This window comes from Arvicanthis niloticus, chromosome 3 (genome assembly GCF_011762505.2).
Source record: "Arvicanthis niloticus isolate mArvNil1 chromosome 3, mArvNil1.pat.X, whole genome shotgun sequence".
Taxonomy (NCBI): Eukaryota; Metazoa; Chordata; class Mammalia; order Rodentia; family Muridae; genus Arvicanthis; species Arvicanthis niloticus.
Window position 1 is genome coordinate 49427301 of NC_047660.1, and position 54245 is coordinate 49481545.

At 46.9% G+C, this 54245-nt stretch overlaps 1 protein-coding gene across 5 annotated transcripts; it reads left to right on the top strand.

The window, feature by feature from the left end:
• Positions 1-5257: 5257 nt before the first annotated feature.
• Slc39a14 (solute carrier family 39 member 14) lies at positions 5258-53102 on the top strand. 5 transcript variants are annotated; one of them, XM_076930775.1, is made up of 11 exons: positions 5261-5436; positions 15064-15210; positions 32631-32705; positions 37557-37835; positions 40143-40329; positions 40934-41103; positions 45847-45966; positions 46503-46691; positions 46966-47173; positions 48105-48289; positions 49762-53102. In XM_076930775.1, the coding sequence occupies exons 4-11, from the start codon at positions 37572-37574 to the stop codon at positions 49906-49908; spliced, it is 1470 nt and encodes a 489-aa protein (XP_076786890.1). In that variant the 5' UTR covers positions 5261-5436; positions 15064-15210; positions 32631-32705; positions 37557-37571; the 3' UTR covers positions 49909-53102. The 5 variants fall into 5 exon arrangements, with proteins under 5 accessions (XP_034354095.1, XP_076786892.1, XP_076786890.1 ...); XM_076930776.1 differs by lacking the exon at positions 15064-15210 and adding an exon at positions 24618-24774; XM_034498204.2 differs by lacking the exons at positions 15064-15210; positions 40934-41103 and adding an exon at positions 43072-43241 and having other exon boundaries at positions 5258-5436.
• The last annotated feature ends 1143 nt before the right edge of the window (positions 53103-54245 follow it).

Genomic DNA, 54245 nt, shown 5'->3' on the forward strand with positions numbered 1-54245 from the left:
TCTTAACCTCTCTCTCAGGTTTCAGTGACCCCCTCCTTAGCATCCCAGGCTACTCAACTGCATTTGGGTGTGTGCCACATGGTCAACTAATCTTTTTTTTTTTTTTTTTTTTTTTTTTTTTTTTTTTGAGACAGGGTTTCTCTGTGTAGCCCTGGTTGTCCTGAACTCACCCTGTAGACCAGGCTGGCCTCCAACTCAGAAATCCACCTGCCTCTGCCTCCCAAGTGCTGGGATTAAAGGCGTGTGCCACTACCACCCGGCCCAACTAATGTTTTAAAAATAAAGATCAGAGCCGGGTGGTGGTGGCACACACCTTTAATCCCAGCACTTGGGAGGCAGAGGCAGGCGGATTTCTGAGTTCGAGGCCAGCCTGGTCTACAGAGTGAGTTCCAGGATAGCTAGGACTACACAGAGAAACCCTGTCTTGAAAAAACCAAAAAATAAAAGAAAAATAAAAGAAAAAAAATAAAGATCAGAGCAGAAATTAACAGGACAGAAAAATAATGGAGAAAAGTCAACAAAACCATAAATTGTCTTTTTGAGAAGAATAACAAATTGGGCAGACTGGTGAAGAATCAAAGAATGGCTGGTGGGAGCTTCGAGTGTGGAGGCCTGTGCCACCAAGCCTGACAGTCTGACTCAGGGTGGAAGGAGAAGCATTTCCCTAGGTTTCCTCTGGCCTCACACACACACACACAGAATACATGCTAAAAAAGAATTTTAAAGGAGGTTAGAGCGATAGCTCAGAGATTGAGAGCATTGGCTGCCTTTGCAGTGGGCCTGGCTTGGGATCCTAGCACCCATATGTTCACAACCTTCTGTAACTCCTGTTCCAGGGAATCCCATAGCCATAGGCTCCAGATATGTATATGGCAAAATGGTAGAGTGAGATGCATGCAAGGAAAAATACTCATATACATAAATAAGTCTAAAAACACTAAACAAACAAAAAAAAAAACAAACAAAAAACCCCAGAAGTATCAAATTACCAAAAGGAGGGAGAAAACAAAGTTATAGATTACTGGAACACTGGTAATATTTATTTGCCCAGTTAGCATTCCCATTGATAATTACTCCAGGGTCAAGCATTCTCCCAGTTGCCTGATTCACAGCTGAGGGCGCTGGCCGTCATCTGAGCTTTGCCTAGCAGCCTAGGGTATTAACTCATGGGTCCTTGGGTCAGAAACATGGGGGACACCATGTTTCCTCTGATCCTCTTAATTTTGTTAAGTCCTACCAGAACATAAGGGGGAAAAAAACCCCAGAAAATCCATCCTACCACTACCCCACACCCCAAAAGAAGAAACAGAGAAACCAATAACTAATCTAAAAACTGTTGACTCTTGGACAAACCCAACACTGTCCAGAACTGACAGGAAGGGTGAGGAGTCTTGGTTGTCCTGCTCACCCCCTGACAGGAGGGTGAGGAGTCTTGGCTGTCCTGCTCACCCCCCAACAGGAGGGTGAGGAGTCTTGGCTGTCCTGCTCACCCCCTGACAGGAGGGTGAGGAGTCTTGGCTGTCCTGCTCACCCCCTGACAGGAGGGTGAGGAGTCCTGGCTGTCCTGCTCATCCCCTGCCTGTTCCATTAACGCAGCTGACTCAGGGCTTGGCTTTCTGAGTCTTCAGCCCCACCCTCCACACTACACGCTGTCTCATTTCTTTACTCTGCAGGGTTGTTCCCCCCATCTCTCTTTCTGGAAATCGGTCTACATATGTTGGCAGGGGTTGTGACCATGTTAACTTCTTGTGGTCAGTTCCCCTAAATATTGCCCAACACCGAAATTTGAGGGAGCTGCTAGCCAGTCCAACAAATATTTATAGAGAATCTGTTATGTGCAAACTGCTATGTTAGGGAGCTCAGATACAGGGTAAAATCTCTTGTAATCAAGGCAGGTGATGGTCTAAGGTTAAGGATAGAAATAAAATACTTTGGGTCTTGGCAAGATGGCTCAGAAGGTAAAGGCACTGATGCCAAGCCTGACAACCAGAGTTCAGTCCCTGAGACCTACATGATGGAAAGAGAACCAACTCCCTGTAAATTGTCCTCTGACCTCCACACACGTCATGGTGCCCACGTGCATACAAACACATACACACACACACACAATCAATAATTAGGCAGATAAGTGTAATTTAAAAAGCTAGTATTAGAAATGAAATGCTTTGAAGGGAAAAAAATCCAAGTTCCATAAACCATATTAATTCTCTAGATTACAAGTCAATAATGGTCACAAAGTCAAGTTTAGTGGATTTGTCACAGGCCTTGAAGTCACAGAGATGCGACTGCTTTTGCTTTGTGAGTGCAGGAATGAAAGGCACAGGTCACCATGTCTGGACCTTTGTGTTTTGATCTTGGAAATTGAACCCACACCCCGAAGCATGCTAGGCAAATGTTTTATACTCTGAGACCCTATTTTAAGGAAAAAAAATTGCGTTGCTGGGCGTGGTGGTGCACGCCTTTAATCCCAGCACTTGGGAGGCAGAGACAGGCAGATTTCTGAGTTCGAGGCCAGCCTGGTCTACAGAGTGAGTTCCAGGACAGCCAGGACTACACAGAGAAACCCTGTCTCAAAAAAAAAATTGCTATATTATTTATACTGGAATTGTGACACTATATTACTTTATTCTTCCCTTTATTTTAATTTTACATATATGAATGATTTGCCTGCATGCCTGGAAGTGCACCATGTGTGCACAGTGCCCTTAGAGACCAGAAGAAGACGTCAGATCTCCCTGGAACTGGAGTTACAGAGAGTTGTGAGACATCAAGTACATCTATTTTTTTTTTTTTTTTTAAATAAGGGTTTTCAAAAAGTCTGAAGGAGTAGATCAAATGTACTTCAGAACAATCAATAAACTTACTGAGAGGAAGATGAATGGAAAGGGGAGGAGGAGGCAACGCAAGTGGTGGGAAATGCAGGCTCCAGATGTCACTATGTATGCTGACCATCACTGTTATGGACAAGGAAGGACCTAGTCAGCATGTGTCATCAGGATGTGCCTCCTGAAGAAATGCCCGTGGGGGTGGATGCAGAGACTTAGGACCTTTTGATTTTGAGCTATGTTAATGATTAATTGAATTCCTCTTGTGTATAGCTTATCAGCTTGAGATAGCTTATCAATTCTGGGTGCCCCAGTGGACTTTGACAGTTCCACAAACAGGTGACAGTGCCACACTAGGTCCTGTGGTGGGATGGCTCGTCACTCCTTTTTCCCACTCGTGCTTTTGTTTGTTTGCGTATTTGTTTTGAGACAGGGTCTCTTTTAACCCAGGTTGGGCTTACACTCACTGTGAAGCTGAACTGGCCTTGAACCCTTGCTCCTCTAGCATTGGAGCCATGGGCCATCATGCCTAGCTCCCCACTATGCCTTCTGAGCAGTCTTTGACAACTGCTTAATGTAAGCTATAGTAGTACTGACATCCTGTCTGGAATCCTGTGGGATGTGTGTTTATGAGCTTCATCCTATTCAGAGCTCTGTGTATTTGGAATACCAGATACCTTATCTCTAGGTGGGCTTCTTAGTCTTTTTATATACTCCTTCTAGGAGGGGCCTGATGGGGAACTGACCTTTCCTGACAGTCTATTGCACTTTGGAGTCTTAAGTGGATGACATAATGTCTGAAAAACACTGTAACTTTAACCAAGGCAAATATTCAGTGTTATTATAGAGTTGAAGGGGCTCTGGAGGAAATTCTGCAAGAGCTATCATTACCTCAGAATTACTCAGAAAGTAAATGAAAGGACCATCACAGGGTTTCCCCCTTACTCATTGGAGTACTGTAATTACAGAGTAAAAATAATTGAATTTTAGAAAAACAAAAGTGGCCAGAAGAATCTGACTAGCCTCAGTACTTTTAAATCTTTTAAATTTAAGACCTTGCATATGCTAGGCAAGACATTAATGAGTTAATTTACAAAAAGGGTCCCAGGTAGCTTAGGCATGGCCTCAAACTCATTATGGGGCCCAAGGCGGACTTTAAACTTGTGATCCTTGTTTCCACTTCTCAAGTGCTGAATTACAAGTAAGCATTACCAGACCTGGTTTTGCCTGCCTCAAGCTCATGGCTTCAAGTAGGCCTAAGCATACACTGAACCAACATGTACCCAGTCCCCCTTTTACCTTTTGAGAAAGGAGCTCACTAAATTGCCCCAGCTGGCCTTGAACTTGAGATCCTTCTGCCTCCAGAGTAGTTGAGATTATAGGTCTGCTCCACCAGGACTGGTTGTTACCTCCCCAGCCCCCAACCCCCAACCCCACACTCTGGGGTTCTAGCCAGCCCTCAAGAGCAAGCTGCCATTGAGCTGAGTCCTTCCTGCCACCTGTTCTAGGAACCTTGAGTTCCTTTCCTATCACTTCCTTCTTGAGGGAACTTTCCCCAACACTTAGATGTCATCTCCCTACTGAACAAATCTAGAGATACTACATCCAGCTGGACACCCTCGCTGTGCTAGAACTGAAACCCAGTCACTTCCTGGCTCCAGTGCTATTTGAGGTCCTTCCATGGGGCCCTCCCTGCCCCAGGTGACAGCAGGTTAAGCCATAGAGGAAATAATCCTAATAATATCCAGCTGAATAGGACAATTAGAGTTTAGTGGGTGGTTTATTTTTCTCAAGAATTTGCATATCCGAGGCTCGTTATCCAACACAATAGGCCCTTCCTACAGCGGAAGAGACTCCCGCCCAGGACAAACAAAACCTAAGGCTTGACCTGGCTCCTTAGGAATCTGATTATTGTGAGAAGGTGGTGCGAAAATCTGAAAAATGAATATAATCTTTTATTTGGATCCTTACAAGGCATTTTGATTCTTTTGGTTGGCTGGGGCAGGCAAAAGAAACGCAGCCTATGCGGCGTTCCATCCTGCTTACAGAAAGAACATTTTAGAATTGGAGAAAACAGAAAAGCCTCTTTAGATTCATCAACAGTGTTAAAAACACAAATGCCTGCCAAGCGAGGGGAACTCTCCCTCAGGAGTGACAAGGATGGAGGTCAGGCTATGAGAGTTTCCCACATAGAGGCTTGGAAGGGCAGATGGGAGGTTTCCAGAGAATAGCGGAGCCTGCTGGGCCTCCGTGAGTCAAGGATGGAATTCAAGAGGAAGGGTGGATGAAGCTGAGAGAGCTAGGATGCGAGCCCGGGATGCATAACGCCGGAGGACCAGGTTGGCCACGGTAGCTGGACGCTGCTAGCTGGCGGCCCCACGTGGCAGGCGGGGGGTGGGGGGGGAAGCGGGGCGGGGCAGCAGGCGGGGGCGGGCCCAGCGGTGACGCGCGGGGTATATGGCCGGGCATGCGCACGCGGCGGGGGCCGGACGTAGAGAGGGGGCGCGTGGCTGTCGGCGAGGACGCACCCACTCAGTAGCTGTGTCGCCGGCTGCCTGGGGGCCTGGATAGTGAGGCTGCGTGGGCCCGACTGCCGGCTGGAGGACTTCAGGTGAGGACCGACTGGGCGCACGCAGGATGAGAACTCGCGCGCCTCCGGGTTAGGGGGACGCCGGGTGGGGGTTGGAGACACCGGCACGCCGAGGACCCAGAGTCTATCGGGAGGCCGCGCACTCCCTGAGCCCAGTCCTGGTAGCACCTGATCGCTGTGCCACGGTGGCGAGGGGAAGGAGGTCATAGCGCTGTCCCTTCAGCTGCAGGGCCCGGGATGTGTGAGCCAGAGAAGGACGCAAGGGAGGTCGATAGCTGCGCGGAAAGGCTGAGATGAGCTTTCTAGAGCCCCGGGACACAGCGCAGAGGAAGCGGAGTAGATGGGCAGATCAGATGCTCTGTGGTGGCGGCTGCTCGTACGGGGCTCTGGTTCTTGCATTCCAGGAACCAGTGTGTCCTCCTCCCTGCCCCATGGCAGGCCACCCTCGGCTGAAGAGTGATGCCCGATTCTTCTGGTTGGGTTGGGCAGGAGTGGAGAACCGCAAGGGTGACATCGCGCTGAATTCTCCCCTGACTAACGGGCAGCAATGGCTCTTGAACTCTCTCTAGGTTGGAACTGACCAAATTAGGTGGTCTGGTTACCGGCTGCTCCCTCTTGGAGTTTTAAAGCTATAGCTAAAGTAGCCATCCAGATTCACCTTGAGATCCTGAGGTGGAGTCTGACCGGGAAAATTGCCTCTCTGGGTTGTGGGTTCAGCTTTAAGAATCTTCTGTCTCCCTGGGCTTAGTTTCTAAACGGATCGGCCAGTCCAAGTAGTTGGTGGCTTGTGTGTTCAAGAGGACTCTGAATTTGGTTTGGCGAGGGGTGGAGTTCTTTCCTGTGGCCTGAAGAGAAGGGTAGGGGCAGGAGCATCTTCTTGAAGTAACCTGGATCTGGAATTGTAGCATTAGTCCTTTTTACCCAGCTAGCCCCTGGTCATTGGGATAGACATATTTTCTGGGGGTATTGATAGAAACTGGCCCAGAGTGACTATCTGGTCACCGTTCTGGTTCAGGTTAGTACTGAGGCCAGCCTGAATTGTTTATCCAAAATATGTACAATTCCATAATCCTTACCTATTAAACAAATCTTAAACACTGAGGGGTTCCAACATGCCTCCTTGGCCAACCAGCCATAGGCATGTCCAGAATCACAACTTTCAACAACTAGAATTAAAAGCCATAGAGTTCCCTTTCTCTTGGTCACTCAGTTGAGCTCTGTGCTAGTGGTTCAAAGTCAGGAGGCCATATATGGGTCCTCTTTGTGTGACAGTTCTATCAGTGTGACTAGACACTGAACTGACCCAGGATATGGGTTCTTCCAGAAGGACCATGGCAGAACATTTCTTGCTGCTACACCTGGCATTTTGTTGCTCACCTGGACAGTGCAGAGGCAGATACAGGAATTAAAGAACCCAGAAACTTGCTAAGCAACTGACTTGAGAAGTGACAGAGCCTATATAACTTAACTGCCTTTCATGTAGACAAGAGGAGAGAAGGAGAATTAGAGAGAATTAGAATTAGAGAAGGAGAATTAGAGGCCCCTGGAGATCCCGAGCTCTTTCCAAACCCAGGGTTGACGCAGAAGGCCCAGGTCTCAGGTACAGTGCTTGGTTTGTGCCCCTCAATGGCCACTGTGGTGGGTGCAGGCAGGAGGCTTGCTCTGCCTTTCAGGCAGACAGTGGCAAGTGGGGAATGAAGTAACAACATAAGAGTCTCCTTGGGGTTGGAGTTGCTCAGAGAAGGGATCTCTGTCTGAGGTAAGGCACAGTGGCAGAGAACTCAGAGCTTCAGAGCCAGATGTCCAAATCCCAGCTCCATCACTCTCCAATAGCGAGTCTGTTCTCACTGACTGGTGGAACGTTGCGGTCATGTCTGGAATGTGGCTGACGCCTCGGTAGTGCCACCATTTTTGTGGGTTAGACTGAGAGGTTTAGAGTACCGGCTGCTCAAGTAGGCTGGTTGTAAGGACGGTCGGAACCCAGACATAAGGTAGATTGTCTCCTCCTTAGCAGGGTATAAAGTGTCCCTTTGTCCTCCTGCGAGAATGCCTTTCTGTGGCTGACCAGGGAATAGCTCACAGACCCATTGGGCAATCTTAGAGAAGATGGGTGTTTTTCTGCTTGAGTCTGGTTCTTCTGAGACTGTTCCTCCTCAAGGCTTAGTGATGGCCAGGAAGGACCCCATCTCCTCTCCATCTCCCACCCAGACTCCTGTTTGTGTAGGATACTTGTCAATCACAGGATGGGTCCTGGTTTCAAAGACTTCCTACTTCCTTCCTCTTTTCTTCCCTGCACCCCACATGTGCTCTTCCCCACACCCCACAACCCTACCAGTTGTATTCTCTCTGTTCCAGTTAATGCCCAAAGAAAGTAACACCTGCTATTTTGCAGAACCACAGGCTGCCTTGTTGTCTGGAGTGACTTTTAAAAATGAAAGATCCTAGATCCAGAGAGGTTAATTGGTGTCCTCAAGTCACATTGCTTGCTAATGTCAGAGATTTGTTGGGGAATACCAGAGAAGTCTCCCCTACCCTGCTTTTGGTGAATTTACTGATAGTCCTGTATTTTTCTTGGCACACTGGGAAGGGGGTCAATTATTGCTCAGCTGGGGTTGTTTGTCTGGGGGGAAGCCCTTTCATTTTCTTGCAGCCTCTGGAGGAAAGAGAGGGTTCAAAATGAACAGGGAAGGAGGAAAGGGTCATGACACACACACACACACCTCCCTTAGAGTTTAGGGCCTTTTCTGACTTCCAGGCTGGCGGCTGTCAGAATGCCAGGAGATAAGAAGTCCAGAGTCTGCTAACTCAGGACTGTTGCCAGCCAGGGCCTCATGCTTGTCCATCACAAGGACTCCAAACCCCAACTGCCATGGAGCCTCCAGAGGGCCCTTGGTCATCCAGACCAGCTGGGGAAGCAGAGCCCCCTACTGGACTTTCCAATTCTGTATCAGGCCAGAAGGCCTGGCAGGTATGGAATTCACCTGTCAGGGAAGCCCCCATGCCTAACCGTGGCAACCAGAGCTCTGAGTTCCTCAGGCCCTCTAACTTTCTGCCAAAGCAGGTCCAGAAGAGCCTAGAATTTGGTGGAATGAAGCGATACTCCTAAATTTATTATGGTTGACCACTAGGACGTCCAATTTTCACATAAAAAGATCCATTCAAAGTTGTCAATTAAGGGGTGAGGGGTTCTAGTCAGTATAGCTCAGTGTGGAGTGCTTTTGTAATTACCTACTTATTTCATAAAGAAGATGAGGGAGGAGGGAACGGTGCGCAGTGGTAGAACACGTGCCCAGCCTGTACTAGGTCCTGGGTTCCAGCCCTTGTTGCTGCAGGGTTTGTTTGTGTGTTTGTTTGTTGTGTTTTTAAATTACTTGATTTCTTTGTATGCATGTGTATGTCTATGGGCACATGTGCTTTGTGCACAAGTGAAGGCCACAGGGCAACCTACTCAGTCACCTCACTGGTTCAATAGAGAGTTTTAGGACTTTATTTTCTCCTAAGGGTTTGAATGTGTAACTTTCGAAAGGGGGGTAATTAGGGTGCTGTGGGATGGCTCAGTGGGTAAATGTGCTGTCGGGCTCAACATCGGAATTGGAGCCCCAGGACCCACATAGTGGAAGGAGAGGACCAATTCCCCAGAATTGTCCTTTGACTTGCCCTTGTGTGGACACAGGCACACAAACAAATAAATGTAAAAAGGTAATTTTAAAAAACCCTCTGTGTGTTTGTAATTGTTTCGGTCCACCTTCTCCTGTTACGCTAGGCTAACACTTTTGCCTCTGACGACATCATAACCACTTTGGGTTTAGTCCTCTGACTTAACTTGGGAAATGTCTATGAAAATCACAGCTGTTTATCACCCGCGCTCCCTTGTTTGTGGTGCTGGCGTCAGAGCCCAGGGGCTCGTGTACTCTGGGCCGTGTCCTGCCTGTGTGTTGCATTTCCAGCCCTCTTTATTGTCTTCGGGAAATCATTTTCACTGGGCTCTATGTATAGTCATGTGGCTCAAAGATCAGAACAGTCAAAAATGAAAGCATTGGTTGTCCCGTTCCCCTACAGTCCCTTTTTAAAGTAAATGTTCTCAGGCGGGGTTTCAGACATAGCCTCCAAGGTCCTAGTGGCTGTAGTAGTACCTGGCTATTCAGGCACCTGTGCTAGCAGCTGTTACTCTGTTACAGCTGTGTCATATTCCATAGGTAAAGTGCTGTTACTATGTTGCAGCTGTGAAGTATTCCATAGTAAAAGTGCTGTCGTCAATCTTTTACCTCTGTGTTAACCCTGTGCATTTGCCACTTTCCCGTTACACGTGGGGCTGCAATGAATAACTTTGCACAGGAGCAGCACTCCCAAAGCATGTAGAATAAGTTTTGTGAAGTGGAATTCCTATGCAAGTGGTTAAATACCTGCCTTTGCAAAGGTTAGATGTAGCCATCTAGTTAGTGTTCATTAAAACAAACAAACAAAAAACGACATTTACATACTGTATTTAGAATCCTATTCCTTTTAGGTGACCCCTAAATTGAGTCAGTAATTTTCTGGTTTTACTTTTGCCACTCGTATAGGTAATTCATTTTCATGCTTTAAAAATCTTAATGTTATGTGTATGAATAGGGTTTTTCCATGGATGTCTGTGCACCACCTTCATGCAGTGCTCACAGAGACCAGAAGAGGGTGTAGGGTTTCCCTAGAACTGGATTTATACTTGTGGGTGCCACAAGTATAGGCTTGTTGGCTATCATATCATCTCCCGTTAGGCTTCACTTTATTTACTTACTTCGAAGTTTGTTTTTATTTGTTTTTAAATTTATGAGTGTGCTTGTGTGGGAGTAGGTGGAGGCCAGAGGAGGGCATCAGCTTCTGCGAAGCCGGAGTTACAGGTCTTTTCTTTTCCTTCTGCGGCCTCATCTCATGCCTAGAATTTATATGTAGCCTGGACTGGCTTTGAACTTACAGTGATCCTCCTAAGTGCTGGGATTACAGGTGAGCCAGCACACCCAGCTGTTACTTTAAATTTAGGGTACTGACTTTAGTTGTACTTAGGAGTTGTAGAAATAGATTTCCTTGCTCTGGGGTCCATTTACCAAGGGCACGAACTCAGATATTGGCACAGCATCATAAGCTGTGAGCCTTTTTAATATGTCACAGTCCCTACTCTAATCCTGTTTCTCTGGGTCCAGGGTCCAGGGTCTGATGTGCTGCCCGCCTCATACTGAGTTTCTCCTTAGTGCCTCCTCCCATCTCTGACAGAGGTTCCCTGGTCTTTTCTAGGGTGTGATCTTGCATTTTGAGCAAGAATGTTGTCTAGGAATGGTGATTTGCCTTTTAGAGAATCATAATAAGCATTCATTGTGTGTGTGTGTGTGTGTGTGTGTGTGTGTATACACCACAGCTTGTAGAGGTCAGAGGACAGCTTCAGGGTTGTCCTGTCTTTCCACCCGTGCTTTTTTGTCTGTTTTTGTTTCTCCCTCTACCCTTGCTGCATACTCGGCATGCTGTCCTGCAAGCTTCTGGGAGATTCCCCTGTCTGCCTCCCATCCTATTGCAGGAGTGCTAGGATTACAGACGAATGTCTTCACACGTGGTATCCAAATCTTTTGAATCTTTTTGGGGCTCTGAAATTGAACTCAGAAGGTTGGCTTGCCGGCTTTTTTTTTTTTCTTTTTTTTTTTCTTGCTCAGTGATTTTGTTTGCCCTCCAGTGAGTTACCGGCTTTTTTTTTTTTTTTTTTTTTCCTTGCTCAGTGATTTTGTTTGCCCTCCAGTGAGTTACCATGACTCAGAGTCCCTGGGGAGGGACCCTCATGTATTTAGGCTTTCCTTTACCACCTAGGGAGAACAGAGGAGAGGTGGACCCAGGTTAGATCTTCCCAGGAAAAGTGCCTTCTGCTCTGTGGTCATCCCAGGCTGAGGCCCAGGACACTTGCACATAGAGCCATCAGCCCTTGTTCTGGGATTTAGACCATCAGGAAGCTGGAAGAAGTTCCTACCTACGGTGTTTGCCGATTCCTTAGTTAAATTGGTGTGTGGCACATCTCCTCACTAGATACTGCCTTCCGCTTTGTTACTGCAGCCAGTACAGTCCTGTTTCTCCGGGTACTGTGACCCGCCAACTGTAGCATCCATCTGTGGATCTTGTTTGCACAGTGGTTACTGTGTGTTTGCCTAATGATTCTGTTTCCATCCTGCTGCATTTATTAGTTGGGATTCTGCAAAATGGAAGAACTAACTCTTGTCTTGTGTCAGCTTTGATTCTATGGGGTAGGATCTCATGGTTGTCACTCATGACTCACCCCTCCCATTCCCCTCTGCCTTTGTGGTATGGTCCACTGAACAAGGGCTCCCATGTGTGAGGCAAATGTTCTCCCAATGAGAACATTTAGGGAGAGGCACCTATCCCTGCCCCTTTGAAGAGTTTCCTTGTCATCCTTTGTGCTCTTTTGGATAAGCCCCTGTCTTCTCCTCCCCCAGCAGTCATAAGATAACCCTTCATCTTACCACTTCCCTCCTCGACCCCTTCTAGAATTAGCCTGGTGAGAGACTAAGGTCTGTTTGCTAGATGTGTTATTACCCTTTTAGGAGACCGAGCAGGGAATGAGTAATGATACTTCTGTGTATGTGGTATGCTTTATTTTTTTTGTTTTGTTTTGTTTTTTTTTTTTTTTTTTTTTTGGTTTTTCGAGACAGGGTTTCTCTGTTTAGTCCTGGCTGTCCTGGAACTCACTCTGCAGACCAGGCTGGCCTCGAACTCAGAAATCCGCCTGCCTCTGCCTCCCAAGTGCTGGGATTAAAGGCGTGCACCACCACCGCCCGCCTGTGGTATGCTTTAGAAAAACCATGAGCAGGGTCTTAATGTGGCCAAGACTGGCCTTAACTTGCTATATGTAATTGAGGATGGCCTTGAATTTCTAATCTTGCTGGGATTACAGATGTGTGGTTTACTCAGCCCTGGGTTTTTGTTTTTGTTTTCTCTGTGTTGCCCTGGCTGTCCTGGAACTCAAGGTATAGACTAGGCTGGCCTCTAACTCACAAAACTCTGTATGCCTTTGCTTCCCCAGTGGTAGAACTAAAGGTGTTTGCCATCATGCCCAGCCTCTCAGCTCCGGATTTTAACCCACGACTTCGGACATGCGAGGCCAATACACTACAAACTGAGTTATGTCCCAGCCCCTCAGTTTATATTTTAATCCATGTCTACATTAATACTGAAAGGACTAGAATCAGCACAGGACACACCATAACTAAGTTCTCAGCACAATGGAGATTTGCCCCAGGGGACAAAGGACAGGAATAAGAAGCAAAGAACAGGAAGAAGGGAAAAGGAACAAGGGAGAGGAAGTGATATTGTCCCTGAGGGACAAAGGACTGCCTCTGCATAGGAGACAGCCGTGGACCCATAGGCAAATGGCAGTTATATAGGTAAAGGGGGAAGCCCTGTATTAGGATGGGACGATTAATTTTAATTGGGCATGTTAATTAGGGTAACCAAAGGGGGGCTTTTGATTGCTGGGCTTCAGTACTTTGAGAGCTGAGCCTTGGTAGTCAGCTTCAGGAGGAGGAAGAGGGCAAATAAGGGAATAGACTGGTGATTAGCTTTAGGAATATAATCTAACATTTTGGGGAGAGGGCTAAAGAACAGAACCCACCGGTGACATGTTTGCCATGCCCGGGCCTGCCAGAGCCCTTCAAATACCTCTTATTTCAACCTAACGCCATAAAGTCATTTTATTTTTAAGCCTTTCCCCTGTTATTTATAGCTTCCTTCTTCAACAGCAAAAAACTCTGACCGCTCATCATCGCTGGGTTGTAGGCTCTTTGCGGGCCACGCTTCTGTTGTCTGATGCCAACCTAAATACACACTTGTGTGTAGACTGTAGATGTGACTTCACTGAGCTCCTTTTTTAAAAAAATCATTTTTATATATTAAAATAATTAAAAATATATTTTTATATATTAAAATAATATTTTTTGTTTTTTGTTTTGAGACAGGGTTTCCTCTGTGTGGCCCTTGGCTGTCCTGGAACTCTCCCTGTAGACCAGGTTGGCCTCAAATACACAGAGATCCTCCCACCTCTGCCTCTCTAGTGATGGGATTAAAGGCAACTACCACCACCGCCCAGCCTCCACTGAACTTCTTGATGATAGAATCCAGAGGTAGAGGCTGGTGTCCCTGGCTAGCACGGGCATTTGTACCTACAGTGTCATCAGGATATAGAGAATAGCCACTGACATCATCCCTTTTAATGTATGTGCTCTTACACACCCCTGTGCAGAGCTCAGAGCACAACTGGCTAGAACCAGTTCCCGCCTTCCCTTGTGGGTTGTGAGGATGCAACTCAGGTGGTCAGGCTTGAGGCCAGTGCTCTTACCTGCTGAGCTGTCTCCCCATCTACATCTCTCTTCTGAGATGGGATCTCTGTTTAACCCAGGCTGGTCTCAGTCTTGTCCATCTTCCTGCCTCAGTGTCCCCAGTGCTGGCTTCGTAGGCCTGTGACACTGCCTGGCTTTGCACATGTTCCTAGAATGATAGCCTTGTTAACTTCATACCTTCAGTATTATTGCAACTCATAGAAAATACTGTACCCTGATGTTAAAAGGCCAGAGGGCCGCCTGTGTGACAGCTAATCAACAACACAGTCAGAAACTACTATTCTGAGTGTCCCCTGTCCCCTCTGCTCTAGTAGCCATGTTTGTGACATTGTCTGTAGGACGGGCTAATGGAGGTTCAACCAGGGTAGGGAGGAGCTCAGAGACCTGCTCAGCTTGGGTCTGCCGCCACCTGTGACTAGAACTTGCCATTCATACTTTGAGGAAATGAAAGTGTGTGATGTTATGTATGGAAACAGGTAGGCGTGTTAGTGTGACGCTATAGGTACTTGAAACAACCCGTTTTGTGATTACCCGTTCCTGTTGGCCCGTCTGGCTTCTTTGCTGAGGGTCCTGCAAAGCTAAAAATCAAAGCGCCAACCACAGTTCTTTTCTGGAAGGGTGGCTTGCAAGGTTGGGGAGAAGTCAGCTCTCTGTTGATGTAGGATGGATTTTCCCCCTCCACTGGTTGCTAGCCAGGGACCACATTCAGTTCCTAGAAAACCCTCTCTCCCTATTTCCTAATATCTCTTGTTTTTTGTTTCTGGGACAGGATCTCATGTATCATAGGTGGGCCTCAAACCTTGAACTTCAGATTCTTCTTCCTCCACCACCATTGGTGGGATTACAGGCAGGTGCCCCCACACAGATTGTGTTCAGGATTGAAGCCAGGGCTTTGTTTATCTTAGGCAAGCACTCTACCAGTGTAGGCACATGCCCAGCTCCCTCTCTTCCCTTTCGATTTTTAAGGCAGGGTCTCCTGTTACCTGAGCTGGCCTTGCACTCACTGTGTGGCTGAGGGTGACCTTGAACTCCTGATTCTCTTACCTCCCCCTGCTTTGTGCTGGCCAGTGCCTCCACTAGTCTTGCTATCTGTCTGTCAGCCACCAGCTGCAGCCTCCCTCTCTTCAGGAGGTATGGCACGCGAGTGCCATCTCAGTTACAGGTGCTGCCCACAGAGAAAGCAAGGGTCACAGGAGTCGTCTTAGAACTATAAACATGACTAAACTGGTCCCGCCTTGATGCCAGCACCAGAGTATTTACCTAGTGATCATTTTCCTGACAGGTTGCCGGAGATTGCTGGTTTCAAACAACCGCAGTGTTCTCTGTAGTTCCAGGGGCCAGAAGCCTGAAATCAAGTGTGGGTGGGGCTCAGTTCCAACAGCTCTTCTGGTTAAAGACTCCTTCCTGCCATTTTCAGCTTCAGGTCCAGGTAGGGGACTGTGAGGGAGTGGTGGGGAGGGCTTTTGGTACTTCCTGGCTTGTGGCTGCATGACTCTAGCCTCCATTTCTGTCCTCATACTACCTTAATTCTGTGTGTGTTTGTCCCCATCTCCTGTCCTTTCTCTGATAAAGACGAGAGCCATTGGATTTAGGGCCTGTCCAGAATTCCAGGATGCTTTTCCTCTTAAGATCCTTGCCTGACTTCATCAGCAGAGGCCCCATTTCCTACTCAGATCACATCCTGAGGTTTCAGATGGAGATGATTTGTGGGTACCATTCAGGTTATACAGAGAGACAGCCTGTGTCGCATCTGGCTCATGGACCAATGAACAAGAGGAGGGAGGAGGATACTGCTCTTCACCCCTGTGACAGAAAGCAGGCCTGGATGCTCTGGCTCAGAGCCAACGCTAGGCTCCCTGCCGCCTGACCAGCGTTACAGATCTGAGAGTCCCTGTGGACCTACCTGATATTCCTGATCAGATGCGCTGCAGCACCGCAGTACTGAGTACAGAGGACTCCCAGGCACGGGTGTCCCTGCAGGAAGTGCAGGGTTGGGGCTGAAAGACCACTTGAGTGCTCCAGCTCTGAGCTGGACCTCCAGACCCTCTTTATTTCTCTTGTCCACATCACTCTGTCTAACTAACATTTATTGAGGGGTTTCTGCATAGCAGGTCCTGTATTTCTATTCCGTATCTCACTTTTCTCAGCTACTCTGAGGGAGGGATGGTTACAGCCCTTGATTTTCTCTGTAAGGTAACTAAGTCCCATTGGCTTGACTTAGGTCCTTGAAGCTGATAATGTGGGGTCAGGGGTCAGGCTGAGGTCTGTGTGGCTCAGAGCGCTCTTAGCTCTTACTTTTATTTAGCATTATTTTATATGTGTATGTATCATAGGAGTGCATTTGCCACAGCACATGTATGGAGATCAGAGAACATTTTTGTGGAGGATGGTCCCTCCATTTACCCATTTAAGTGGGTTCCAGGGATTGGACTCAGGTCACCGGGCTTGTCACAGGCACTATTACCCACTGAGCCATCTTGCTGGCCCAGAGTCACCTATAACTCCTCACCTTTGTATACATGTTGTTACACCGGTTACCTTCATATTAACAGTCCTTTCTGTTGCACACTTAGATTGCTTTTATTTGGTAGGTTGTGATTTGTTGTCTGTTTGGGGGGTGGTACCAGGGATTGAATCTAAGGCCTTAGTAAGCGAGATCCTATCTCAAAATAAAACTTTAGAAAAGAGTGGGTGGTACTTGCCTTTAATCCAGGAGGCAGGTGGATCTCCATGCGTTTGAGGCCAGTCTAGCTTACATAGTGAGTTGGGGTCGGGGAGGAGCTAAGGAGCTGATGAGATGGCTCAGGAGGGAAATGACATCAAGTCTGATGACTTGAGCTTGGTTTCCAGGTCCCTGCGCCTCCGGATGCCTGAACTTCACATTGAGCTTTAGAGAGGAAGATATGTGCTTTAGAATAAAGAAATTACAGAAAATATGCTTTAGCAATATTGGGCTAACCAGCTAATTATTTAGAAAAACAAAATTAGATTTTCTTAGGCCAAAGTAAATTCTAGGTGGATTGAAGATTAAAGTTTTTAAATGCAAGAAATTCAAATTTCTCTGTAACTACAGAGTACAAAGTCTTTGTTGTTGTTTCTTCCTTTCATCAGTCTCTCTGTAGCCCTGTTAGCCTGAAACTTGCTATGTAGATTGGGCTAGCCTTGACTCCTTGGAGAGCCTCATGCTGTCTGTTCCAAGTGCTGAAGCTGCAGATATGTACCCCCATGCCTGGCTTAGGGAAAGTGAACCTCATGCCTGGCTTGGGCAAGTTTTTTTTTTCTTATCATGCTAGTAAAAGCAGAAACTTTAAGGGAAATTGGCTTCTGTTTGAAAATTGTGTCACCAGAGCTGGAAAAATGGCTCAGGCTCAGTGAGTAAAAGCACCGTCTGCTTTTGCAGAGGACCTGGGTTTGATTCCCAGCACCCTCATGGTGGCTCACAACTGCTTGCAGCTCCATTTCCCACAGATATAGTACCCTCCGTGGGCTGCTGCATGAACATGGTGCACATGAACTCATACAAGTACATACACACTAATACACATGAAAACAAATACATAAAAAAGAAAAGAGAGAATATTATATCATCAGGACCAGTTGAGTAAAATTAAAAAGGAAATAATTAGGAAAACATTTAAACATGCGACCAAAGATTAGTATATACAATAAAGTCTTTACCCCTGTCCTGGAATAAAGGCACAGAGTCTTTAAACACCAAGGTGGTGTGTGTATGCGCGTGCGTGTGTGCGTGTCCGTGGGTGTGTGTGTAGGTGGTATGTGCATTTGAGTGCCTATAGATGCTAGCAGAGGGTGCCAGATCCCCTGGGGATGGAGTTGCAGATAGTTGTGAGCCACTCAGTACGAATGCTGGCAACCAAACACAAATCCTGGAAAAGTAGCAAAAGAGCTAGCCCCTGAGCCATTCCTCAGCCTCAGCAATGGACTCCTAAATAAATCACCAAGAAAAAGATGTGTGTGTTTAAGGACAAATGAGGAGAGGCAAGTAGCAGGCAACTGGGAAAAACAAAAATACAACAGTTTGCAAACTTAAAAAAAAACAAATTATCAAATAAAATGCACGGCCATTGAGTGAGTGGGTGGAGGTGTAACCCAGGTTGGATCCCTGGAACACACAAGGTTGAGGGAGAGGACCGGCTCCCATGTGCGCCCTGGCACACAGATGCACACACAATTATACATAAAAATAAATAAATGCAAAAATGCAAAAGGCTGCAAATCCACATACACAGTAGTGCGCTTGCCTTGCGTTTTGTGAAGCCACGAGCCTGTCAATGCTAGGAGATGGATACCCAAGGCCTGGGCCTGTGAGACGTTTGAATAAGTGTGACTTAACCCTCATCCAAAATTTGTTTCTGGTGCAGGCGTGTAAGCCCATCAGTTTTGCAGCAGAGGCAGGGTGATCTTACATTTGAGGTCAGTCTGGGCAACTTAATGAAACACTGCCTTTTTGTTTGTTTGTTTGTTTTGAGATTTTTTTTTTTTTTTAATTAAAATGAGGGACTGGAGAGATGGTTGAGCAGTTAAGAGCATTGGCTGCTCTTCCAGACGACCCAGTTTCGATTTCCAGCAAACACATGGCAGCTCACAGCTGCCCGTAACTCCAGTTCCAGGGGACCCAACACCCTCCCACGGACATACATGTAGCCAAAACACCAATGCACATAAAAAATAAATTAATTAAAAAATATTTTAGTGGGGGTAGCATAAGCCTTTAATTCCAGAAGCAGAGGCAGGCAGATCTCTGTGAGTTTGAGGCCAGCCTGATCTATAGAGTAAGTTCCAGGCCAGCCAGGGCTACATGGTACAACCCAGCCTTGAAAAACCAAAAATTAATTAGTAAATAAATAAAAAGAGGGCTGAGAGCATAATATAGTAAGTAGTTAGTGTTTGCCTGACATGAACAAATCATAGGTTCAATCCTTGTTACCAAACTAAAGTAAAATAATTAAAAAATAAAAATTAATATCTACTGGTTAAGTGTAGCCTATGCTAACTTGTTCCTGGATCTCATTCCTGATCCAGGACCCAGTCTAGAAGTCCCTTTTTTGTCTGTTATGGTTGTGTCCACGTGTATTGCTGGAGGTGGGGTTGCAAGGGCTGCCAGCTCTTTTACTGTGGATGAAGAGCCGCCATTAGGGACATCCTAGCCAGCGGTGGTTCTTATTTTATTTTATTTTTATTTTTTATTTTATTTTTTTAACTGGAAGCCCAAGTGGTCTGCCAGTAGAGAAGAACCTTGAACTATGGGTGCTTTCTCTGTTCTTTCCTGGAAGTCAGAGGGTTCCCTTGCCAGCCCATAGAGACTCTTGTTTTCCTAGACCACAAGCTTGGGGAGCTAGTTGCAGCTCTGGTGGCCTGCGGGGAGGCTGGCTGTGTTCCCTGAAGATTGGTCCCATGCTCTGTCATCCCTGGCCTATAGGACGTCTCTAGCCTTTGGGTATTCCAATGCTACTTCCCCAGTGTTGGGACACTTTACATGTGACAGGCTGGGCAAGTTCTCAGTATACCAGGTCTCTGGAAGGTTTCCAGGGCAGCAAGCCATGACTATTCCAATCCCATTTCCCAGAAAGGTGCAAAAAGTACAGTCACCCCACTCCCCCAGACCCGGGCAGCTAACCAAAATGCCCCACAGGACAGCCTGTCCATCCCTGGGAACAAAGTTCCCATGTTTCTGTTTCTGCACCCCTTTCCCCCGCCCCCTTTCCCCCTCCTGACATCCAGCAGACCCAGGACAGAGACCTTGACCTGTTGGTGAGCCGCCTTCTCTGTGTGCTTGGCTATGACCTTGATTGTTGTCCACTCCCTCTTCCGGGTAGCCACTCTAGTCCCTCCCCCAGCAGTGTTGTGCAGTTGGCACATTGATGGAGGGAGGTTGTGTGCATAATGGGAGCAAATCTCAGAGTTTCCATGAGCAGCTGTTTGTAGAGACAGCCTGTACTTGTGGGGTTCCCCTTTACTTCCCCTACCACAGGGGGAAAGTGGGTGAAATGTTCTTTTTGATGAGATTATCAGATAGCTGCCACTCTGGGCACTTTCTTCTCAGGAATGTGCCCTCCTCTTGTTTTGTTTTGTGGTTTTGACGCAGAGTGTTACTATGTAGCCCTGGCTGTCCTGGAACTCACTATGTAGACCAGGCTGACCTCAGACTCATAGAGGTCCACTCACTTCTGCCTCCCAAGTGCATAACAGCATATGCCATTATAACCAGCTGACACAGTGGCTGTTAGAGCCCAGCAAAGGGTTAGAATTTCATTTTAGTTTTGGAGAAAGAACATTAAATGGGTTAAAGCTAAGAACACTATATCAGTCTAGTGAAGTAGCACTTTGATCAAATGTTGAATTAATGTTTGTATGTATCTGTTATACTATTACACTAAAGAAAGGACTCAAGCTTGAGAGATGGCTCAGCAGTTAAGAGCACTGGCTGCTCTTCCAGAGGACCTGGGTTCAATTCCCAGAAACCACATGGCAGCTCACAACTGTCTGTAACTCCAGTTCTAGGGGATCCAACTTCCTCAGACAGACAGACATGTAGGCCAAACACCAAATGTACATAAGAAGAAATAAATTTTTGAGAGAGAGAGAGAGAGAGAGAGAGAGAGAGAGAGAGAGAGAGAACGAACACTCGATAGCTGGGTAGCTGTGGAGTGGCAGGCCTGGTCAGAGATTTTTCAGTAACTAACATGTCAACATCTCTTCTCAAATTCCTCCTGCTCCTTTGGCGTTACTAGGAAAACTTAGCTGGGTTCTTGGCCCCAGAAGTTTCCTGTGCAGTGTTCCAGATTCAGACAAGTTCTCCAGGTCTTCCTGGGAGGGTCTTTTACAAATAAGCGTCACATGTTGTTAAAAAGCTCCCTGTGTTCACTCTGTCACACCCAGTTCCATCCTAAAAATCTCCTGAAGGTTTTCTACCTACCTTCTGGCTCAGGGGCCTTTGGGTTGTCCACAGGCTTTTGGATGAGATGAATGGTGCTTCTATAACCAATTGTGTGTTGTACATATGTGCACTGTCCTATGTATTTGCACATACCTATGTATGGAGGTCAGAGGACAGCCTGGCTGTTACCAGGTGGTGCCCACTTTTTTTTTTGAAATGATTTTATTTATTTTTAATTATCTGTACATTGTGTATGTAAGTGTGAGTGTAGGTCCTGTGGAGGCCAAAAGAGGGTGCTAGACACCCTGGAGCTGGAGTGATGAGCAGTTTTCATCCTGTCAATTCTGTTCCTCTGCAAAGAAGTATACACTCCTAACCATCAGGATATTTCTCCAGACTTACACATTTTCTTTTTCAGAAGGGATTGCTCAAGTAGTCTAGGCTTGGTGGCCAGTGAGCCTGAGGGATCCACCTGTCTCCTCTATAGCACATACCTCCACACCCAACTTCTTTTTCCTCTTGTTCTGGTTATTGAATTCAGGTTTTAACACTTTCAAGGCAAACATTTACCACCTAGGCTATCTCTCCAGCATCTAGAACTATCTTAATGTCCATTTCTTTCATATCTGTGTCTGAAAATTATCCAAATTGGAGCTAGGGTTAGAGTAAGCCTTTAAGTCTGACTAGAATGTTGATCCTTTTAAAATAGGCAGGCAGTTTGTGAGAGGCTGGGGAGGGAGGGAAAATACATGTAAAAAATAGCCGCCCTGCTTGGGAACTCACTTTTGCACATATTGCCTGGAGATGGCAGTGTGTCAGCAGGTTTGCCCCTGTGGCCTTGATCTGTATGGCACATGCTGATCTGTGGCTCTGTGTGGGATGAGCCAGAGCCTGCTTGGCTTCCCTGTGGAATCCATCTGTGCTTGAACTTCTCAACTTCTCTGCAGAGTTCTGACCGGGACTGAGATGCGTAATGGGAAGATGCCGGGGCCTTCATCATCTCCCTTGCCCATTTCAACACAGGGAACTTCTAGAAGATGTTCCTGTGCCGATTCTCTTGCCCCTCATAACCTATCCAATGCTTCCACAGTGAAGTCCCTGGGCATTACAGAAATGCCTAGGGAGGGAGAGGTTATGTTAGAAGGCCCCGCCCCACCAAACAATCAAGGCAGTTAACCTGAAATAAAAGCCTGCCAGAGTGACACTGAGACAAAGAGGAAGGAAAGAATGGGTGTGGGTGGGGTGAGGCAGTGCTGGGGAGAACTGGAATGGAATAGAAACACATTTCTGCAGGACCTCCGTATTCCTCTCCTGGATTCTCCTCACCTTAGAGGTAGGGTGAGCATGTACATGCTAGCTTTCCCCTAGCTCCATCACACTTTCGAGTCCAGAGTGGTGGGGATAAGAAGGTGCAAGGGTGAAGTGGGTGATGGTGGTGGCGGCGGTGTGCGTGCGTGATATTCTACATGGAGACCAGAGCCCAGGAAAGAACAATGAAGGTGGAAGGCAGTCTAGACCCTAAAGGGAGAGTGCACAGGCTTATAGAGGAAGCCAGGCAGGGAAGTGAGGAGGGAGAGACCTGGTGGCTAAGGCTGAGTAGGCTGAGTTGGGACCTTAGGAAGTAAGATGCTCTGGTTTGTGGTTACACAGTGAGGAGGCAGAGGATGTGGGAAAGCCTTGCATCTTAGAAACCAGTGACTCACTGACTGACTATATAGTCTTGGTCGAAGAGCATGCTGTGTAAGAGGAGAAGATTTAGGATTAGTGTCATTTCTCTCTGACTGTCTGCCTCTCTCTCTCTCTCTCTCTGTCTCTGTCTCTCTCTCTCTCTCTCTCTCTGCTGCCTGCTTCCCCAACTTGGAAATAGTTTTTTTTTTTCTTTTTTTACTTTTTTTTAGTAACCCTCTCTTTCATGAGTATAGGGTATCTAGGTGCTGTGCAGCAAGCAGGGACCCGTCAGGAAGGTTTGGAAACAGAGTGGCAAGCCTCAGGCTTTAATGTGCAGGAACCTTGCCGGAGCCCCCAAGTAAAACCCACATTCCTGGACCAACCTGGCTTCTGGTTTGCCTGGAGGTGCAGATAATTCACCCTTCTGGCAGGTTCTCAGGTGATTGCACACTTAAAGAATGACTTCCTTCAAACAATGACCTATGCCAGGGTGTCTCATGGAGACTGGACAGCTAGAGCCTTTGAGTAGGTCTTGGACTTGAACTGGCTTGCAAGAGTACTGGAGGGGCTTGGGGAGAGGGCGGGCTGGGGCACATAGTCTTGGCCATTCACCAAGCAGTGCAGCCAAAGGCCCTTGGGGTGTGTTTTACTGCAGAGCTGGAACTGCACATTTCTGAAATTATCTGCCTGCCACAGCAAGAACGTTGAGTTGAGTGGACGAGTCTTAGCCTGAATTTTGGGGGTGGTCTCTTTTCTAATTCTGCTTGCAGAATTCTGTGGTCTGCATAATCCAGCCTGGGTTGCTGTTAAATCTGGGTCCAACACAAAGAACTCTTGCCCTTAAGACCAAACTGTTTCTCTGTTTTCTCTTGGATGTCTGTGAGAGCCTGCTGTTTAATCTCCTGCTCCTCTTCTGCCTGCTTCCTGGCCCATTCTCTATGAGGCAGCCAAGAATGTAAATGCCAGGCCTAGTAGCTCATGCCTGTACTCCCAGCTCTTTGGTAGTTGGGGCAGGAGGATTGCCAGGAGTTTTAGGTTGGCCTAGGCTACATAGCGAGTTTCAAACCAAGCTGGACTATAGCGTGAGACTGCAAACAAACAAGCAAGCAAACACACAAACAGAAATAGGTACAGGGGATAACTTGATGGCGGCATACTTGTCTAGCATGCTTGAGGCTGGGTTTGATTTTCAACACAGCTGAACCATATGTTTTCTTGAATCCTTCAAGGCCTGTATTTATAGCCTATAATCCTATCCCCTGTGTGACCTCTTGTGTATCTTAGCCACGTGGACTTCAAGTAGATGTTCCATCTCCACTAGTTCCTAATAAGTATGCCTACAACTTTATAGAGTGCTCCATCTCCCTCCCCGCCCCCGCCAGCTTATTTTTACATGTTCTGGGGGTCTGAACTTCCCTTTAGGGGAGCAGCTCTCTTGGCCACCTCTGACACCAAGTTGATTGTTCTGTGCTGTTTTTCAACATTTGTCTGTGGTGGGGAGCACACGTTAACTTGTTCCCTGATGTCTGTTAATGTAATTGGTAGCTTACTCCTAGTGTTCTGTCCTGCGTATAATGCTCTTCAGAGAAACAAAAATATACATTCCTGGGGCTGGAGAGATGCCTCTGTGTTAACAGCACCAACCGCTCCTTCAGAGGACCTGGGTCCCATTCACAGCACCTACACGGTGGCTCGCAGCCCATCTGTATCTTCAGTCCCACAGCATCAGATGCCCTCTTTTAGCCTCTGCAGGCACTGTGTGCACATGGTACACACATATTCATACACATATAAACACACACACACACACACACACACACACACACGTCCCAGAAGTGTAGCTTATTGGTAGCCTCCCCTCCTCCACTTCTCAGCAGCATCTCAGTACTAACTCCCAGAGAGCATCTGTCTTCCGAGGCCCTTTGATTCACTTTTTCCACAGCTCAATGACTCTCTGGTTCTCTCTGTGGTACCACATAAGTACTATGAGTGCATGCTACAAGAGTGTCTCTCTGTGGTCCTCATGCCAGAGTGCTAACATGCATGAAGCTCTAGGTTAGGGCTTAGGCATTGCACAAGAAAACAGACTGTACTCTTGACATCCTGTGCTGCTCAGATTCCCAATGTGACTCAGACTGTGCCAGTTAGATGGCTCATTGCATGTGCAACTGTTTTGTGGGAAGAGGCTGGGCCTTCTCTTCTTCAGGATAGACCTGAGGACATCTGTTTTGCTGGAATGGTTCCCTGACAGGGATATCTTTATGCCACAGCTACCAGATGCCCGAGTAGCAACCCTTTGCAGCATAGTTCAGCAACAGGATCTTTGGAATGGGCCCTGGGAGCTCAGCCTGTTTCTCAATCTCCTCCAGTGTGTCTCCAGGCTACTTAATATCCTGCGTGGAATCTCTGTTGGCTCCGTTTGACCAGGTAAACCTTGAGCTACACATTAGTCTTGGCCTCACTGTACTGGTGAGTTCCTTGTATGGAGCTTACTCTCCCAGTTCTGTGAGGGAAGATTCCTGGTGTGTTTGAATCTTGGGGATTTACATTATTCTTGGTAACTGGCAGGAAGTGGCATTTCTTGAATGAATGAACTCTTGGACTAAGGTAGATTTTGGTTGCCGTTGCTTTTTCTTTCTTATTTTCTGAGGTAATCTCATGTAGCCCAGACTTGCTATACAGCTGAGGTTGCACGTGGATTCATTTTTCTTCTCTTCTGGGAGCCGGTAGATGCTGGGCAGGAACTGGGTTTTAGGTTTGGTAGGTATAAGCTAGCTTTTAGTTTATTTAACATAAGTGAAGTACCCAGAGTGATGGTGCCTACCCATAATCCTAGTCCTTAGTAGGAGGATTGTCGTGAGTTCAAGTCTAGCCTGGCCTACATGTTCAGTACTAGGCCTTTGAGGATTACATAGCAAAATCCATTCTGGAAATAAGAGACAAGACAAATGTGTTTGTACATTTGTGCTGGTGTGTGTGTGTGTGTGTGTGTGTGTGTATGTGTGTCTGCCTGCGTGTGAATTTACAATAAGAGAATAGTTTAAAGGAAGGAACAATAGATGATCCTACCAGGTGGCTTTACATGGCCTGTGGGGACAGCTGCCGACGTAGAATGTCTGTAGAAGGAATTGTTGGTCTGTGGGGCTATGTAGACTTTCGTAACATAGGAAGTTAAACTTCTCATCTTTGATCAGAAATTCTTTGCACGTGGCCCCTTATGGGTTCAGCACTGTGCCAAGCTTTCTTTGTGCCAGACAAAGGGATACTAGAGGACCCTCTTTGCCTTTTAGGAATAAAAATCTAGTTAATCAGGCTTGTTGGAATACCAAGAAATTTAGTATTCAAACTAGTTGGGGAGCTCAGAGTGATACGTGACTCCTGGAAGAGAATGCAGTGGAGATGCCTGTGAGAAAAAGCGTTTATGGTGGAGTTACCAGTCCTCCTGGCTTTTTTTTTTATTTGACTCTGAATGACAAGCTGGAAACATTTGCTTAAGCAGTGATGTAAGCAACGGGTGTGAGCGAGCGCCACATTGCTCAGGCCCCTGGGACACTGGTCTGGCAAACAGTGGTGAACTTAGAGGGACAACAGGCCACACTTTTGCAATCTGGGAAATGTTGAGAGATGAGAACAGGGACAGCTCTAGCCAGGCTTTCGTGGGAAGAGCTGGCTGCCTGCCGTGGACCACTTCCCTGTCTTTCCCAGCCTGAAGACATTTTGGAAGTTCTGGCCCAGATTCCTGATAGGCTCTGAGCCCTGAAGTATGCATTTCTCCCCACTTGCCTGGTTCCAACCTTGGGCTTGGCTGTCATTAAACTCATTCCAGGCCCAGCTTGGGGCTATATAAGCCTTCCTGGTCAGTTTATGCTGGCTGCCGAGGCCCTTATCACCGGTCTTTGGCCTTATAATATCCTTTCCCTTGTGCTGACACACATGGTGGGGGAGATCAGCAGATATCTGTGTGGTGAGCTCCAGGCTTCTGGTTCTGATTCTGTTTCCTGCTTCTGGGTTACCATTGACCTTTTTTCCTTTTTAATGGTGTTCCATTCTTCCTGTTTCATCAACCTGAGATTTCTTGGGGTAAATGAGTGGGCCCCTGTCCCTCCTCCTGTGCTGTCTGGAAGTTGCCCATCCTGGGTGGCCTTTGGCATGCCATAATAGCTTGAGGCTCAGGTTCTGGAACAGGAACTAGGAAAACTGTAAAGTGGGTGGGGTGGGGGATAGAATAATACAACCCTTGAATGCCTGGAGCCTAGAACAAGGCTGTACTCAAGCTGTGAGTGAAGGAAGGCCAAGGATAACTTGTTTTGGGTGGGTATGGCCTCTGGACCATGCTCATTCAATGAATGGGTAGGCACTGAGGTGGAATAGTTAATCTCTTTTTGCTAGTTTCTAACAGAATTTCCCTTTGTGGCCTAGGCTGCCCTTGAATTTGAAGTAATCCTCCGGCCTCAGCTTTAGGAGGGCTGAGATTACAGGAGTGCACTCCCTCAGTAACCACCACCCCTTCCCTTTCCTTTTTTTGTGGTTGGGGGTTCAGTCCTAGAAACTACATTCTTGGCCTTTTAGGGGGTGTGTTGGGGGAGGCAGAGCCTGTTTGGGGGAAGTGGAGGTGAGACAGGATCTCTTGTAGCCCAAGCTAGCCTCTATGTATGATATAAGGCTGGCCTGAACTCCTGACGATCCGACCTCTGCCTCCCAAATGCTTGGAATTACAGGCATGTACCACTTTACACTGTGCCCTACTACAGGGTCCTACTATGGTGTTTAGGTTGTCTTTGAACTTACTCTGTAGCCCAAGCAGGGCCTGAACTGAAGATCCTCCTGCCTCTGGCCACTTGAGTAGCTGGGATCCATCACAGATCTGCACCACCATAGCTCTCCTTGAAGCTCTCTGGACTCCAGAGGCAGTATTTACCTGAATACCTGCTTTGAGGCTGCTGATTGGGCTGGGGTTGTAGCCTATTGGTAGGTAGAACATTTGCTTAGCATATATGAGGTCCTCAGCTCCACAAAGGGAGATGGAGAAAAGAATAATTACTAGCTTTCTAATTTTGGATACGGAGACTTACACAGGTGACTGTATCATTGTTAGTTTGACTGTAAATATGGAAGATATTATAATGAAATGTTTATGGAAGAACTCTTGTGCTCAGCTGTGTCAGTGGTTGTTTCTGTAGGGGTCTAGGTGTTTCCTTTTGGTTTGGTTTGGTTTTAGTTTTTTGAGACAAGGTTTCTCTTTGTAGAGCTAGCTGTCCTGGAACTTACTCTGTAGATACTAGGCTGGCTTCAAACGTATAGACACTTACCCACCTCTGCCTCCTAAGTGTGCCACCAATGCTCAATGGGTTTTAGGTTTTGTGCTATAATTAAGAAAGTTTGGGCTGGGATGTAGCTCAGTTGGCAGAGTGCTTGCCTCATATGCCCAGGGCTCTAGGTTTGATCCCCAGAATTGCATAAACTGGTGAATCTCAGCACTCATAAGGCAGAGGCAGGAACATCAAGAGTTCAAGGTCAGCCTCAGCTACATATAAAATGGAGGGCAGCTTAGACTACATGAGACTGTAGTAGACTTCTTCAAGGAAGGGAGGGAGGGAGGAAGAAGTTGGTGATGCTGAGTGCCTGTCTTTCCTAACCTTGCTGTATTCCCACATCATCACAAACTGGGGTTGATCAATCGATAAGCAGAACAAAGCGAGTCGACTCCAGGCCTCAGGATATCTATCCTTTTTCTGGGTTATGGTGGTGCATGCTTTTACTCCCAGCATTGGGAGGAAGAGGCAGTCAAATCTCTGTGAGCTGAATACCAGCCTGGTCTACAGAGTGAATTCCAGGACAGCCAGGGGCCGAGTAGAGAGAGACCCTGATTCAAAAAACAAGCAGCAAACAAAATATACATCTCCAGTATTCCAAAGATTCTTCCAGGCCTCATCAGGCAGAAATGGACATTGAGAAAATAGATGTGAATACTCCGGTGGAAAAGGTTTGAAATTCTTTAGCTGTAACAGAAGAAAAAGAAACTGCAGTAAACTAAAGGGAATTACTAAGTGTTAAAGACGTATGTTCCTTGCAAGAGATAATTCTCTACCCAGCAACGGTAAGTGCTTGTGAGTCGTCTGTAATTACTCGTTTTAATTTTAGACAGTGCCTGTTGACTCTTGCTCTATTTCAGAGGAGGACATTTGCCTTCTCACACTGTCCTAGTCTCCTCTCTCCCACACCACAGTTATGCTAATTACATTATTGGAATGTCTACTTTTTAAAAAAGGATTTCTTCTAGCCATGGTTTCTTCTGCCTTTGTAAATGTTCTCTCTTTTAAAAAAATTTTTAATTTTACTATTTTTGTGTGTAGATGACTGTGTATCACAGATCATGTTCGGCAGTCAGAGGGCAGAGTTTTCCTTTTACTTTGTTTTGAGGCAGGGTCTCTCAGCTCTGTACATTGGGTGCTCTGGCCCACAAGCTGCTAGTTGATTCTCCTGTCTCAGCCTCTGTCTTGATGTGCAAAGGCTGGGATTGCAGATGGACCCCACTATAACCAACTTCTTTCCAAAAAAAATTTTTTTTAAGATTTATTTATATTTTATGTTTCTGAGTGTCTTGCCTGTGTGGGTGTGTACCAGATGAGTGTGAGGTGCCCGTGGAGACCAGAGAAGACCTGAGGATGCCACAAATCCCCAGGAACTGGAGTTACAGATGGTTGTGAGCCATCATGTGGGTATTGGGAATAGAACCCCAGGTCCTCTATAAGCATAACAAGTGCTCTTAACTAAAGCTCTCTCTCTAGCCCCAACAAACAACTTTTTACATATGCTCTGGGACTAAGGTCATCACAGCAGGCTGGTGGGCCAGCACCCTGGCTGTCTTATCTTACTTGCTCCCCAAACTCTTATTTGCACCACTCCCAAACTCTCTTTATTTGTGTGTGTGTGTGTGTGTGTGTGTGTGTGAGAGAGAGAGAGAGAGAGAGAGAGAGAGAGAGAACTACATTTCATTGTGAAGTCATTTGTCATTTTATTCCCTGGCAAAGGGATTTCTTTTATGCTTGGGAATCTCTACTTGTTAATGAGATCTTGGCAAGGGATAATACTCTTTTATTTATTTATTTATTTATTTATTTATTTATTTATTTATTTTAATTTCTAGGAATTGAACCCAGGACCTCACACTTTTGCTAGGCAAGCACTTACTGCTAAATTCTATCCCCGATTTTTTTTTTTTTTTTTTTAAATTTTGAAATAGGCTCTCACTAAATTGACCAAATCAACCTTGAACACACTTTGTAGGCCCATAGGCTTTGCCTTGAATTCATAATCCTCCTGCCTCAGTCTCCTGAGTAGTTGGGATTACAAGCCTGGACTTCAAGGCTCAACAAGGAATAATGTTTTTTTTTTTTTTTTTTTTTTTTTTTTTTCCCTCCAGAAAGGGTCTCCTGGTGCCCATACTGGCCTCAAACTCACTGTATAGTTAAGACAAGCCTCAAACTCCTAATCTTCTTGTTTTTTTTATAAAACTTTTCGAGTGCTGGGATTAAAGGTTGTACCACCAGGCCTTTCTGTCGGAGTAGTGTGTCCATTCCTGTTCATTTTCTGATGCTAAATGTTGCTATAAAGGAGAAGAGAGGAGTGTGATGAACTCCCAAGTAAAAAGTTTTAGTCAGGCGTGGTGGTGTACTTCTGTACACCACTCTTGGGGGGCTGAGGCAAGTCAGGAGGACCATAAATTTCAAGTTGGCCTGAGTTTACAACGAGTCAGCTAACCAACCTTACAGTAGTTTTGGCAGTTCAGTTTTGACGTTTATGGAAACTCAAGAATGATGTGAAGACCTGGAATCTTGTACCTTAGATTAGAACTCTTAGGCTCAGAACATAGAATTAAACCAACGCTGGCAAGGAAACCTTGCGAGCGATATGGTTTGCAGCCTTATGCCACAAGATGGTAGCCCATAGGAAAGAAAGAACTGACCCTTAACCAAGTTCCCTCCCTCCAGAATGTCGGAGTTCTGGTCAAGAGTATGCTGAGATGGGACCTTCAAGACTGTGCCTTCCTCCATCTTAAAGATGTATTTTATATTTCTGTGTATTTATCTGTGTGAATTTATATGCACCATGTGTGTGTAAGAGCCTGTGGGGGCCAGAAGGATGCATTGGATTTTCTGGCACTGGAGTTACAGATGATTGTGGGCACTGGAGACCCGGCTTTTCCTCCCACTTACAAGCTTCCTTTGATGGCATTTCTGGTCTGAGTTACTGACAGAACTGGGTTCTCTGACCACTGTAATCTCCTAGTGCCTAGGTGGTGCTGTTTGGTTCCTCTCTTTCGGTTCCTTTGTTGTTCGTTATCTCCATTTTGCACGTGTGTGTCCTGTGTATTTGTACGCATGTCTGTGTGTGTACATGTGAGTGAATGTGCATGTGCAGGAGTATATTTGGAACCCAGAGGTCAATGTTGGGCTTCTTCCTTAATGGTTCCTTGCCTTAGTCTTTGATGCAGAGTTTCCTTCTGAACCTGGAGTTTACATAGCTGGCCAGCAAGCCCCAGGAATCCTCTTGGTTCCATCTTTCCAGTGCTGACAATACAAGTACTGACCTCCATAGCTGGCTCCTACATGGGCACTGGGGACTGAGTTATTGTACTCTCCCCCCATGAGCAAGCCTGAGAGACCTTGGTTGCCACAGCAAGGTCAAGTGACGGGATCTAGGTGGAGTTACCCACCTTGGCTGCCCAGAACACAGCAGAACTGCCCCTGGGCTTGCCTTGAGACATCTCTGGCCATGACCTGGAACTGACTATGGATTATCCCACCCATCTGAAACCAGGAGGGGTTGTGGGTTGGGTCTTCCCCTTTAAATTGAGAGCTGAACATTAAAGCTTTGGGCCTTGATCAGAGAACTTTGTCTTGGCCTCAACTCTTCTCGCCCTCCTTCCCCCTTCATTCCCAGCTCCCCTTTCAGGTGAATCCAGTTGACTTGTGGCCGCGGGCGGCTACAAGTTATCCCCCCAGGCCCTGTTTTATGGTTTGTTTCTTTTTGGTTTTGTTTGTTTTATAGATAGAGTTTAATTATTGAGACTAGGCTGGCCCAGAACTCATGTCTCCCATCCTTGCTTCAGCCTCCCAAGTGCTGTATTCTGGCGGGCTACTGTTCTGGCCATGAGCAGAACTATTTTCCTTGGATCCTGTGATGCTGGTATACATGGCTTTGCCTGTGTTTGCCTAATTAATGTTCTGTTTTCCCCAAACATAGAAAAACAGCGTCCTTCTTTCCCCCAGGTGGGCTGATTTGATGCCCATTTGCCACAGGCATGCAGAGGGTGTTCAGAGCTGTGCTCTGGGTCTGGAGAATGGGGGTGTAGCAGGGATGTGGCTCCGTCCCCTGTTCTGGGATTTTTGTGAATGATTCCTGTAGTGCTGGCATGGTTCAGTCTGCTATGTTGTAGAGTACCTCCCATTTCTATTGGAAGGGAATGGAATACTGAGTCTCCTGGGACTGGCAGTTATCTCCTGGGTCAGTGGATGCGTGGGTGTGGGTGGGTGTAGGTGTGTGTGGGGTGTGTTGAGAGTCCTTCTGCTGGAGTGAGACGCAGCTATCCTCCCCATCTCTCACACAGAGCTTCCCCATAACCTTCTATTGGAAAGGACAAAGAATTGGTGGCAGTTTGTCTCTTGCTGGGCTTGGGGCCTTGGTGGGAAATGGCCTAGTTTTGCTCAGCTCATCATTTGGGTTGTCTCGGTGGGGGCTGCATGAGGAGCAGCTTTCTTTTTTGTCATGGTCAAGGCAGTTGGGACTCTGTGTCCTTAGGCAACCGCTTGGATTGTAGTGAAGTCAGAGACTGTCAGGAGAGGTCAATTGGGGCAGCCATCTTAAAACCAGTTCTAGCTAGCCCTCCTGAAATGGAAGTTCTGGCCCTTCAGGCATCCTGTCCTCAAAGATAAAGAAGATTAGGTGAGGTTGAAATTTAGCTTGGTCACCTAGGAAGTATTCCATGTGACAAGGGAGAAGGGTCTTAAAGTACACATCTCAGTGGCCTCAGAAACACTCTTACCTTGGCCAGGTTTGTCTTGGACCCCGTGTGAGTGTATCTGCCAGTATGTCTGTTGTTTGTTTGTTTGTTTTTATGGCAGTGCTCAGAGGAACCTGGGTAGAGAGTAGTAGGCTAGGCCAGTCCAAGTTCCTATTCTACTTGGTAATCAGCTTCTTGACGGGACCTCATGGCAAGTTACCCCCTAGCTACCATTACCTCAAAGAAAAAACTCAGTGCTTTGCTTCTTTCTCTTGGTTAGGTGGAGAAAAAAACCGGAGCCGGATAAACACTGCAGAAAAGTGTGCCAACAGAGCTAGCAGAACCACATCTGTAGGTAGGTGCTTCTGGACCCGATGAGGGGGTGACAGCCAGCAGGATTCCAGCTCAGCCTGAGGATGGCAGGGGGCCAGTCACAGTACTCCAGGATTCCAGGATGAATGTCATATTGCCCCCTGAGGCTTGGGTCTAGTGCTTAGAGACAGACCTGAGGCTTTAGAATAACTTACTTTTGACCCTGGGCCCAGTGGTCCGAGGGGCGGGGGTAACTCTGGCAGCTCCTTAATGGGCAGGGCCTGGACTGAGTAGCCACACACCAGAGCCAGAGCCTTGTCTGACTAGCACTTCAGGCTCAGCTCCCTGGGAGGACGACAGTTGCTCCTATACACCACTGAGGGAGGAACTCTGGTAAGACCTGTGTGTGTGTTTTCTCTGCCTTTCTTTATTTCTTACAAGGACTCTTGAGTTTTGTTGTTATTTGCTTGCTTGTTTGTGGGTTGTGGGTTGTTTGCTGGGTAGTGTCTGCCTGCCCTGCCTGCCCGTGTGTGCTCTCTTGAGTCTTCCTGTGTAGCCCTGGCTGACCTGGAACTCAGTTGTGTGGATCCAATAGCAATCATCCTGCCTCTGCCTCCCAAGTGCTTAGATTACAAATATGAGCCACAGTGTCTGGCTAACTTCAAAGGGTCTTTTATAAACACACCCCCCCCCCCGCCCCCAAGAATAACTTACAGTTAAGAAACAAACAAACAAACAAACAAACAAACAAACAAAAAACAAATCTCTGCTGGAGCAGAACTCGTCCTGCACACTTACCAGGGTCATTGAGTTTGTAGTGCCCTCAGCAGTTCCGAGACCTCCAGGGCAAGGATTCCTAACCGCCCCAGCTCCCTTACTCTTCTGTGAGATGAACTCAAGGGCTGGGCCAGGTGACAAAGCTCTGCTCACTGGGTTTTCTGTCAGCAGGGACTGGCTAGCACTTCAGAGCCCACCACCACCACACCCTATCTTTGTAAAGCCCAAAGCAGAGTTTTCTAGAGGAGCTGGCAGCCATGTGGCAGGGTGGGAGGAAAGACGTTTCCTAGAGAAGCACAGGTAGCCCCGGGCTTGTGTTATGGCACAGCCAGAAGGGAACAGTTCTCTAATGTTCCAGGCTTTTTTTAATGTTTGAGGCTGCCCTCAAAGCCATGTGAGGGCTCAAAGGTCTCTAGGCCCCCCATAGAACCAACCCATCATAATTGCCAGCCTCTAAATGCCCACCCAGGGAGAGCTGCCAAAGTAAAATCAGCCACAGTGCCCATGGGAAGGGCTTTTGTTTCCTTTTCATAGTATTTTGAAGGTGCTGAAGGGAAATTTGAGAAGGATATGTGATGTAGGAATGGTGCTTTGTTCTAGGATTCCCTGTAAGACAGCCTGGCCGCCACAGCACCCTTAGCTGCCCCACCTCCCAGATCTTCAGGGTATCCCTAGCCTGGATATAGAGTCCCCACTGGCGCTGACAGAAATTGGCAGATCTCTGTGCAGAGGCCTACAGAGTTAGTTCTGGGGTTCTCCACAGCATCCAGGGTACATGTTTTCTGTCTTCATGCTGGGCCCATGGTGGATGCCAGGACTTAGATGTCATTCAGACCAGACTTCAGTTCATAAAAAATTCATTGAGAGCTGCCTTGAGATCTCATGTCTTGGCCTCCAGATTCCAGCTTCCTTATCTATTAAGTAGGTGTGTATACCTTTCGCAGATTCTTTGTAAGGGAACAATGAATGAATGCCAGGAACAATGAATGAATGAATGAATGAATGAATGCAAGAATGCAAGATCTGCCTTTGGAAAAGACTGACACTCAGCATCTCTCCTTAACTAAATATACTTAGACCTCTGCCCCTTAGTCATCCATCATTCTCATTGAGGTAAACAGACAGCTTGCAATTGGCTGGCTGGATAGCCAACTTATCACCCTCCCTCCCTTCCCCTCCCTCTGTCCCTCCCTCCCTCTCTCTTTCTATCTCCTTTCCTCTCTCCCTCCAGCCCTCCCTCCCTCCCTTTATTTTCTTTTTTGAGACAGGGTCTCACAGTAGCCCAGCCTTGAACTCACTGAGTAGCCAAGGCGGACCTTAACCCCTCATCTTGCTTTCATCTCCCAAGTTCTGAGAATATGGGCAGGTGCTTCCATGCCAGGGAAACTACTTCCTTTGAACAGTGGGTTTCAGTGTAATTTTTGCCCAAGATCCATTCCACAAAGCATAGATTAATCTGGTTCTTGGTGATGATTCCAGAGTATTGATTTGCAAAATAACAATTTTGAAGACTGCCTTTTTGCCCTGTCTGGTCCTTCCAGTTGTGTAGCTGAAAGTATATTCAATTGAAGAGCAGCCCTAAAATTAATTAATTAATTTATAAGAGGGTCTTACTATGTAGCCCCAGCTGGCCTGGAATTTGCAAAGTAGACCAGACTGGCCTTGAAATCAGAGAAACCCATCTGCTTCTGCCTCCTGAGTGAAGAATGACATTTTTCATCCCCCGCTTTTGTGCCCCATATATGGAATCATAAAGTTGGTGTGTTGTGGCTTATATGGCTGACAGGGTGCAGGAGTTGAGCCTTAGTTGAATGCAAAGACAGTTACAGGTTCTTAGGACAGTCTGTTAACAGCTTTGTGCTTGGGCTGAAAGTCAAACTTTGGAAAGCAATCTCGTCTTTGAATGATTATAGCCATATTTTCAGATTTTTGTTCTCTGGCTGATTAGCTTTTGTTTTTCTCTTTTTTCATTCTAGGCCTTTTTCTCTTTTCTTTTTCTTTTCTTCTCTTATCTCTTTGTTGTTGTTGTTATATTTGTTTTGAGTACTATCTGCTGTAGCTATACTGGAACTCACTATATAGACTAGGCTGGCCTCAAACTCACAGAGATCCATCTCTGCCTCCCAAGGGATTAAAGGCTCGTACCACCATGCCTAGGCCAGTGTTAGGGATCACATCTGGGGCTTTTGTACTCTATGACTGAGCAGTAGTCCCTAGCCTTTTTTTCAAGGGAGTGTCATTTTCTTTCCTTCCTTCCCAGCACCCCCACACCTCCCTTTCCTCACTATATAGCACAGACCAGTCTCATTTTGAGTACCTCAATTCAGGTAATGAGAAGCTAGGACCTCCCCATCACTTTGGTTGCTAAATTCTGACAGCCGTCCCCTGAGATGGGTATTGAATTTACAAATGAGAAAATGGATGTAGTTAAGACAGTCCAACTTGCCCAGTGCCTTTCTCTCTAGTAAGCAGTGGAGTGGAAGTTGAAGCCCTGTGTTTGATGCTAATGGCTATGCCATGGTAGGCTGCCCTGGATCGACCTGAGATGTTTCCCACTAAGTAGCTTACTCAAGATCACATTGTCTGTAAGCAGCGGGAGCAGGCAGGGGTCAGTAGGGCCTGTTTCTTGGCCATGGGGATGCTGTGTTATTCTGGACAGGTGGAGTAGTGTGTGCTGAGGCCTCTGGTGCTGGAGCGCCTCCTTGTGCCTGCTGGTGTCACTAATTAGGTTATAATTGTACTAAGAGAAGCGAGTGAGAGTGTGGCAGGAAAATCAAAGCTAGCTCTCATTCTTCTTTGTCTTCTCAGTTCTTAACTGTGTTATATAATCCTGTTTCCAAATTGGACATTATAGCCACACCTTTCTCTTACATCTGCACAACAGTCCATGAAATTGATAAGATTTAGTTGACCACAGCACGTTTCTGTCTGTGGCCTTTTTTAAAAGTGTTTTTTTTTTTTTTTTTAAACTTAATTTTCTAGGTGTAAATGTTTCAGTTCTGAAATCCATGTGCCTAATCTATTTTTATCTTATCTGGATGTCCTACCTGACTAACCTACCTTGACTGATTTGAGGTGAATCTGAGATATTATTAATCCATGGTTATTTCAGTATTCTGTAAGGCCTTTTTGCTTAAAACCATATCCTCATCGCTGCCTTTAATTACCTGTTTGTGTCTGCTTTGGATGGGAATGGGCCTCTTAACTGTACAGCCAGTGCAGGTCAACCTCCTCTGCCCATTGTTTCTTTTGTTTTTCTTCTTTTTAAGGCCTCTTAGTAGGGGCTGGACAGATGGCCCAGTGGTGCAGAGCACCCAGGTTTGATTCCTAGTACCCACATAGTGCCTCACAAGTGTCCAGAACTCCAGTTTCAGACAACCTCAGTTCTCTGGTTGCTGAGAATACCTAGGAATGCATGTGGTACATAGACATAGGAGCAGCCAAAACACACATACGCATAAAATAATAATAATGCATTTTTATTAGCATAATAAAACCCATTACACATAGTATTGGTTTCATTAAGACGTGTGTGAGTGTGTGTATCATGTATTCTGATCTTATTCATTCACTCTCCAGTACCCTCTTGTCTCATTCCTACTGATTCCCCTCTCTTCCCATGGGGGGTGGAGGGAGTGTGTGTGTGTGTGTGTGTGTGTGTGTTAGGATTAGTTTTGACGCAGTGAGTTTCTGTAGGGTTTCTTACATGTTTCCTGGCACAGGCTTACCAACCCTACTTAGGTGGAACAGGTCCCTACATAGCCCAAGCTCGATGTGTGGCTGAAATTGGCCTTGAATTCCTAATCCTCCTGCCTCTTCCTCCTAGGTGTTAGGGGGCATGTGCCCTAGTGCCCAGCAAGTCCTAGGTGTTAGGGGGCATGTGCCCCAGTGCCCAGCAAGTCCTTTTCCTTGTTGTCTTACCCCTTTGGAAGGAGGATTCCACTAAAGTCAAGTAGAGTATGTAGAGACAGAGTCTTAAGTCAGATCTTGATGCTCATCCACTCAGAGCCCGAGGGGAGGGGAGCCCTTGCCCTTGGCATGGGGGCGGTGAGTTGGCATTTACTTGAGTGTTGGGGGAGAGATAGAGACCTTGCCTTCACCTAGCTTTGTGTTCTAGGTATACGTGGTCACCATGAAGCGGCTGCACCCAGCTCTCCCTAGCTGCCTCCTATTGGTGCTGTTTGGTATATGGAGAACTGCCCCCCAGACTCATGCCTCATCTGCTAGCCTGCCGCCCCTCAGTGCCACCTCCTTCCTTGAAGATCTCATGAGCCGCTATGGAAAGAATGACAGCCTTACTCTTACACAGCTGAAGTCCCTGCTCGACCACCTACATGTGGGAGTGGGCCGGGATAATGTTTCTCAGCCCAAGGAAGAACACAGGAACCTCTCCACGGTAAGGCTCCTCTCCATCAATACCAATGGACACAAAGTGGCCCAGCAGCTTGGTCAGAGGAGGCAGATAGTCTGGTGGCAGTCGGCTTCCATCTCCATTGGGGCCAGCACATTCTGCATCTCCAGTGAGGCGTCCCAATTACCCTCATGGTGTTTTGTGGTCTTACAAAGGATTAAGAAGAGGGTCCTCAGTCCCCAGACAGTTTTGCAGGTGCACCTGGGTCACTGCTGGTGAGCCATGGCTCTCAGGACAGTACGTCCAGTAGAGTTTACTGTTCTCACACCATGCCAGATGCTCCTCATAATCCCCTCAGATGCAGGAAGAATTGTTTTTCTGGTTTCACAGGGGTTCCTGGGGTAGGGGCCAAGACTCTAGTCTCAGGGTTTTGTTAGTTCAGTCTCTAGTCTCATCTAAAATGTTCTTCCATATCTTCTCAGCTACTCGAGTCTGGGGCTGTTTGTGGCAGTCCAATAGTGGTCAGCTTGCAGAGTCCTTCTATTTTATTTTGTCCCTTAGACTGAGCATCATGGGAAGTGGAGAAACAGGGTCAGGGACCTCAGTGGCTGCTCTTGAGGAAGACCCATATACCAGTGTTGAGTTGAGGCGCTGAGCTAGCTGGGATGAAAATGAAGTACCTCGTTTTGTGGGGTGCACTGTAGTTATGGGGTTCTCCTATGAGAGAGGGAAGTTGAGGGCTATATGCATGAGGCATGCTGAAGCCACACTATGAAGGATGATTAGGCTGGGGCTGGAAAGAGAAAGGCACCGTGCATTGCATGCATGCAGAGCTACTCAAGTGTGACAAGTGTCAGCATCACTGGGGAGGCCAAGTGTGCCACTTGGGCAGTGGATGAGTGGCAGGCTTGAGTTCAGAGGATTTACCTAAGGACCTTAGAGCTTGCGGCAGTGTTCTGGGTCAGCAGATCTAAAAACCTATATTGTCAGCAGTCCCAGGGGGCTGCTGACTCTCAGAGGTAGACTCTGGTAAAACCACCCTCAGAGAAAGACTGTAGTTTATGTGAATAAAACACAACGAGGAGAATGTGGACTGGGGAGATGTCTCAGAGATAAGAGCCCTTGCTTTGAAAGCTTGAGGACCCGTTTGAATCCACAGCACCCAGGTAAAAGGCCAGGCAGCCATGCATATCTCTATCCCAGGGCTATGTTTTGCTGGCTGCAGGCCTAGTTCCAGGTACAATGAGAGATCCTGTCTCAAGGGAATGAGGCGGGGAGTGTAGTAGAACAGGGCACCCTCCTGGTCCTCATGAATATGTGCACATGTTACACAAGCATGCAGCTCCTACAGAGAGCTCTCAATTTGATTTCCCATAATAAGCAAGACTTCCCAAGGTCACAGGTGCCTGTGTCTGCTAACAACCTCAGGTCCACACTCCAGCACAGGGATCTATAATCTACATTTTAGTAGTATAGCTCCCTGGGCTATTGTGAAGTGCAGCCAAAATTGCTATCAGGTTTACAGATGGAATTGTGTTTCTCTGAAATTACACCCTGGTCACGTGATTGGAGTCCGGTCCTCCACTGCCACCCTACCCCTCGCAGCACTGGACCTAGGCCTTCCTGGCGCACGCTAGAGAACCCAGCAGCCTGAGTTATGTCCAGCACTTTTTTTTTTTCTTTTTTCTTTTTTTTTTTTTTTTTTTTTTTTTGGTTTTTCGAGACAAGGTTTCTCTGTGTAGTCCTGGCTGTCCTGGAACTCACTCTGTAGACCAGGCTGGCCTCGAACTCAGAAATCTGCCTGCCTCTGCCTCCCAAGTGCTGGGATTAAAGGCGTGCGCCACCACCGCCCTGCGTGTCCAGCACTTTTTACTGTATTTTTCTCACTTGGGGATGGGGTGCATAAAGAGGGTGCAGGGGTGTTTCCCTGAGCTGGGCAGGCAAGGTTTGAATTTACTTTGCAGCTCAGGCATTCTATGAAGCTGCAGTCTTCCTACCTTGGACACCCAAGTAGCCAGAGATTAAGGTCCTTGGAATCTGTTCCCCAACCCTTTTTCTACAACCAGATTATAGTTTTGTGCACTAAGATCGCCTTGGCTGATCTGAGATCCAAACCAGGCTTTCAAGTGTGGGGATTCCCTTACTCTCATCCCTGGAGATCTCCCTCCAGATTCTCTGCAGTGTGGCTGCATCTGTTTTCTCTTTATTTCTCAGAGGGTTGAGTTCCTTACAGGGTCAAGTCAGGGCAGGGCAGGGCAGGGCAGGGCAGGGCAGGGCAGGGCAGGGCAGGGCAGGGCAGGGCAGGGCAGGAGTTCCAGACTCTAAGAACCCTTGTGCCCCTCCTGGTTTCAGTGCTTTAGCTCTGGAGACCTCTTTGCCGCCCACAACTTCAGCGAGCGATCTCGGATTGGGATGAGTGAGTTCCAGGAGTTCTGCCCCACCGTTCTCCAGCAGTTGGAGTCCCAGGCATGCACCTCAGAAAACCAGAAGAGTGAGGAAAATGAAGAGACAGAGGAGGGGAAGCCAAGCGCCATTGAAGGTAAGCATGGACTGGAGTGGTCGATGGCGGATATTGATGGACATGCGTTACCCAGACTGTTACACTACATCAGCAGACTCTGGGTGGGCTGACTGGTGAGCATGGGATGGACTGGACCCTGGCCAGCATGTGAATATGTTTTTTTTAACTCACCCTTTGTTTTTATTAAATTGTAAGTGTGCCAATTTTTATGACCTCTTCTGGCTATTTCATTCCCCTCCATCCCCCTCCAGCCCCCTCCAGCCCCCCACCCTTAGTATCTCCCCTCTAGCTAGAGGGCACTCACCCTGTCTGAGTAAGTCCTTGATTGCCTTTCTAAAGTCCCATAGAGCCAGCAAGGGCTACCAGACCTAACCTGTGTCTCCATCATAATAAGTACGTACACGCACTGTCTAACTCATTCACCATGAGTCTCTTCCTTCCTCTAAAGGGTGCGATGCTCAGATAGCAACCTCGACCTTGTTTTTCTGAGGTTTCCCTAATAAGAGATGGAGTCACCAGACATTTCCTGAGGGGCTGCTAGATCTCTGTGTGCCTGGATCACTGTCAGCAGCATTACTCCCTCAGTAATGGAGGCCCCTCGTCTGTTCTTGTTCCTCCACAGTGTGGGGCTTTGGGTTCCTCAGTGTCTCGCTGATTAACCTGGCCTCTCTCCTGGGAGTCCTGGTCCTGCCGTGCACGGAGAAAGCGTTTTTCAGCCGTGTGCTCACTTACTTCATCGCCCTGTCCATTGGAACGCTGCTCTCTAACGCGCTTTTCCAGCTCATCCCAGAGGTGCAGTAGAACAGGCGCGCGGTCACTTTTCCTGGGCTGACCCAGCCCAGTCCCCCTCGGCCTGACATTCTCCCTCTGTGTTCTAAGACCCCCCAACAATTGCCACTCGAAAGATGAATTGGCTCTTCATATCAGGGGGTCCAATAACTTCTCTCATGCCTTTGTTCACTCAGGTTGGCCTCTGCCTCTTCGGGTGACATCAGATGCAAGGTTCTTAAACATTTGTGCCCCTTTGGGGGATCTCTTTTGATTCCATTCCAGAGCCTCCAGTTATAGGAGTCCAAAGCATAGTTGTCGTTTGTAGACTCTGAGCCAGGCAAGACCTAACCTTTAAGGGAAATTTTGGGGGTGCTCATGTGTGGACTCCAGGCGGAGGGAGCGAGGGAGGCTACCATGGGATCTGTGGGGAACTGGCCTCAAGAGTGTGATCCTGGTTTTAATTAAGGCAGCTGTGGCAGCTCATGCCTGCAGTTGCAGCACTTGAAAATCTGAGGCAGGAGGATCACAGCTTGGGCAACTTAGCAAATAAGGTTGTTCCCACCAAATAAACAAAAACCAACACAGTATAAGAGAAGCTCATTCATTTGTACCTTGCATCCTGATCTTTCCCTGGCAGGCCTGACTTCCTGCTACACTCATCTGACTGTTTTTAAATGTTCAGTAATTTTGTTTTTTAATTGTCATCACCGAGGAGCTGCAAAAATAAGACCCAAGTTGAGAGTCTGGCTAACTATTTAGTGCAGGCACATGGCAGTGTTGGAGAAATAACCTGTAGTCACCCAGTTGACCACTTTGATGCTGAGAAAGCTTTTATAAAAACTCACGTCATTGGCTTTTTGGTCATCCTCAACCAAGAGGCTAACTGAGGAAAGCTCCTCGCTGAGGTGTCATGTCTCACCCCGTCCTCCTCCGTCCTGAGGGAAGAACTGAGTTCAGGCCTTAACAGTTTCAGTATCACCTGGATCTTGAAAGTTTTTCCCAAGGGAGGCCTCACCTTGGGCTATTTTTTCAGCTCCAGCCATTGAATTTACTAATTTTTTTTTTTTAAGGATTTGAAATGAAATGTTTTATTGATTGTTTGATTGGGACTACTGCCATTGTCCCTGTCCCACCCTTTGGGTCACACAAGGGTTGTCATCCTGGCGCAGTTCTGTACTGGCCCATCCTGAGGGCTGTGCTCACAACCCAGAGTATGTCACTTTGGAAAATGCATTTGAAGTTAATTTTTATAACGAGTTGGTCTTGGAATTCTGCTCTCTACACCGGGTCCCTCAAAGCAAATAAGAAACAGCTGCTCAGAAACCAAATCTGGTAGGCAGCAGTCTCGCCTGTTCTGCATTCCTACCGCCCTGGACACAACTTTGTTGTATCTTGCACAAACCAGATGATCCTTGGGCAGTGTCACATGGGCCACTGTGATGTGGCTTAAATACGCACAAGTAGAGCCTGTGATGCACCAAACCTTTCCTTCCTACTCGCTCTGGTGTCCTGTTAAACGACCTTGAGTCCAAAGTCTGTGCTGGGCCTGAGCATGCGCTGCATGTGTAAGTAAGATGAGGCAGTAGCCTGTCCTGTTTGCCAGTCACCCTGGCTGGCAGGTATGAGCGAGGCCACCTCAGGAGCTGGGGCAGTAGTCACAGGGTTCCAAGACCACCTCAGATTCCTCATACCTCCTGCACTGATTGAAGGAAATTGTATCAGACCCAAATCACTAACAAATTTCCTATTTCTCTCTCTCTCTCTCTCTCTCTCTCTCTCTCTCTCTCCCTCCCTCCCTCCCTCCCTCCCTCCCTCCTTCCCTCCTTCCTTCTTTCTTTTTTTCTCTCTCTCCCTTCCCCCCCCCCCCATCCCCGCCTACTTGTCTCTGGTTTTTCTTTTTGGGTTCCTTCATTAATACCCACGATTCTCCTCTCTACCTCCTTTCCCCCATGATGGTTACCTTGCTCCCTGACCTGGGTGGGCTGGCAGTATGGGGGTACGGTTTCCTCTGCGTTACCGTCATCTCCCTCTGCTCCCTCATGGGGGCCAGCGTGGTGCCCTTCATGAAGAAGACTTTTTACAAGAGGCTGCTGCTCTACTTCATAGCCTTGGCGATTGGAACCCTCTACTCCAACGCCCTCTTCCAGCTCATCCCAGAGGTATGACAAGCTGCAGCGCTCTCACCAGAGTACCCCTGTCAGCTAGGGGACAGTAGGCACAGTGGGAGGAGCCCCTATGTACATGGACTGGCCCCCAAGCTCCTTTGTTTGGAAAGGAAAGCTAGGACCAAGGCAGGAGCTAGGTGAGGTTTAAGGGCTAGGTTGAAATCCCATCTTTAACCAGACCCCAAGCCTGGACCAGCCATTCACATCTGTGTTCTTTGTGTAGGATAATAAGCGATAGGATGAATCTCAAAGGCATATGAGTGCCTCCAAAAGGCTGGGACCCTGAGTGAAATGCCAGTGTAACTTGGCACTGGAGACAATGGCTCAGCTGTAAAGCTGCTCTGGTTCGATTCTCAGCACCCACATGGAGCTTACAAACTCTAACTCAGTTACATATGGTCTCATGCCCTCCTCTGGCCTCTGCAGGCACCAGGCACACACATGGTACCACATATGTACATGCAGGCAAAACACACACACATGTGCGTAGAAAACAAGCAAGCTAGTGTAGCTCTGACTCTTGATGCAGGGCTTTAGTTTAGAGAAACAAAACACTGTGAAATCCACAGTTCTCAGTAAAAACCCACCTCTTTGGTAGGGAGTGTGAGGGCAGAGGGAATCCAAAGGAAGCCGCACGTTTGGGGCACCTTCACATGGGTGCTCTTCCACTGAAGAGAAGGGAGCCGGTGGTTTGAAGCCTGAGTAGTCAGCTCTGGAGAAGGCCCACCCGTGATTTAGTGAGATGGCTTCAGCAGACCTGCTAATTATCCTGAGTACAGAGCACCTCACTGCGGGTGGTCTGACAGGCCTGAGCAAAGGCCCATTTCACTTGCTTCTGAGAACACTGTTACTGTTTTGTGTTCTTGGTGGAGCAATTGTGATGTCTGTTAAATGAATCATGGTCCTCAAACCACCACCCCACCCCCCCCCAGGCTGACCTGCATGAAAGGCCACTCGCTGCCCTAAGCTCAGGTCTAATGAGTTCTGTGCTCTTGAATCCCACCTCACCTACTGGCTCTTTTACCCTTCACTTTTTCCAGGGTGCACCTCTTCTCCGGAAGAGCTGACCTGAGTCTGAGTCCAGGGCTTCTTTAGCATCTGCCCCCCTAGGTCTCTTTCTGCTAGAGGGCCGTGAGCCTGCTGCCTTAAACAACTGGAAGAGAAATGTTTGCCTTTGAAGTAATTTGGGGTTCTCCTTCAGGAGGGTTAGCTTTTGTCTCTGTCCTGTTCCCAAGAGACCCGGAGTTTATTTTTTGAGATAGCCTCACCTCATGGTCTCAGACTTGCTGTCTTCCTGCCTCAGCCTCCCGAGTGCTGGGAATCGAGCCTGTTTTCTGTAGAAATGACACAAACAGGTCATTGCACACTTGGCACCATATACCAGGAGACAGACTCAGGACAGCTCTTTGGCTACTCCTGTCTTCTGTATCGATAAACCTTTTCCCCTTCCTTACTTAAGTGAAGTTTCCAGAAAGAACTCAGAGCAACATACCGCCCACTCCATTCTTTTCAATAATATTTTTTATTATGTTCTAAAGAGATGGAATCTTTGTTGGGCAGGCTGACCCCAGAGTCCTGGGGTCCTCCCACCTCATCTTCCCGAGCTTTGGAAACTGCAGGAATATGGAACTAGGCCTGGCTTTTATCTACCCCAAGATGCCTGCAGGGACAGAGCCTGCTTTTTTCGTTTGTGGTCCTTTCAAGATTCTGTGGTCAGGACTATGCTGCAATTCTTGCTGTGAAACTGGAATGGATTTTCTCCTTTTAGCAATCATAACTAAACCACTTCCCATTGCGTTTACGGGCAGATCAACCCAGGGACACTGGATGAGGCAAAAATAAATGCAAGTGGCCTCTCTTTAAACGTGGAATTTGCTGACTGAGTGCCTGTGTGGCTAGGTACTAACAGATTAAGACAGTGTCCTCATTAAAAGGAGAAAACCAGCTTTTAATCCCCAGAGCTTGGGAGGTAGAGGCAGGCTGACCTCTGTGAGTCTGAGAACAGTTTGGTCTATGTAATAAGACCTAGTCAAAAAAAAAAAAAAAAAAAAAAAAGGAAAGAGAGAGAAAGAAAGCCAGCCAGCCAAGTTGGCCATAGTAGTTCCTGTCTATCATGTGGTCCAGAATGCTTGCTGCGCTTTCCGAGGACCAGAGTTTGGTTCCCAGCATGCACATGGTCACAGCTGCCTACAGGTTCACGTGAACTGGCACCCTCTTCTGGCCTCCTTGGGCACCCACAAGCACATTCACATACACATAAATAAAAATAAAGTAAATGTAAAATACATATAATAAGACCCTAAGGGCTGGAGACATAGCTTAGTGGTAGGGTGATTGCTTAGCGCACATAAGGTCCTGGCTCCAAACCTCCAGGATTAGAAAATCCTAAAGACAGGCTGTTTTTTGTATCAGAAGAGAATATGAAATGTACCCAGGCTGGTGCTGGCGAGTCAGGGGAATGTGAAGGCTAGGTTTTTGCTGGCAAGAGAATGGGCGGACGCAGAGTGCCTCCTTCCCAGAGTGGAGAGAGTGGTAAGCAGATGAGAGCTGCTGCCGAAGGCTTATGTGCGTCAACTCAGTCTGTTTCCTGTGCCCACAGGCTTTCGGTTTCAACCCTCAGGACAATTATGTCTCCAAGTCCGCAGTGGTGTTTGGGGGTTTCTACCTTTTCTTTTTCACAGAAAAGATCCTGAAGATGCTACTGAAGCAGAAAAACGAGGTGAGACCCAGTTGTTAGTGATGAACTATCTAGGGGGAAACTCTTAACTTCAAAAACCAAACCAGTGCTGCCATGGGTCAGTGAGGTGTAGCAGCGCGTGACGGTGCTTGCAGGGCAAGCCTGGCATTCTCTCTAGAGAGGACAGTAAAGGGGTTTGGTTGCAAACATCCAGGAACAGCCCTGACTAGTGTAGCTCCAATAAGAGGCCTCCTGTAGCTGGCATGGGGTCATGGCCTGTTTGAGTGGAATGAAGTGGCCATCTTAAAGGAGCAACCAAAGTGCTTAGAGTAGCGGTCAGGTCACCTCACTGGATTGGGTGATGGCAGGAGACTTCTTTGTCTACTAGAAAGTCCTTGTCTTTGTATGTGTTGCCACTGGCTAGAACGATTTCTCCACATCCCTGTGTGTGGCTTGCTCGCTTTCCTTGGATTTAGGAATAAGATCTTCCCCAGCCCTGGTGTGCTTCCTCCAAGTGGGCGCTGTGTCGGGCTGGTGGTTTTGATCAGTACCACTGATCACTTTTCCTTCCCTGCCAGCATCATCATGGACATAACCATTTTACCTCAGAGACACTTCCTTCCAAGAAGGACCAGGAGGAGGGTGTGACAGAGAAGCTACAGAATGGGGACCTGGATCACATGATCCCTCAGCACTGCAACAGTGAGCTGGATGGCAAGGCCCCTGGCACGGACGAGAAGGTCATCGTAGGCTCCATGTCTGTGCAGGTCAGCAGCCATGAGTGCCCCAGGGGAGCCTTTAAGAAGCCATGGCCTTCATGAGTCAGGCTTACCTGAAGTCACTCTGTAATCTAAAGTCCACTGGCCGGGCTGTGGTGGCGCAGGCCTTTAATCCCAGCATTTGGGAGGCAGAGGCAGGCAGATTTCTGAGTTCGAGGCCAGCCTGGTCTACAGAATGAGTTCCAGGGGGCTACACAGAGAAACCCTGTCTCCAAAAGCAAAAAAATAAAAATAAAGTCCACTGGTATGTCCTTTCTCATAGGATCTGCAGGCATCCCAGAGTGCTTGCTACTGGCTCAAAGGGGTCCGATATTCTGATATTGGTACCTTGGCCTGGATGATCACCCTGAGCGATGGTCTTCACAATTTCATCGATGGCCTGGCTATTGGTGCCTCCTTCACTGTGTCTGTCTTCCAAGGCATCAGCACATCAGTGGCCATTCTCTGTGAGGAATTCCCTCACGAGCTGGGTGAGTGCACGGTCCCTGCATTCCAGCTGTCTCGGTTTTTGTCTGAGACACCCTTCATGTGTCTCATCCCCTGCTGCGTCTTCCTCCTCTACCACGGCACTCATTGAGTTAACACACTGTCTCTGATATGCTCCATTTAACTCTCAAAGACCAGCAGTTGAATGGGGCAAAGCTTAGAATGACGGAGGTTCTTACAGGGAGATTTGGTTCTTACAGGGAGATTTTTTTATCCCGTGAGCCCTGTGTCCTGTGGCTTCATTTTCCCACCTGCATAGTGTGATTAATAACTGCACCTGCCTTTTAGAATCATCACGGGGATTATAGGCAAACAAATGTTAAGAAGGACTTGCCAGGTGCCACACAAGATCCTCTCTTACATCCTACATCCTGCAGAAGCTGCAAATCTTGTCAAAGTGTGTCCTGTGAATGAAGTAGAAAAGCCAGAGCTTAAGGGTATGTGTAGTTTTATCAAGGGAGCCTAAGAAGCCACAACTCAGCACCCAGTGAGAACCCGGGCTCCTAACTTGGGCATTTATTGGCTTGTGCACTAACTTCTCCCTCTCTCAAGTTTGATTCTGAACGTACCATCCATTAGGAGAGAGGGTGCTATTTTTATTTTACCATCAGTCAAAAAAGAAACGAGGCCATTGCCAGTTGGTTTTCTACATTTAAAAAGTCCTGTGGATTATTTTCAGCCTCTAGGTGGGGAGCGATGAGGCCAGTGCTGGTTACTTACGTACTTCCAGAAGCCTATGAGTTATTTGCAGCCCCTGTGCTGGGAGGCCATGGCCAGAATTGGAAGGTGGAGGTGCCTTTAGCCCAATACCATCTGAGTCTGGGATTTTAACCCACGTGTGCTTCATCCATAGCTAATGCAGTCCGACTCAGTAGTGTTCTGCTTCCTGACTTCCTGTTCTCATCCCTGTTGCAGGTGACTTCGTTATCCTGCTCAATGCTGGCATGAGCATCCAGCAGGCTCTCTTCTTCAACTTCCTCTCTGCTTGCTGCTGCTATGTAGGTCTGGCCTTTGGCATCCTGGCTGGCAGCCACTTCTCTGCAAACTGGATTTTTGCACTAGCTGGAGGAATGTTCTTGTATATTGCTCTAGCCGATATGGTAAGTGCTGTGGTTTGTGACTGACTCTTGGATAGGAAGGCAGCTAAAGGGCACACGTTAGGGTGTTTTTTATTTCTTTACATTGGGATTTGTATGGATGTGTGTCCATTCTCATGGGAAACAATTTGTGGGGGTTGGTTCTCTTTATCTCATGGGTTTCTGAGACTGAACTAGGGTCCTCAGTTTTGGCATCTAATGCTCTGTCACACGGAGCCATCTTGCTAGCCCATGATTTTGTTTTTAATATTGGCTTTATTGAAGTCTCTTTCACACGCCACCCAATTCACTGATTTAAGAAGTAACAATTTGGGATTAGAGAGCTGGCTCAGCTGTTAAGAGCACTGGCTGCTCTTGGAGAGAGCCCAGGTTTGATTCCCAGCTATAGTCCAGGGAATCCTACTTCTGCTCCACAAGGGCTCCAACATCCATGAGGTACACAGAGACATAGACAGTTAAAACATCTACAAACATCATGCACACATCAAATACATTTAAAAAATCTAAAATGATATAATAATCGGACATTTTTATTGCAGCATTAGGGGGTTTTGTTTGTGTTTGTTTGAGACAAGAGTATCACTCTGCAGCCCAGGCTGCCCTCAAAGTCATTGCAGCCCTGCCCCTGCCTGCCAAGTGCTGGGCAGACAGGCATAAACTACTATAGTCAGCAAGTCATCAGATTTTAAAGGGAGAATGTTGGTCTCTCTGTTAGCATTTCATTGTAGAAAATTGACCATACTCAATCTAGGGTCCTTATTTAAATTTGATAGAAAAGGTGTATTGTGTAGACAGAAAAGAGGGAATGAGAAAGAAAGGATGTTACTTACACTCTATCTACCACAAGTTAATAGTAACCTTCTGGGTGTCTTTTTAAGTTTTAACTTGGAGAAGTTCATTTGAGTGCTGTATTTACATCATTTACCCCCTTGCCCCCAGCTCCTCCTGTGTCCCCACCACAGCCTTGCTCCTTCCCAAATGCATAGACTAATTATTATTGAGAGATACATAACACACACACACACACACACATACAAACTGCTGAGTCCATTTGGCGTTGCTTATCTGTACATATGCACTGGATACCCAGTCAGGGGGCTCATCCCTGGGAAAGATTGGTTTCTGAGTCTAAGTAGTTATTAATTGTCTAAAACTCTTCACCTAGGGGCAGGGCTTTGTGTGGTTTTCTCAGCCCCTGCTGACACGTCAGCTGGTGTCTGCATAGTTTGGGTCTTGTTTTGGCAGCCATATTGTTGAGAGCTACAGAGAATAGCCAAGAATAATGTCCCTAGTGACCTCCTTAACTCCATAGAAGTCTCTAGAACTTCCAAAAACATCCTTCCAAAAAGACTGCCTACCACTTGAGAACCAGACATCTGAAATTGGGGGTGAGGGTTCAAACCATAATTGTCCCAATCACTGCGATTGGGACAATAATAACAGAATCTGTAACTCGTTTTTCTCTTTTTTCTCAGTTCCCTGAGATGAATGAGGTCTGCCAGGAGGATGAGAAGAAGGACAGCTTTTTGGTTCCCTTTATCATCCAGAATCTTGGCCTCCTAACCGGCTTCTCCATTATGCTGGTCCTCACAATGTATTCAGGGCAGATTCAGATCGGGTAGGACCCTGCCAGTGGAGAGCCAGTGGCATTGGACATCTGGGCCCCCATCTGGTCCCTTGCCTGAGGACTCAGCATCCACAAAGCATCATGGAAAAGGCAGCTCTTTAAAAACTGGCACAGACTGCCTGCCTGCATTCAGATGTCAGCTGTTTCAAATGCTCTGTCCTAGGAAGAAGCTGCCCTGTAGGTAGTGCCTCGAACTGTTGTCTCCTGACTTTTTCCACTGATGATTCTGGAACTGAAACACCACATGTAGGACACACTTCTCTTTTCCTTCTGGTCACCCTCCTCCATTTCTCTTGGAAGAAGCACTGAGAGATGTGGAATCTTTTACAATGTCAAAAATGAAGCCAGCGGTCATGGTTTGGTTAGAAATATCAGTGTGGCTTCCAGCTTTGGGGCCTGTGAGTCTAAATGTGTGTACCCAGGATTTCAGGTCAGTCCATCTTGGCATGGGTTCTCATGTTTGTACAGAGAAGAGGGCAGAAGACAAGAATCCTGTTTTTTTCGGTCTGTTAACTATTCTCTGAAAAGGCTGACTTTCAATGAGTAGGACAGGCAGAGAGGCAGGGGATCTTCTGAGTGAGAAGGATGTAGAAGTAGTGATGGATGTCCTGTCTCCTTGGTGCTTGGTTTCCATAGGATGATGCGTGCGGGTTGCGTGCAGCATCTGGAATCACACAACCAGCCAGGTGAGCCACTGTGGACATTGTCTGGAGTGGCAAGAGGCCTGCGAAATCTGCTGGCTTTGCCCTGATTCTCTCTCACGCCTTCCTATTGGCTTCCTTTTTCTAGATACTTTGTAGATGCCTCACTAGGAGCACACTCAGCACATTTAAAGGGGTTTGCATTAGGAGGGAAATTGCACAAATTAATCTCCCCTGGTTGAGACCTCTGCCCAGTAGAACCTGACTCATGAAATTGGGACACAGTTACTTGTTTATTATGCCTTTTTGTGACCAAGGTAATCCAGAATGGAGTCATGGCAGGCCAAACTTAGGACTTGCTAATTGCAGAAATAATAGTTGAATACCATGGGACTCTAGACCTCGAGGTCAAATCTTGAGATCAGGACTGCAGACGTCATTGTTGCCAGTGGGTTTTAAAGGGCACTGTCTAGCTACCACTTCCTCCCTAGTCCCAGACAACAAGATTGAATACTGAATTGAATTGAGTGTAAATTGCTTTCATTTTGGTCCAGAAAAAAAAACGGATGCTTGACATTTTGTACCACAAGCCAGCCTCAGGCGCTGTGCAGCCCCCTCCTCAGAACCCTGGCTTCCAGGGGAGCTAATCTCCAGGTTCACTACGTGAATTAATTTATTATTATCATATTGATACATGGATTCCTTAGCCACTTTGGGGAGCCAGTCTCTCCCAGAGCCTTTCTTAGTGGTGCCCACAGCCCAGGAACCGACCGTTGTTTGCATGACTGACAGTACTGAATCATTGCCAATGCCTGAGTCTTTCTGTTTTTACCACAGGAAAACTGTCCATTAAAAACAGCATGCATGCATATATATATATATATATATATATATATATATATATATATATATACACACACACACACACATATATGTATATGTGTGTATATATATGCACACATACATACATATATATGTGTGTGTGTATATGTGCATGCATGCGTGTGTTCATTCTTGTTCTTTTTGGGGAAACATTCTTGAAAACAGGAATCCTGGTAACACAACTGGGGAAGCTTAGAGATTTGCTCAGTTTCTCTCCCCACTCTTGCCTCTTGCCTTTGAGGAGAGGCAGAAAGAAGAGGAAACTTGAGCAATGATTGAATGTCAGGACCAGGTCCTGGTAGGCTTAGAGTCCAGTTTTACCAAAGAACCAGTTCCTTCAATGTTAGAATCTAAGCTTTTAAGTTACTGTCATAGTTGTCATTAGTGTTAGAAGACAAGTCTCATCTTCTCTGTTTTATTTCTCCTACAACTGCTTCAGGAGCTAGCAGAAATTGACACTCAAAATGTAAGACTGAGCAGAGTGTGGTGGCTCACACCTGTAATCTCAGCCTGTAGGAGGCTGAGTCCGTAGGCTCAAGTTTTATATCAGCTTGGGCTTCATAGTGAATTGCAGGCCAGTCTGGGCTGCATATCGAGCTCCTGTGTCCAAAAGACAAAATGAAGATAAAAATATAAAATTTAAGATTGTAGGTCTGAGGGTGTGGCTTAGTGCTAGAGCTTTTGTCCAATGTGTATGTGACACCCTGAATTTCATTCCCAGTACCACCACAGCCCCCCCAGAAAGACTGAAAGATTCTGCTTTACCTAGTTCATGCATTGTATTCTCAACCTTAGAATCTCCCCTAGAGCCTGTTCTTCTTTAAATGCCCTTGTGCTGGAGTAGGAGGGTGGCTTAGTTTGTATAAAAGACCCTTACAAGGAGTCTTAACCATGAGATAGAGTGTTTGCCATGCACCTTTCCCTGAACTCAAGAACTTTGTGCAGGCAGCTGCCTTGAAAGGAGATCCCGGGGCTTTTTCAGAGCAGAAGGCTGGCATCAGTCTGACTCAGGTGGGGCGTGGGAGCCGAGCTCCAGCCGTCCAGCTGATGATCCATTGCTGTTGGTGACAGATCTGCCCCATGAGTTGAAAATGTGGCCATTGACTTTTTTTTTTTTTTTTTTTGACTTTTAAATGTTGTACCTGCTGTTTTAAGCATCTGTACATATTAGAGGTCTAAGGGGTGGTGAGTTGCTTAGCAGACATTTCTCCCTTGGCCTCACTGCCCGTAGCTTCTGTCCCCGGTTAACACTAGCAAGGAAAGTGCTTGTCACACTGAGGAGCCCTTAACCAGGCCTTGGGTTCTGTCACCAAGCACCTCATCTCTGACCTCACCTTCAGTCCTCCATCCCCACCCTCCAATATTTAATGTCAGCAGGGGGAGCATTCTCCAGTACCCTGCACCTGGGTTTTAAAAGACTTCTCTCTGTCTGGATCACCTAGGATCCAGTTTTAGTGAACCCTCTTCCAAAGAGATACAGATAAGCTGGGTGACTTTTGCAAAACGAAAGATTTTATTCATAGTTCTCTTTACAGTTCCGTCACAGTATTTTTTTAAATAACTCAGGTGTTATGAGAAGAATTAGAAGATAAAATAACTTATGTCATGTGAACTGTAAATGTTTTATTTGTAAGATTCCATAAATAAAACTATATTCTGTAATTGGTGAGAGTCCCAAGTGTGGTCTTGCTTCAACCTTAAGATCTGGGTATGATGAAGAATCTTGGACACAAGGTGGTGCTCGTGTGTTGCTGATTTACAAAGGGTTGTTTGACCAGGTTTGGCTATGGGAATTTGGAAGGGACTTCCTATATCATATACTGCACTTACTTTAAAATGACTCCCTTTGGACTAAGCGTGTAGCTCAGGAACAAAGCACTTAGCCATGGATGACACCTTGGAAACAGTAAAGACTGTAGAGTTCTGTATAGAACTTCACCTATATTGCTTTTCCTTTACTTTCTTACATGTATGTATATGTGTGTTTGAGTGGGCATGCTCGTGTATGTCAGGATGTGTGTACAGGTCAGAGGACAACTTTCAGGTGTTGGTTCTGGGAATCAAGCTCAGGTCATCAGGCTTGGTGACAAACAACCTTACCCACTGAGCAATCTTGCCCCCCCCTTTTTTTTTTAAATAAAGAGCTTCCCCCCCTTTTTTTTTTAAATAAAGAGCTTTTTTTTTTTTTTAATATAATTACTCTGTTGGTCATAAGATGGTGCCTAAATGTACATTGCTCTGGTTTAACTCTTATTAGAGGGACACCTACAGGAGACTCATGTGGATGGTCATAGACATCTTACAGTTTGCAGAGGGATAAATCTTAAAATGTGCAGGGCGCAGTGGTTAAGAACACTTGCACTTCCAGAGAATGCAGGTTCAATTTCCTGCACTCATGTGACAGCTCACAACTATTTGTAACTCCAGTTCCAGGGGATCTAACATCCTGACAGACATGCATGCAAGCAAAACACCAGTGTACCCTAAATAAAAATAAACTAATTAGTTTAAAAAAACACATACACTGTGAATTGTCGAGAGTTACAAGCAGTATCCTGAGTAGCAGAGTCTACTTATTAACAAGTGGAACCTTCCGAAATAGTATCCTGACACCCTAAGATTTCAACCAGAGCTTGTTAAGGTTTGGTTTTACTAGGACACAGTAGTAGACTTACCCAAGCCCAGCCTGAGGCAAAGCAGTAGTTTTCTGAGCTTAGAATAGCTCAGCAAAACTACCTATCCTGAGACAGCATCCATAAATCATATCGGTCTTTAATTGTGCATCTGTGTCTATGTGTCTGTGTTTTGT

What these genes read in the sequence shown, in the direction of transcription:
- Slc39a14 (XM_034498204.2), top strand. Translation starts at nt 37,572, where the DNA reads ATGAAGCGGCTGCACCCAGCTCTCCCTAGCTGCCTCCTATTGGTGCTG. An exon ending in TAGGCTCCATGTCTGTGCAG is followed by an intron (nt 46,692 to 46,965) that starts GTCAGCAGCCAT and finishes CCTTTCTCATAG; the next exon opens with GATCTGCAGGCATCCCAGAG. An exon ending in GGAATTCCCTCACGAGCTGG is followed by an intron (nt 47,174 to 48,104) that starts GTGAGTGCACGG and finishes TCCCTGTTGCAG; the next exon opens with GTGACTTCGTTATCCTGCTC.